Source organism: Somniosus microcephalus, chromosome 5 (assembly GCF_052327205.1).
Source record: "Somniosus microcephalus isolate GS21.2 chromosome 5, FLI_Smic_1.0, whole genome shotgun sequence".
In the NCBI taxonomy this organism is placed as follows: domain Eukaryota; kingdom Metazoa; phylum Chordata; class Chondrichthyes; order Squaliformes; family Somniosidae; genus Somniosus; species Somniosus microcephalus.
The window spans coordinates 221,045,748-221,117,836 of NC_140991.1; the positions used below are offsets into that span (position 1 = coordinate 221,045,748).

Consider the following 72,089-nt stretch of genomic DNA (forward strand, 5'->3'; position numbering starts at 1 on the left):
TCCTGGAATGCAAGATTGATCTCCCAGCCACTGTTGCAAGCAACTCAGGAGTAATGTACTTTGGCCCGGATTTTGCGGTCAGTGGCGATGGAATGGCGCTCGCCGTTCATCATGCTTACAGCTGCCCACAGATTTTTAGTGAGCTTTTGAGCAGCAATTTATGCTATTTAGAGATTCTTTTCAGCACGGCACACTCTATAGCGGATCTGTGATGTGTGTGAGCAGAGCAAAAAGCAGTGTGCCTCTTCAACCAATCAGATTGAAGAATCCTCGCAGAGTTTAAACCAGGACATGTAAGTTAGAATATTTAATTCAATGTAAAATCATGTACAGAAAGCAAAATAAAGAGATGGAAAGAAAGTTGGGATTAAAAGAGAGAGATAAGAGACAGAAAGAAAAAGTAAAAAAAATGTTTTTTTAAATCTCCAACATTAATTAAATTCTGAAGGAATGAGACTCCACACTTGTAAAATTAAATTTTATGTGCCAGAGAGGTTTTTGGCTGTAATTAAGACTTATTACCTTACACCTGAATGCACCATCCCTAACTTTTTCTGGCATGTTTAGTGGGTAAGTACCGCAACTTCATTAATTTTAATGCTGAATCTATCAACGAGGTACTGATGTAGCGAAGTTTGTGGAGGAGCAGGGCAACTTGAACAGCAACTTCCTGATTTCTGCACTTAACTACACATTTGCGGACTCCGGAAGTTGCTGTCCGATTAACACAAAACTGGGGCAATGTATTTGCAATTCGCGCTTATGTACTCTTACTTCTCCTGTAACAGCTGATGGCTTGAAACCCTTCCCGCATCCCATCCCCACCATGATACCTGCCTCCCTGGCTCAAGGCTCTGCAGTTACAATCTGTCTGTCTTCTGTTGACAGGTTCTCAGTCATTTCCTCCCACTTATTTCAAGAAATGGACTGGAGTTTCCTCGTACCTGGTCCTCCTCCACCACCATAACTTTGTTGGATGTGCGCATGGTTGGCGAAGTTACGATGATGGCTGGAGCAGGATTAGTTACAAGGAAATTCCAGGACTATACTTGAAAGAATTTCAACTGTTTGACCAAGTGTGGCCTGCAACTGCTAAGCAAAATTATTATTCTGAATTAAAAACATGAGAGAAAGGGCCATTTTTATGCAATCTGATCTGACTATTGATGTAAGTGCCAAAAGCCCTGTGCTCCAAATTGGTCACTGTATCTAGTAAACATACTTCTGCAGTATGTTATGTTTTAAATGTCCAGCTAGTGTTGTGTTCCTTCTATTATGCTCAGTATAAAAAATTAAAGGAAAAAAACTGGTTGTGAGACAAACAAAAGTTGCCTTCTTGGAGTTGCCCTAACTGGAGAGAGCATTACAAAGTGGACAGCTACTCTTAATCAGCAGCAGCAGCAAAATCAACACAACTTGTATTTATATAGTGCCTTTAACATAATGAAACATGCCAAGCTACTTCACAGTAACGTAATCGGACAAAATTTCACACCGAGCCATATAAGTTGATTATGACAGGTGACCAAAAGCTAGGACAAAAAGAGGTAGGTTTTAAGGTGCATGTTACAGAAGAGAGGTGGAGAGGTTTAGGGAGGGAATTCCAAAGGTTGGGGCCTAGACAGATAAAGGCACGGCTGCTAATGGTGGGGCGAAGGAAACTGGGGATGCACAAGAGGCCAGAATTGGAGGAACGCAGAGTTCTCATGGAGTTGTTGGGCTGGAAAAAAGACTTACATTTATATAGCGCCTTTCACGACCAGTGGACATCTCAAAGTTCTTTACAGCCAATGAAGTACTTTTGGAGTGTAGTCACTGTTGTAATGTGGGAAACGCGGCAGCCAATTTGCGCACAGCAAGCTCCCACAAACAGCAATGTGATAATGACCAGATAAACTGTTTTTGTTATGTTGATTGAGAGATAAATATTGGCCAGGACACCGGGGATAACTCCCCTGCTCTTCTTCGAAATAGTGCCATGGGATCTTTTACGTCCACCTGAGAGAGCAGACGGGGCCTCAGTTTAACGGCTCATCCGAAAAACAGCAACTCCGACAGTGCAGCACTCCACTGGAGTGTCAGCCAAGATTTATGTGCTCAAGTCTCTGGACTCACAACCTTCTGACTCAGAGGCCAGCATGTTGGGCTCTCATCCTACTGAACTCCACAAATAAACACTAAAGCCTGCACATCTGCCGATGCACTTTATTATGGTCATATTTATGCTAATATATATGTACAAATGTATGTTGAAATGTTTAAGTGTCCTAATCCAAATTGTACACTCTCGGGAGCCGCAAGCCTACATTTCGTTGTACTGCACTTGTGCACTAACAATGACAATAAAAGTTGATTTGATTGATTTGATGTTGCTAACTGAGCCACTGCTGACACTGTTAAAGTGGAGGAGGTTACAGAGATTGGGAGGGGCATGGATTAATTTGCTGAGCCTAAATTAAAGTACCAGAGTTCTGTATAAAAACAAGGCCCTTACATTTTGACATTTATTAAATATGAATTTAACATATTAAAATTTACAAGTAGATGTTCTCTCATCACACATTTAGTGTAAAATGACTAATGGTAATTGAGAGACTGGTTTACTAATGTATACATAATAACAATAAAATGACACAATATTTAGGGTTGTATATCTGTCGGTGTCTTGTGTCACGCGAAATGGGAATTGAGGGTGCCCAAGTTATTTGCCGGCAGTAACTATGTGCACCGCGTGCAAAGAGTTACATTTGACGGATGCGGTGTGAATGGTAACGACGCGGGATATTAAGTAGCGGCTGCTACAGTATCTTTAATTTTGCTACATTTTGCTGTCGTGGCGCGTGCAGCGCACAAGCACCCAAGGCGCGCGGGGCTCTGTGGGCTGAGTGAGGAAGGTCCCCCGAGCGCACGCTTTGCAGAGTGCCGGCGGCTGCTACTGTAGGGAGCGGCGCTTTCAGGCTCTGCGTCGTGCCGCGCCCTCCCCAGTGTTTTGCACTCCGACTTCAGGCTTTCCTTTCCCAGTGTCGTGCGCGGCTCAGGTCCGGTCTCCTTTTACTCACGGCCGCGTTCTGCGAGAAGAATCACGTTTTCTCGCTTATTCTCCGTCCTCTGCACCATGGGGAGACGAAAGAACAGACCGAGGAATCGCGACAGGACTGAAAACCCCGGCAGCAAACCTGTAGGTATTGAGTAGGACCCCCGGTCCGGCCCCTTTAATCTAGCAATATATTCGTTTAAAAAAATGTACCTGAAGGTCTGGCTTCTGTCGGGCCTCACGCATTTCAAAGTCAGTTTTTTTTTACCGCTCTGTTTAGTTTCCGATCTCAGTGTTAAAGTTTACGTCCTCCAGTAAGAATGAACCCCAAATGTTTTGCTTTAACTGATTGTTTCAAGCTCCCTCCCCCCGACCCCGTTTTAGATTAAATCCATATTGCTGATACTAATTGACCTTGGTGTTGTAGTAATGGCAACCCCACCGTCTCATAAATCGAGACAATCTCTTAAAAATCAGGAGATTTGGTGCCTAAATCATGAGTTGCTAATTTTTTCAAACACATATATATAAACCAATATAGATGAGATCATGGCCTAGAAATTCGGTTGGTAGCGCCAGCGATTAGCGCCTAAAGAACTCGAGAATTGGGGCGTTACCCAATTTTCGGGCAGGTGCAGTGAATATAGCGCCACCTCCCATATTGGGGCAGAAATTCGGATCGGGGGCTTGCCGCGCGTGCAAGCCCCCGATCTGCACTTATCCGACGCGCCTGCCGTTCACCTCCAGGGGCGCCTGGAATTCCTTTTTGAAAGAGAAGAATCCCGGGCAGCGTCTGACGTCACGCCACCCAGGAGTGCAGCCAGCGCGAAGCCTGGAGCGCGCAGTGCAACTGAGACACGCCCCTTGAGGTCTCCGTTTAATAGGACACGCCCCCAATGTTTCTCACAAGCTGCAAAGCATTTTTACATGCAGAGCAGCATTTTAAATAGGTTTTTGGTATTTTTATGAAGCTTTTGGTAACTTTTATAAACTTTTAAAAACGTTTACATTATTTTGAAGAATCTGAAGTTTAAACAGAATTAAAGCAATTTAAAGACTTTTAAAAGCCCTGAGAATTTTTTTCATTCCATTTATTTATTTAGCAACGTCTTCGTCATACGTGTCTTCACACTGTTCCCTTTGGGGAACTGTATGAAGTGGTGGAAGGATTTATGGCCGTGATTAACGCTCCTTCCGTGACCGTAACCATCTTTGTACCAGCCATTAGGGTGGTTAGTCCTATGGCGGGAGGGTTTTACGGGCTCCCACAAGCTATACGAGGAGGGGGGGCCACCCACACCCACGGACGCAAATATCCCACTGGATGTCAACCCAGAATTTAGAGCCGGAGCTCCGACTCCACTTGCCGGGACTGTCTGGAGCGGGGTTCGAAACCCTACCCCGTCTGGCCCAGCGGCGGGGATCCTACCGCTACGCCAAAGGCCCACTCCGACTAGCAACGTGAAATGGCTGAAATGAGCACAATTCACGGCATTAAAAGAACTCACAATTGAACTGATGATGACCTCAGCAATCTCCTCAACGAGGTGGAGGCGCAGCGCCTGCTCATCATTGGTAATGAGAAGTCCAAGGCGCCGCAAAAAGGACAGATGATAGCTTGGTCTTTCAAGTGGCAGCATAGGGCTCCAGTCATGGGGAGGGAAAAGGCGCAGGAAACGTATGGGTGTCACCTTTTGCGTGGAGTGGGCCTTTTGCGTAGCGGTAAGCACCCCCGCCGCTGGGCCAGAAGGAGTAGGGTTTCGAACCCCGCTCCAGACAGTCCCAGCAAGTGGAGTCGGAGCTCCAACTATAAATTCTGGGTGGACATCCAGCGGGATACTTGCGGGTGTGGGTGGCCCCCCCCCCCTCAGATGGGTTGTGGGAGCCCGTAAAACCCTCACGCCATAGGACTAACCACCCTAATGGCTGGTATGAAGATGGTTATGGTCACGGAAGGAGCGTTAACGTGGCCAGAAATCCTTCCACCACTTCCTTCCACCACTTCATACAGTTCCCGAAAGGGAACAGTGTGAGGATACGTACGACGATGACCTCTTGCGCAATGCACCTCCTTGGACCCTCAGTCGCAGATGCGAGGGGGCAAATCGTGCAATTGTTAAATTTTTCATTTTATTGACATGTAAAATGTTGGCCCAGTAATTCCGTTCCAAACGCGTGAGTACGGTCGGGGTACTCACGCATCTGGCCGGAGGAAATGCCGGTTTTCAGCATGCACAGCGCATGTGGGGAAAACCGGCATTTCCTGTCCTCTGAACGAAGGGGTTCAGAGGCAGAACGCGTGCGACTGCACAGGCAGCGCGTGCGCAGTAAAATTCGCCGGTTTCATTCATGCTTTCAGTGAGGTTAAGTCCTTACAACTTACACGTGAAAAAAGCATGAGTACAGTTGCTCCAGATGCTGCGGAGGAAGATATATTTTATCGTGGAGCTTCTGAAAGGCAATATTTTTGTTTGGGAAAGGGAGGAAAGTTATTTTAAGAAATGCTGAGGTAAGTTTTAAAGTTTATTTTTGTTTTTTAAAACGGGTTTTCAGTACTGTAGGTAGAAGGAGCAATTGTGGCTGTGAATTGAATTTGCTGTGTTTATTAAATGTGAAAATGACTCCAACATTTTTAAGAAAGAAACTTTTCATCAGTAATATATTCTTTTAAGTAATTATGTATGTCTGTATATATTCCTTTGTGTGTATGTATGTATATATTCCTTTACTTATGTGTATGAATGTATGTATTTAATTATGACTTTCAGAGAAAGTAACTTAATTGGAAAATCATAATTAAATACATACATTCATACACAAGTAAAGGAATATATACATACATATACGTAAAGGAATATATACGGACATACATACATAATTACTTAAGAATATATTACTGATGAAAAGTTTCTTTCTTAAAAATGTTGGAAATGTTACATTACTCATTTTAGAAGTCATTTTCACATTTAATAAACACAGCAAATTCAATTCACACAGCCACAATTGCTCCTTCTACCTACAGTACTGAAAACCCGTTTTTTAAAAAAAAATTAAACTTTAAAACTTACCTCAGCATTTCTTAAAATAACTTTCCTCCCTTTCCCAAACAAAAATATTGCCTTTCAGAAGCTCCATGATAAAATATATCTTCCTCCGCAGCCTCTGGAGCAACTTTACACATGCTTTTTTCATGTGTAAGTTGTAAGGACTTAACCTCACTGAATCCATGAATGAAATCGACGAAGTTCACTGCGCACGCGCTGCCTGTGCAGTCGCACGCGCTGTGCCTCTGAACCCCTTTGTTCAGAGGACAGGAAATGCCGGTTTTCCCCGCATGCGCTGTGCATGCTGAAAACCGGCATTTCCTCCGGCCAGACGCGCGAGTACCCCGACCGTACTCACGCATTTGGAACGGAATTACTGGGCCAATGAGTATCCTTTTAGCGCCGGCGCTAACTCTTTGCGCGCGGGCGCAGGCAGATCATGACGTCATTTCAGTGTGCAACGCCTTTTTGTTGCCCCGGACTGGATATTCGGTGGCGCCCGCAACCTTTCCGCCTGGCGCTATTAGTGACAGTTGGATGGAGTGTTCCCAGGCCCTTCTCGGACTCGGGTGGGGGGGGTTGCTATTTAAAGGGGACAGCACTAGTATAAAAGCTGCAGCCATTTGGGCTGGCCATTCTGATCGTTGCTGGAGAGAGTTGCTGACCTTCTGTTGGACAGTAATTTTCTCATTGAGCCTTCAGAGGCACTGGCAGCTTGAGGGCCCGGCTCCCGAGCTGGTGATGCAGCATCTGAAAGCAGGGAGGTGGAAGAGTGGCTTTAGCAAAAGGACAGCTTGGCAGCAAGGGATGCCAGATTGCGGCAAGGCTATGACATGGGTCCACAGTGAGAAAGCATGCTGGCGGGGGGAACAAGTGGAAGGAGACAGTTGCAAAAGGTGAGAACCTTACCATCGCTGTCGACAATGGTGTCGGCAGCTGCAGTGGTTACAGGACCACTCTGACGTCCTCCAAGAATCTGGTGGACTCTCTCCTCGAGATCCGTGAGAGTGACCACTTGTGGAGGTCCTCCACCGGTGCGAAGCTGGTCTTTGCCAATCCTCGCCAGCTTGGACTGCAGGGGAAAGGAGGGGAAGTTTATGTTACATGATGCCCTGAGTGATCATCTCATGCCCCCCCCATGGTGGAAGAGCCCTTACATGATGCCCTGAGTGATCATCTCATGCCCCCCATGGTGCAAGAGCCCTTACATGACACCTTGAGTCAAATGTGCATGAGTGTGCCCAGAAAGGGCCATGGGTGCTTGCTGGCAGATGGCCAATGGGGCACAGCCCACCCTGTAGCCATAAAGTCAGGTGCAAATGAAGGGATGCAGAAGTTTGCAGAAACAACACTCACCCTCACGACCCGAGTGAGGTTGTTGAATTTCTTTCTGCATTGGACAGGGCTCCTGGTCACCATGCTGCTGGAGTTGACCCTCTGGCATACATCCCTCCAAGCTTGTCGGTAGTCCTTATGATTCGGCCTCCTGCCATTGTCTGGGTAGAGAACATCTCACCGGCGCTCCACTGCAGCCACCAATTGCTCCAGAGCCTCATTGGTGAAGCGCTTTGCTCTCTGTCTCACCTTCTCCATCTGGTCCATGATTTTAGCGCCAGAGAAGGGCCTGCGCCGATTCTGAGGTCTGCAAGGCGCAGAGTGTGGATGCTGAAGCTGACTGACCCACCCCTTTAAGAGCTGGCCGGCACCTGGAAGTCTCGTGGTCATCGGTAATTGAGAGCACCTGCGCTGCGCCCGTCCGCTCTGATATTGGGTTGCGCCGGAAGTTTAGCGCCTTAGGAGTCCCGTGTAATGCCTGAATTCGCGCCTCAATCACCTTTAGGGGCGATGCAACCCAATATCGCGCCAGGTGGCGATAAGTTGCGTCTGGCTATAAACTTTGCGCTGCGCCAATTCTAACGCCCCAAGCAGGGCTATACCCAATTTCTAGGCCCATAAGTTTTATCCTCACTACAAGAGCATGTTCACCTTTATCACCTTGGATAATTAGGCTAAAAGCAAAAATCTGACTTCAGTATTAAGAAGCATTAAATCAGACATTTCCCATTTTATTTGGAAATTTTAAAACATAAAAATTGTGCATACTCTTCAGCTCTCCAAGGCAACACAGAGGCCTAGGAAGTCCTAACCTATACTATACAGTTGCTTAGCAGCGAAACAGTTATTTTAGGTGTTGAATGGAAAAAAAGTCCTCTGCAAAGGTTGACCAAAAGATTGATAAAATGGGAAAAAATAGAATATGAAAGAAAACGAGCAAGAAATATAAAAACAGATTGTAAGAGCTTCTACAAGTATGTAAGAAGGAAGAGAGTAGCAAATTAAACATTGGTCCTTTAGAGGCTGTGACAGGAGACATTATTATGGGGAATAAAGAAATGGCAGAAACGTTAAACAAATATTTTGTATCTGTCTTCACAGTAGAAGAGACAAAAAGCATATCAAAAATAGCGGGGAACTAAGGGTGAGGAACTTAATGTAATTAATATAAGTAGAGAAAAAGTACTAGAGAAACTAATGGGACTAAAAGCTGTCAAATCCCCTGGACCTAATGGCTTACATCCTAGGGTTCTAAAAGAGGTGGCTGAAGAGATAGTGGAAGCACTGGTTTTGATCTTCCAAAATTCCCTAGATTCTAGAATGGTTCCAGCGGATTAGAACATCGCAAATGTAACACCGCTATTCAAGAAAAGGGAGAGAAAAAACAGGGAACTGCAGGCCAGTTAGCCTGACATCAGTCGTCGGGAAAATACTGGAATCCATTGTTAAGGAAGTGGTATCAGGGCACTTAGAAAATCATAAAATGATTAGGCAGAGTCGACATGGTTTTATGAAAGGGAAATCATGTTTGACAAATTTATTAGAGTTTTTTGAGGATGTAATTAGCAGGGTAGATAAAGGGGAACCAGTGGATGTAGTATATTTGGATTTCCAAAAGGCATTCGATAAAGTGCCACATAAAAGGCTATTACACAAGAATAGGGCTCATGGGGTTGGGGGTACAGGAAACTCTCGTTTAGATGGCACCTAAATATCCGGAATTCTCTATTAACTGGCAAAATTCTCACTCCGAAAACAACACTTCCATAATCGGAAATGTTGCCGAGTCCGAGTCTCCCGTGGTGGCCGAGTTAGTCAGTGGGGGTAGTTCTCCAAACTGCCACTACTCGGCTTCTTGGTGCTGTCGGAAGTCGGAACACCTCAATACCCCTGTAACAGGAGTCTGACTCTCCCACGCTGCAGGTAGTCTCTTCTGATCTGCCATTTTACAGGGGTACTGTGTGTCTCCCACGCTGCTGGAAGTCATTGCATTGCATTACCCTCAACTGGCAGTACTGTACTTAATCAAGCATCTTCCACCATCCATTTAACACAACATTCTGCAGGTGAGTACCCAATTACTGTATACTGCACATTTCTTGATTTTTTAATTTTTCTTTGTTAAAAATAGCCTCGGTAGATAACCCTCTCCGTCATCCGGAATTTTTGATCAATCGGCAACACGCCGGTCCCATCGGTGCCGGATAACAAAGAGTTTCCTGTAATATAATAGCATAGATAGAGGATTGGTTAACGGACAGAAAACAGAGAGTAGGTATAAACGGATCTTTTTCAGATTGGCAAGCTGTAACTAGTGGGGTGCCGCAAGGATCAGTGTTGGGGCCTCAGCTATTTAAAATCTATATTAATGACCTAGATGAAGGGACCGAATGTAATGTATCCAAGTTTGCTGACGATACAAAGCTAGGTGGGACAGTAAGCTGTGAGGAGTACACAACGAGTCTGCAAAGGGATATAGATGGACTAAGTGAGTGGGCAGTAAGGTGGCAGATGGAGTATAATGTAGGGAAATGTGAGGTTATTCACTTTGATGGGAAGAATATAAAAGCATTATTTTTTAAATGGTGAGAAACTTTCAAATGTTGGCGTTCGGAGAGATTTGGGTGTCCTCGTGCAAGAAACACAGAAAGCTAGCGTGCAGGTACAGCAAGCAATAAGGAAGGCAAATGGCATGTTGGCCTTTATTGCAAGGGGGTTGGAGTATAAGAGTAAGGAAGTCTTGCTACAATTGTACAGGGCCTTGGTGAGACCACACCTGGAGTACGGTGCACAGTTTTGGTCTCCTTTATCTAAGGAAGGTTCACTAGATTGATTCCTGGGATGAGAGGGCTGTCCTATGATGAGAGATTGAGTAGAATGGGCCTATACTCTCGAGTTTAGAAGAATGAGAGGTGACCTCATTGAAACATACAAGATTCTTAAGGGGATTGACAGGGTAGATGCTGAGAGGTTGTTTCCCCTGGCTGGAGTGTCTAGAACTAGGGGGCATAGTCTCAGGATATGAGGTAGGCCATTTAAGACCATGATGTGGAGATGCCGGTGTTGGACTGGGGTGGACAAATGTGAGAAGTCACACAACACCAGGTTATAGTCCAACCGCTTTATTTGAAATCACAAGCTGTTGGACTATAACCTGGTGTTGTGTGACTTCTCACATTTAACAAGGTAAGTGGTGGATTAAGTAAAATTAAAACATATTTTCCACAGGTTTATTATTTTTAAGTACTTTAAAGAAAGGTAAGTTTATTTTTAGCCCTGTTAGAAACTGTAATTAATTTTTTCAAAAATTTAAATTATTGTTTAAAATAGTTATTTTATGTAATTTAGTTATTTTAAAAATGTGATTTTTAAAAAAAATTTAATGACGTTTTGGGGCTGAATTGTATTTATAGTTTTGACAGCTCTTCCTGTCAAATTTATGAATGGGCATTCCCTGCTACCATTGGCTCTCCATGGCCCACGTGATCCTTGGGGACGCTTGGAAGTAACTGCGCCCCTGGGATACGCAAGCACTGCGCGCCGGCAGTTGGAGGAGGCCCAGGGTCGGAATACCACGCGGGCCCACAGCAGAACGGCTGGCGCGCTAGGTAAGTGCAGGTTGGAGGCTTGCACCTGTGGGAAGCCTCCGACCCGAATTTCTGGGCCATTGTAATAATGCGCGTTCATGTGCAAAAGGATGGCACAAGGGCCAAACCTTTCACAAGATCTGTTTTTTTTTTCATTTGGTAGTATATGGTACCATGCAGATGATTGTAGCAGTTGTTTAACGGTTGAATTTATATTTTTTGTCTTAAGTCGTTTGGTTCTCTGCACCTTGCAGGGTTGGGGAGCCGGTTACCAAGAGATTATTAAAGAAAACAAACTATATGAAGAATATTACCAAGGACAAAAGATTGTTCCTGAGGGGGAATGGGACCAGTTCATGGCAACCATGAGAGAGCCATTGCCAGCTACTATTCGTATAACTGGATACAAGAGGTAACGGAGTGAGAACTGGGTTAGAAGAAGACAGCAACTTCCGGCGTCCGCATATGCACAGTTAAACGTGGAAATCAGGAAGTTGCTGTCCAAGTTGCCCTGCTCCTTCAGGAGCTTCGCTCTAACAGTATCTTGCCGAGAGACGTGCCATTCAAATACACGAAGGATGTGAAGTTGGGGTTCTTGCGCACTAACTACCCACTAAACATGCCAGAAATTGTTACGGCTTGTCCATTCAAGTATAAGTGAATTTTTAATGGTGTGATAAGTCTTAATTACTGCCAAACAACTTCTGGCACTGAAAATTTACTTTTAAAAGTATGGAAAGTCATTCCTTCAGATTTTAATTATTGTTGGAGATTTATAAAAAATTAAAAAAAACATTTTTCTAAACTTTCTTTCTCTTTTCTCTCTTTCTTAATACTATCCTTCTTTCTCTTGCTTTCTGTACATGATTTGGCATTGAATATTGTAATTTACACTTCCTAGTTTAGTTTCTGCGTGTCTTAGTAAGGATTCTTCAATCTGATTGGTTAAGGAAATACGTCCCTCTTTGCCCTGTTCACACAAGTCGCAGATCCCCTGTGGAGGGCGTCGCACTGTTTTGGATTTCTAATAACCGCAAGTCACAGTGCTGTGACGAGTGCAAGTGTAATGAACGGCAAGCGCCATTCAGTCGCCACTGACTGCAAAATCCGAGCACATGTATTAGTGGTAAAGGAAAGAAAGAAGTTGCATGTGACTTCCATGTCCTCCATAACATAAGAACATTAGACATAGGAGCAGGAGTAGGTAATTTGGCCCCTTGAGCCTGCTCTGCCACTCAGTAAGATCATGGCTGATCTGATCTTGGACTCAACTCCACTTCCCTGCCCGCTCCCCATAATCCTGGACTCCCTCATCGTTCAAAAATCTGTCTCTCTCCACGTTAAATATATTCAATGACCCAGCCTCCACAGCTCTCTGGGAAAGAGAATTCCAATGATTCACGACCCTCGGAGAAGAAATTCCTCCATTTCTGATTTAAAAGGGTGCCCCCTTATTCTGAAATTATGCCCCCTAGTTCTAGATTCCCCCACGAGAGGAAACATACTCTCTGCATCTACCCTGTCAAGCTCCTTCAGAATCTTATGTTTCAATAAGATCTCCTCTTGTTCTTCTAAACTCCAATGAGTACAGGCCCAACCTGCTCAACCTTTCTTCATAAGACAACCCCTTCAATTCCGGAATCAACCTCGTGAACCTTCTCTGAACTGCCTCGAATGCAAGTATATCCTTCCTTAAATAAGGAGACCAAAACTATACGCAGTACTCCAGGTGTGGTCTCGCCAACGCCCTGTACTTTATACTCCATTCCCTTTGCAATAAAGGCCAACACTCCATTTGCCTTCCTAATTACTTGCTATACCTGCAAGCTAACTTTCTATGATTCATGTACAAGGACCCCCAGATCCCTCTGTATTTCAGCATATTGTAATCTCCCCATTTAAATAATAATTAGCTTTTTTTTCCTACCAATGTGGATAACCTCGCATTTTCCCACATTAAACTCCATCTGCCAGATTTTTGCCCACACACTTAGCCTATCTATATTCCTTTGGAGATTCTTTGCGTCCTCCACACAATTTGCTTTCCCACCTATCTTTGTATCATCAGCAAATTTAGCTACATTACACTCAGTCCCTTCATCCAAGTCATTAATATAGATTGTAAATAGTTGAGGCCCCAGCACTGATCCCTGCGGCACCCCACTCATTACAGTTTGCCAACCTGAAAATTACCCATTTATCCCGACTCTCTGTTTTCTGTTAGTTAGCCAATCCTCTATCCATGCTAATATATTACCCCATACCCCGTGAGCTCTTAACTTGTGTAGTAACCTTTTATGTGGCATCTTATCGAATGCCTTCTGGAAATCCAAATACACGATATCTACTGGTTCCCCTTTATCCACCCTGCTCGTTACATCCTCAAAGAACTCCAGCAAATTTGTCAAAAGTGATTTTCCCTTTCATAAAACCATGCTGACTCTGCTTGACTATATTATAATTTTCTAGATGCCCTGCTATCACTTCCTTAATGATGGACTCCAGCACCTTCCCAATGCGATGTTAGGCTAACTGGTCGATAGTTGCCTGCTTTCTGTCTCCCTCCTTTCTTAAATAGGGGTGTTAAATTTGCGGTTTTCCAGTCCGCTGGGACCTCCAGAATCCAGGGAATTTTGTTAGATTACAACCAATGCATCCACTATCTCTGCAGCCACCTCTTTTAAGACTCTAGGATGCACGCCATTGGGACCAGGGGACTTGTCCACCTTTAGTTCTCATTAGTTTGCCTAGTACTTTCTCTCTAGTGATAGTGATTGTTTTAAGTTTACCCCCCTCCCCCGCCACCCCAATAGCCCCTTGATTATCCATTATTGGGATGCTTTTAGTGTCTTCTACTGTGAAGACCGATACAAAATATTTGGTCAAGGTCTCTGCCATTTCCCTGTTTCCCATTATTAATTCCCCAGACTCATCCTTTAGCTACTCTCTTCCTTTTTATATACCTGTAGAAGCTCTTGCTGTCTGTTTTTATATTTCTTGCTAGCTTACTCACATAAGCTATCTTCTCTTATCATTTTTTTAGTTGTACTTTGCTGCTTTTTAAAAATTTCCCAATCCTCTGGCCTTTCACTATTCTTTGCAACATTGTATGCTTTTGTTTTCAATTTGATACCATCCTTTACTTCTTTAGTTAGCCACGGATGGTTCATCCTTCTCTTATTTGCTCGCCTGGAATATATCTTTGCTGAGAGTTATGAAATGCCTCCTTAAATGTTTGCCACTGCTTTTCTACAGTCTTACCCTGTAATATATTTTCCCAGTCCACTTTAACCAAGTCTGCCTTCATACCTTTGTAATTACCTTTGTTTAAGTTTTGGACACTAGTTTGAGACCTAACTTTCTCCCCCTCAAACTGAATTTGAAATTCTACCATGCTATGATCACTCTCCCCAAGAGGATCCTTCACTTCGAGATCATTAATTAATCCAGCCTAGTTACACATTACCAGATCTAAAATAGTCTTCTCCCCATTTGGTTCCACAACATACTGTTCCAAGAAACCATCCTGTATACACTCTAAGAACTCTTCCTCAAGTCTACCTTTGCCAATTTGCTTTGTCTAATCAATATGAAGATTAAAATCTCCCATGATTATAGCCGTACCTTTCTTACAAGCCTGAATTATTTCTTGATTTATTCTCTGTCCTACAGTGTGGTTACTGTTTGTAGACCACTCCTACCAGTGACTTTTTACCCTTATTATTTTTTATCTCCACCCAAACTGATTCTACGTCTTGATCTTCTAGGCCAATATCATTTTTCATTACTGCACTGATCTCATCCCTTATTAACAGAGCTACACCACCTCCTTTTCCTTTCTGCCTATCCTTCCAAAATGGCAAATACCCCTGAATATTCAATTCCCAGCCTTGGTCACCTTGCAACCACGTCTCTGTAATGGCTATCAGATCATACCCATTTATTTCTATTTGTGCTGTCAACTCATCTATCTTGTTACGAATGCTGCGTGCGTTCAGATATAGGGCTTTTAATTTTGTCTTTTTACCATTTTTCCCTACTCTGACCCCTCTTTCTGATGCACTCTTAATGTGTATACACTCTGTCCCTTCCTGTCACACTCTGGTTATCATTACCCCTATCGCTACCCTGCACTTTTGCCTTCTCATTTTTCTTTGACTTTTTTAATTTCTGCTCAGCGTATCCCTTCCCCCCCACCCCTCACTATTTAGTTTAAAGCCCTATCTACAGCCCTAGTTATTCGATTCGCCAAGACACCGGTCCCAGCTTGGTTCAAATGAAGCCCGTCCCGATGGAACAGCTCCCTCTTATCCCAGTACTGGTGCCAGTGCCCCAGGAATCTAAACCCATTTCTCTCACACCAATCTTTGAGCCACTCATTCATCTCTCTCATCTTATTTACCCTATGCCAATTTGCACGTGGCTCAGGTAGTAATCCAGAGGTTATTACTTTTGTGGTTCTGCTTTTTAATTTAGCCCCTTGCTGCTCATACTCCCTCAGCAGAACGTCTTTCTGTGCCCTACCTATGTCGTTGGTACCTATGTGGACCATGTCAACTGTATCTTTCCCCTCCCACTCTTAAGTTCCTCTCCAGCCCAGAGGAGATGTCCTTTAACCTGGCAGGCAACACAGCTTTCGGGACGCTCACTCTCGGCTGCAGAGAACAGTGTCTATCGCCCTAACTATACTGTCCCCTACCACATTTCTTTTTGCTCCCTGTGCCACGGTGCTGTGGTCAGTTTGCTCATCGTCCCTGCTCTCGCCTACATCGAGAGTAAGAACCTTGTAACTGTTGGACAAGAGCAAGGGCTGAGGCTCCTCCACCACCACCTCCTGGTTCCCCATACCTGCCTTGTTTGTAGTCACACCCACCTGTCCCTGACCATGGGCCAAATTTGAATTAATTAATCTAAGGGGTGTGACTGCCTCCTGGAACACCGCGTCCAGGTAACTCTCCATACTCCAAAGTGCTTCACAGCCAATGAATGACTTTTGAAGTGTAGTCACAGTTGTAGCATAGACAAATACTTCAGCCAATTTATGCACAGCAAGATCTCACAAACAATAACGCTAATCTGTTTTGTTACTGTGGCTGTACCAACCCCCCCCTTGGATTAAATAGCCCACTGCTAACAATTACCCTGTTGGAATTTGCATGCAGTTACTGTCCTGTCGATTTGAAAAATCTGACAGGTCAGCTTTGTGTAAGCTAAAATAACTAGTCAAATGCATTTTCACTTAATTTACAGGTGCAGATATTGTAGCACAATGTGGTATTTTTATGCATCTGCTACACTGAGACAGTTGAAGCAGCAGTGTGTTACGGCTACTTTTTCGTTCAGACGATTGGCTTTCTGGCCATTGACAAACAGTTCAATGAGGTTTACATCAGCTATGTGCTTCAGTTTCATGAAGCCCTTTGTGTAAATAGTCTAGCACTATGCTTCTATTATGAATTTCTTCCTTGTGGGATGGTCAGAATGAGAAAGAACACTACCAATCTGATGGAAGTTTTGTTTTATGGATTTATTTTCTCCATGAAACTAAGATTGCTTATCAAGATTATTTAAATTGAAAATTTAAAGTAATAATTCACTTTTGCCTGTGACAAGACAGCCTCTCATAACATTTACCCAGGATTAAAATACAGTATTACAGTGCTATAGATAGAACCTTTTTAAAATGCAGTGGTATAACTTGCAGTGAAGCAGTCAGCTGCTGACTCAATTTGCCTGTTAAGCAGGCTGTTCCCAATCACTTCTGGGTCAAATATCTTTATCGTAATTAATTCTTGATTAAAAATAGTCTGCCTATTCTCTTAGCATGACAGTCATCTATGTTTTTGTAAACTTAAGGAAAGAACAGCTTCCATTTTAAACTTGAGTTCATTTTGTTTTTAAAAATGTATTTGGTTGTAAGAGTTTACCGAGCAAAAAATAAATTTTTGGCACGCACTATGTAATGTGTAGATGTGTGTGTTTTATAAATGTTCTGGGAAGCAGAGAACAAAGTAGGTTTACTCCTTCATGGGGAAACTTACTTTTCTTACACAAAAACTTTAATATTGGTCACATAATTTTCTTCATTCAGAAATTGTTTGATTTTATTTTTTGCTTTTTCTTCCCTTTTCTGTTTGTTTTGTAAAGTCATGCAGAAGAGATTTTGCATTGTCTAAAAACCAAATACTTCCAAGAACTACAAGACTTGGAGGTGGACGGCCAAAAGATCGAGGCCCCACAACCTTTGAGCTGGTAAGAAATGGACACAAATTAGCGGTATTGAAGTTGTTCTCTTAAACAGTTGGGTTAAAATGAAGATTTCTCTTGCAGGTATCCAAGTGAATTAGCTTGGCATATTAACATTAGCAGGAAGATGCTAAGAAAGTCACCAGTCTTGGAGAAGTTCCACCAGTTCCTTGTTAGTGAGACTGAGTCTGTAAGTATTCAGGAATGCTTCACTTAAAGACAGTACAGTAAAATGATGAGGAAAGCTTTCACAAATTTTGTAATTTACTTCATAAATGTTTGTTTTATTAATGGATCTATATCTTAAAATAAAGATATTGTGTAATTCTTATTACTATCACATACTGGAGCTCTGACTATATTTTGTGTTGGATATTTCTACCTGCTATTTATTTTATTTGCAACTTTGCTATTGTTTGGTGTAACTTGTGGGGTGCAAAGACACTCGGATAATTTTCTTTAAATCTAAAAATTTAAACAGTTAATGGAAATTTTATTAACAATGCGACCAATTTTTAACCTAGAAATATTCAGTTATTAATTGTCTTACAAAGGTAACTATTTAATTTCAACTAGTTATTGTGATTTATCAAAATTTTAGACATGCACAGACTCGATGAATATTTTGAAGATTTTCTCGATTTATTCTACATGTGGTAATTTTCCACTTAAAGCTATGCTGTCCAAAAGATCTTTAATCTAATACAGCACATTTCAGATCCAGTGTGCTGCAAATTCTTCTTTTCTTTTATTCACTATTCTTTTTGTTCTTTGATGAAGTAACAGAGGGTTGATGAAGGTAGTGCATATATACAGCTACTGCACTATCAAAAAGCATTTGGTAAAGTACCTCATTAACAGACTGATTGGAAAATAGAAGCACATGGTGTTAAATGGACTGTGGTAACTTGGGTATGAAATTGGGTAAGGGATAGGAGGCAGAGATTAACGGATGTTTTTCTGACTGGAGTGAAGTATGCTGTGGGGTCCCCCAGGGGTCGGTATTGGGACCATTGCTTTTCTTATATATAAATGACCTGGACTTGGGTATAGGGAGTACAATTTCAAAGTTTGTGGACGATACATAACTTGGCAATGTAGTAAATCGTGAGCATGATAGCAGACTTCAGGAGGACATAGACAGACTGGTGATGGGCAGAAACATGGCAGATACAATTTAATGTGGATAAGTGTGTAGTGATGCACTTTGGGAGAAACAACATGGAGAAGATGTATAATCTAAATAGTAATATTTTGAGGGGGTTGTAAGATCAGAGGGACCTGGGGGGTGCATATTCACAAATCTTTGAAGGTAGCAGGGCAAGTTGAGAAGGTGGTTACAAAAGCATATGTGATACTTGGCTTTGTAAATGGGGCATTGAATATAAAAACATGGAAGTCATGCTAAACCTTTACAAATCTCTGGTTAGGCCTCAGCTGGAGTATTGTGTACAATTCTGGGCACCACACTTTAGGAACGATGTCACGGCGTTGGAGAGGGTACAGAGGAGGTTTACTAGGATGATACCAGGGATGAGGGAGTTCAGTTATGTGGAGAGATTGGAGAAGCTGCGATTGTTCTCCTTAGAGCAGAGAAGGTTAAAGGGAGACCTAATAGAGGTATTCAAAATTAAGAGGGGTTTTGATAAGTAGGGAGAAACTGTTTCCTCTGGAAAGTGGGTCAGTAACCAGAGATCATGGATTAAAATAATTGGCAAAAGAACTAGAGGGGAAACGAGGAGAAATTTCTTCACACAGAGGAATAAGGAGAATTGGAACGCACTACCTGAAATGGTGATGAATCAGATTCTATAGGAACTTTTAAAAGGCAATTGGACATGTATTTGAAAAGGACTAATTTGCAGGGTTATAGGGGGAAAAGCTGAAGTGTGGGACTAAATTGGACAGCTCTTTCATGACCGGCCCAATGGCTTCCTTCGGTGCTGTAAGATTCTATGATTGTGTAGAATGGATTGTAATTAAAGGTGTCCTGTCATTCCCAACTTAATCTTAATAGGTTCTTTATCATTTAGTTAGCGTACCCACCTGTCTGAGTTATAGGCCTGTGTCTTTTTACTTTAAACTGTAGTCGTTTGGGCTGTAACATGTTTTCAGTTGCATAATTTTTCTCTCCTTTTTCCAGGGAAATATCAGTCGCCAGGAAGCTGTCAGTATGATCCCTCCTTTGCTGCTTGATATTAAGGCTCATCATAAGGTACAATAGATGTTTTTTTTTTGCTATATAGGAACAACATTTCTGTACAGAGTAATAATAGAAAAATATTTTTCTGCTTTGTAGTCAGTATTCCAAAATATATAAAGAAAGAAAAGAAAGACTCGCCTTTATATAGCACCTTTCACGACCTCTGGACGTCCCAAAGCGCTTTACAGCCAATTAAGTACTTTTTGAAGTGTAGTCACTGTTGTAATGTAGGAAACGTGGCAGCCAATTTGCGCACAGCAAGCTCCCACAAATAGCAGTGTGATAATGAGCAGATAATCTGTTTTTATAGTGATGTTGATTGAGGGATCAATATTGGCCAGGACACTGGGGATAACTCCCCTGCTCTTCTTCGAAATAGTGCCAGAGGATCTTTTGCGTGCACCTGAGAGGACAGACGGGGCCTTGGATTAATGTCTCGTCTGAAAGACGGCACCTCCCACAGTACAGTACTGCACTGGAGTGTCAGCCTAGATTTTTGTGCTCAAGTCCCTGGAGTAGGAATTGAACCCACATCTGAGTTCAGCTATATATGAAAATCACTAGAGGGTGCAGTTATACTACTACTTTTGCATCGGTGTGAAGTAGTTTTGGGTCAACATCTATGTAAAAATGGCAACATAACTCCGCACTGAAGCCCTAAGGTGTATGAACCCTTCCAGGAGGTCATTCACACTAGTTTGCATTTGCACAGAGTAGCCTAGTAACCTAGCTTACTGACTGTTACCACAAGCTAACTGTACAGACCAGTTTACACTTTGAATAAACTATTACGATTCTGTGAAAGTGAGCATAAACTTCTGGAAAGTACGTTCTTAAAAAGTAATTGGTTTTATTCTACTAAAGTCTTGCTAGGCCACTTCAGAGGACATTAAGAATTAACCATGTAGTATGGCTGGAGTTGTGTTGAGGCTAGACCAGATATCTTCCTATCCCTGCAGGACATTAGGTATAAATTAGGCTTTTCACAACAGCCCTGAAATTGCGTTCAGAGACGTACCTCCGGAGTACGCCTCTGACCCGCAAAATATTTCAAGAACTAACCTCCTGACTCCCAGGCTGCGGAGAGTCGGGTCTTGGGCCTCCAGGCGTACGCCTGCGTAAAGGCCCACTAATCCCAGGGAAGCAGGCGGTTCGAAAGCGTCCCTGGGATCATGTGCGCCAGGTCCTCCAATCACAAAGGAGGATTCCATTGTAGTCATTTCCGAATGGAGTCCCCTAATGACATGCAATGGAATCCCCAAATAATTAAACAATTTAGACAATTCTTAATATTAAATATAAATGTTCTGATTTTCAAAATGAATTAAAAATCCCTTCATTACACCAAATACAATCATTTTTGAAAAATAATTTTAAACATTTTAATCCCGGCCAATATTTTCATAAACTAATTTTAAGTGCTTGTGCATTTTTTATTTTTAAATTTAAGATTTATAATAACCCATTCTTTGGTGAAAGCAGGCCGTAAGAGTTTTGTGGTCAATTGCTGGGAAGTTGTTGGGCAAATAGCCCAACCCTGCGCCAGCAAAGTGATTTTTTTCCAGTCGGTTCATATGATCTGTCAAGGCGTAGCTTGACAGTTCACAAGTTCCGGGTTTTATGCGCAAGATCGCAAGTTCTGGGTTTTATGCATGCGCAAACTGCTGAGCGTACGCCATCGAAGACACCACAATTTCTGCCCCAACAAGTCAGCAGCTTTCAGGTTCACTTTTTTTCTCTGTGCTAGCCCACAAATTAGCAAATTGTTTTCAATTTCACAACTTGCCATGGTGGAATTTAAGCACACAGCCTCTGGGTTGCTGGTCAAATACCATGAATGCTACACTAGCATACCCATAATTGGAAGGCTAGAAGGAATCTGGGAGAAAAATTCAGAGGACCTTTGACCAGAGTAGCATCAGGGCGGGGGAATTGGAGGCGAGAAGTTAGAGGCTTGCCTATCAAAATTGTAGTTTCTTTTGTTTCTTGCTAATGAGCGTGAGGAGGTGGGGGTGCTGGAGCGACCGCCCCAGATATGAGAACAGCATTTAAGTTTGGAATGGACTTGGGCTTTATAGAAAGCTGGAGGAATTGATGTGAGTATTTGGCATGGAAAAAGGAAACCAAGCTTCTTGGAGGAAGCTTTAGCAATAAAGGAAATGTGCAAAATTCTATGGCGATCAGGGTGTATAGTGACCAAAAGAACGTGGACGGTGAAGGACTGATGCTAAAGCTGTCAAAGGTAAGAGGTGGTAGCTGTTGCTTAGACTTGGGAGATGCATAAAAACTGTTCTTCCTGCTTGTCAAAGATGAGATTTTAATTGTTAATTTAAGAGCATGGAGGTCAGGATGTAGTGATTGTTGTAAATTGAGTGAATGTGTCATTGTGAAATGCTTTTGTTCCTTGTTAGATTCTCGATATGTGTGCAGCACCCGGATCAAAAACTGCTCAGCTGATTGAGATGCTGCATTCTGACATGAATGTTGCTTTCCCAGGTAATTATCCTTTTTCTGATGGGAGGGCATTCAAACTTTCCAGTGTCAAAGGCTTCACATTAGTATTTTTATTATTAAAGAAGGGACTATCTGGGGCTGCTACTCACTTCACTAATACTGTAAATAGCAAAGTCGTTCTCATTTCAGTGACATGACAGATTAAAAGTGAGATGTCTGCTAATCCCAGACATGAATACCCAAGTCTTTTTCAAGTGGATCCTTATGTTATAATATTTGATTTGACTTGAAATTTGTTTAATAATTGAACACTACAGTTTATGTTGCAGCTTGATTTCTTTTTTCAAAAATTCCACTGAATTTGACATTTTAACATGTTTCAAGTACAAAGCAAAATGCTGTATTTTCCTGATGAGGTTTCTGACCATTTTTGAAAGTTATACACAAGCAGGACAAATGTGTATTTTTTAAATCTGTTTCAGGTTGTCTATGGTTTTATATATTTTTTTTCTCTATTTAGGCACTTCAAATTTTGCTACTCATGTGCAGCTGTCCAAAACTGGAAGGCAACTGGGGGCCGTAAACCTGAGCCACTTTAGTTGGGTTCTCTTCCTGATGGAGCTCTGTTTAATTAAAATTATTATTAATGTGGTGCTCTCCTCCCCTGTTTCTAGCAAAATATGATGTATGTTTTCAATCCGCATTGCTCATTGTGCTTACAAAGAAGAGTAGCATATAAATTGCTTTTGTGCAGCAATTATTATTGATGGCTAGTGGGAGGGTTCGCTTGCTCCTCGTACATTGCCTGACATATGTCTCGGCTTGATGATGCTATTACGAAAACTGTTAATCTTTTTGCTTTCAGCATATTAATGACATTGCAGCTTTTATTATCACCAGTGAGGGAGGTTATGGGTGGGGGGAGCGAGGAGCTGAAAATGCGTACAGGACGGAGTACTGCTGAAGCATATGTACACTATTTTCAGCTATTTGCTGATTACAATGTCAGATAGTGGCCCAGAAATTCTGTTCGCGGGCCTCCCGCGGGTGGAGTGCTGCAATTTGGAAAAATCTGCGCCTAGACCGGAGGGCTCCCGGGAGGCGCAGAGTTCCGTTGCTGGGCCTCTCCAAACTGCCGGTGTGCAGGGCGCACGTATCCCAGAGGCGCAGGCGGTTCGCAGCGTCCCTGGGATCACGTGGGCCATGGGGAGCCAATCAGAGAAGGGAATCTCCATTCATAGATTTGACAGGAAGACCAGTCAAATATATGAATAGAGATCACCCCCAAAACATAGTAAAACTTCAATTTTTTTTTTTTTTAAATCACATTTTTAAAATGACTATAAATTAACTATTTGAAACAAAAATTTAAATTTTTGAAAAAATCATTTTTTTAACAGGGCTAAAAATAAACTTACTTTAAAGTATTTTTAAATGATAAATCAGTGGAAACTTTTTTTACTTTTTTCAACTCTTATCCTGGTAAAAGCAAGAATTGTAAGTGTTTTCTGCGGGCGGAGGGTCTCCAAAAAACTTAACTCTCCACCCGCAGAGGCCCTGCTCCAGCACAGCCGGAGGATCTGTCGAGAGCTTTCTTGACAGATCGGAAATGCCGGTATCCAGCGCATGCGCAGTGCATGCCTGAAACCGGCATTTCCGATGTCCCTAAGGGTGAGTTCACGAGCGTACTCGCCTGTAGGGACCGGAATATCCGGCCCTATATAAACACAGATAACGTTATCTATAATTTAAATCTGTTTTTGAATTAAAGTAAGTTGTATTTGATGTCTGAATTCTTTTTCTGGGAGGTTGGAGGTCATCTTTGGGGTCATTGGAAATGCAAACAATTGGCTGGGATCCATAAATTGCAATTTTGGCAAACATGATTTATGGACAGTCCCTAAACCTGCTATTGATTGCTCCTACAGTTCATCTTCCAGGGGCAGCTGGTCTGGGGCCATTAAAGTAAAGGAGTTATAAAATGTAAAATAAAACTTTTGTTTGTTTTCTACTTTGTGTATAACCTGTCTCATTCTGCTTGGACTTGAAACTGATGGAAGCTGATGTCAGTTTCCTTTTTTGACAGCTAGAATTTTTTATTCATTCCTGGGATGTTGGCGTTGCTGGCAAGGTCAGCAATAATTGCCCTTGAGAAGGTGGTGGTGAGCCGCCGCCTTGAACCACGGCAGTCAGTGTGGTGATGGTACTCCCACAGTGCTGTTAGGTAGGGAGTTCCAGGATTTTGACACAGCAACGATGCAGGAACAGCAAAACATTTTAGGATCATGTGTGACTTGGAGGGGAACTTAGAGGTGGCGGTGTTCCCATGCATCAGCTGCTCTTGTCCTTCTAGGTGGAAGAGGTCGCGGGTTTGAAAGGTGCCATCAAAGAAGCCTTGACGAGTTGCTGCAGTGCATCTTGTAGATGGTACACACTGCAGCCACGCTGTGCCGGTGGTGGAGGGAGTGAAAGTTTAAAGTGGTGGATGGGGTGCAAATCAAGTGGGCTGTTTTGTCCTGGATGGTGTCGAGCTTCTTGTGTTGTTGGAGCTGCACTCATCCAGGTAAGTGGAGAGTATTCCATCACACTCCTTACTTGTGCCTTGTAGATGGTGGAAGGGCTTTGGGGAGTCAGGAGGTGAGACGCTCGCCAGAGAATACCCAACCTCTGACCTGCTCTTGTAGCCACAGTATTTATGTGGCTGGTCCAGTTAAGTTTCTGGTCAATGGTGACCCCCAAGGATGTTGATGGTGGAGGTTTCGGCGATGGTAATTCCATTGAATGTCAAAGGGTGGTGGTTAGACTCTCTTGTTGGAGATTGGTGAATAAGCAGCGCTTGACAGCACTGTTGACGACACCTTCCATCACGTTGCTGATGATTGAGAGTAGACTGATGGGGCGGTAATTGGCCGGATTGGATTTGTCCTGCTTTTTGTGAATAGGACATACCTGGGCAGTTTTCCACATTTTCGGGTAAATGCCAGATTTGTAGCTGTACTGGAACAGCTTGGCTAGAGACTCTGCTCGTTCTGGAGCACAAGCCTTCAGCACGACAGCCGGAATGTTGTCGGGGCTCATGGCCTTTGCTGTATTCAGTGTGCTCAACCTTTTCTTTATCACTTGGAGTGAATCAGATTGGCTGAAGACTGGCTTGTGTGATGGTGGGGACCTGAGGAGAAGGTCGAGATGGATCATCCACTCTGCACTTCTGGTTATCGATGATTACTAATATTTCAGCCTTCTCTTTTGTACTCGCAAACTGGGGTCCACCATCATTGAGAATGGGGATGTTCATGGAGCCTCCTCCTCCCATTAGTTGTTTAATTGTCCACCACCATTCACAACTGGATGTGGCAGGACTGCAGAGCTTTGATCAGATGCGTTGGTTGTGGAATAGCTTAACTCTGTCTATAGCATGCTGCTTCCGCTGTTTAGCATGCATGTGTTGCAGCATCCCCAGGTTGGCACCTCATTTTTAGGTAAGCCTGGTGCTGCTCCTGGCATGCTCTTCTGCACTCCTTATTGAACCAGGGTTGGTCCCCTTGCATGATGGTAATGGTAGAGTGAGTGATATGCCAGACCATGAGGTTACAGATTGTGGTGGAATACAATTCTGCTGCTGCTGATGGCCCACAGCGCCTCATGGATGCCCGGTTTTGAGCTGCTTGATCTGTTCTGAATCTATCCCATTTAGTACAGTGGTAGTGATGCACAACACGATGGAGGGTGTCCTCCGTGTGAAGACGGGACTTCATCTCCAAAACGACTGTGTGGTGGTAACTGCTACCAATGCTGTCATGGACAGATGCATCTGTGCCAGGTCGGTTGGTGAGGATGCAGTTATGTAGGTTTTCCCCCTCATGTTGGTTCTCTCACCACCTGCTGCAGGCCCAGTCTGGCAGCTATGTCCTTCAGGACTTCAGAGCCACTCTTGGTGATGGACATTGAAGTCCCCCACCCACTGGACATTTTGTGCCCTTGCTATCCTCGGTGCTTATTCCAAGTGGTGTTCAACATGGAGGAGTACTAATTCAACAGCTGAGGGAGGGCGTTCGGTGGTAATCAGCAGGAGATTTCCTTGCCCATGCTTGAACTGTAACCGTGAGACTTTGTGGGGTCTGGAATCAATGTGGAGAACTCCCAGGGCCACTCCTTCCTGACTGTATACCACTGTGCTGCCTGTTCTGGTGGGACTGTCCTGTCGGTGAGACAGGATGTACCCAGGGATAGTGATGGAGGAGTCTGGAACATTAGCTGAAAGGTATGATTCTGTGAGTATGATTGTCAGGCTGTTGCTTGACTAGTCTCCCATTTTGGTGCAAGTCCCCAGATGGGGAACATAGGGTCTAATGAGAGAGAGGAACTGAATGAAATCAGTATTTGTAGGGAAATGGTGTTAGGGAAAATGACGGGATTGAAGGCCGATAAATCCCCAGGACCTGATAATCTACATCCTAGGGTACTTAAGGAAGTGGCCCTAGAAATAGTAGATGCATTGCTGGTCATCTTCCAAAATTCTATAGACTCTGGAACAGTTCCCATGGATTGGCGGGTAGCTAATGTAACCCCACTATTTAAAAAAGGTGGTAGAGAAAAAACGGAATTATAGACCGGTAAGCCTGACATCCATAGTGGGGAAAATGCTAGAGTCCACTATAAAAGATGTAATAGCAGAGCACTTGGAAAATAGTGACCGGATCGGACAAAGTCAACATGTATTTACAAAGGTAAATCATGCTTGACTAATCTACTGGAATTTTTTGAGGATGTAACTGGTAGAATAGATAAGGGAGAACCAGTGTATTTGGTGTATTTGGACTTTCAGAAGGCTTTCGATAAGTTCCTGCATAAGAGACTGGCGTGCAAAGTTAAAGCACATGGGATTGGGGGTAAGGTACTGACTTGGATAGAAAACTGGTTGGCAGACAGGAAGCAAAGAGTTGGAATAAACGGGTCTTTTTCCGAGTGGAAGACAGTGACTAGTGGGGTACCGCAGGGATTGATGCTAGGACCACAGTTATTCACAATATATATTAATGATCTAGACGAAGGAACTAGATGTAATATATCCAAGTTTACAGATGACGCAAAGCTGGGTGGGCATGTGTGCTGTGAGGAGGATGCAGAGAAACTCCAGTACGATTTGGACAAGTTGGGCAATTGGGCAGATGCAGTATAATGTGGATAAATGCGAGGTTATCCACTTTGGTGGCAAAAACAGGAAGGCAGATTATTATCTGAACGGCAATAGATTGGGAAAAGGGGAAGTGCAACGCGACCTGGGTGGCCTTGTGCACCAGTCGCTGAAGGTAAGCATGCAGGCGGTTAAGAAGGTAAATGGTATGCTGTCCTTCATAGCGAGAGGATTTGAGTACAGGAGCAAGGGTGTCTTGCTGCAGTTGTACAGGGCCTTGGTGAGACCACACCTTGAGTATTGTGTGCAGTTTTGGTCGCCTTATCTGAGGAAGAATGTTCTTGCCATGGAGGGAGTGTAGCAAAGATTCACGACTGATACCTGGGATGGCAGGAATGACGTATGAAGAGACATTGGGTCGATTTAGGCTTATATTCGCTAGAGTTTAGAAGAAAGAGAGGGGATCTCATTGAAACTTACAAAATTCTAACAAGACTAGACAGACTAGATGCAGAAAGGCTGTTCCCGATGGCGGGGGAGTCCACAACCAGGGGTCACAGTCTAAGGATAAGGGGTAAGCCATTTAGGACAGAGATGAGGAGGAATTTCTTCACCCAGAGAGTGGTGAACCTGTGAAATTCTCTACCACAGAAGACAGTTGAGGCCAGGTCATTAAATATATTCAAGAAGGAGTTGGATATATTTCTTAAGGCTAAAGGGATCAAGGGATATGGGGAGAAAGCAGGGACAGGGTACTGAATTTGGATGATCAGCCATAATCGCATTGAATGGCGGAGCAGGCTCGAGGGGCCGAATGGCCTACTCCTGCTCCTATCTTCTATGTTTAGTGAGGAGGACTTTGCAAGGTCGACTGGGCTGGACGTGACTTTGTCGTGTCCGAAGCCGGTTTTACTGTTATTTTCCGTAGCGGTTTGTTACAACTGAGTGGCTTGCTAGGCCATTTCAGAGGGCAGTGAAGAGTCAACCACATTGCTGTGGGTCCGGGAGTCACAAGTAAGGATGGCAGATTTACTTCTGAAAGGACATTAGTGAACCAGATGGGTTTCATACTGATAGTTTTTTATTCCAGATTTTATTTAATTAAAGGATTTAAATTCCCCAGCTGCCGTGGTGGGATTTGAACTCCTGTCTATAACCATTATGCTACCGTGCCCCTAATATTGCTAGGAATGTATGAAGGCTGCAATAGTCGAGGGATTCAGACTGTGCAAAAAAGAGTGAAGCTTGTGTAGTTTCTTAATGACCTTTCAACCCTGTGATTTGTGTCCTCAGTAGAATAACTTATTTTTTCATATTTACTGACTTGATTTTTTTTTTCAGTATCATCACATTGGAGTTTTATACTAATATTTTGTTTTCTTTGTTTTGTAAGAGGGTTTTGTAATTGCTAATGACGTTGATAACAAGCGGTGTTACCTGTTGGTTCATCAGTCAAAGCGCTTGCACAGCCCTTGCATTATGGTCGTAAATCATGATGCATCAAACATCCCGAGATTACAGATGGTGGAGGCTGATGGTCAGAGGGACATTCTCTTCTATGACCGGATTTTGTGCGATGTACCATGCAGGTACAGTAGGTCTTTGCGTGGTGTGAATGCTAGGAATGTATATTACTGTGTTTCAGTTCCTGAAAGAGATCCCTTCATTACAGTTAAATATGCACCATCTGGTTGCATGTCATTTACAAATGCCATTTTTGCACCCTGTGTCATGATTTGATATTTATCCTCTTGGAAAGTTGCATGTGACGATTCCCTCCTTTTTATTACAAGGAGGAAAGTGTATTTGTGTTATGTCGTGTAGCTTGTCCTTTTCATTATGTTTCACAATTAAGACACTCAAACCCATTACAAACCGATGCTTTCTTTGGATATTGAAGTACAGACTACCAACATTTAGAGTTTTGTGAGCATTTGGAGTATGTTGATGTGAATGAAGCAGTGGTGTTGAGGTATAATTAACTGCTGTGGAATATTTAAGATCGACTTTAATGGCTTGTTTTTGTGTAATTTCTGTACATTGTTTTAAAGGGAGATGAACAAAGGCAAAAACTCATCCAAATAAGCATTTTGTAGGAAAGGTTAAAATTCAGTAGTTTCTTTTAATGTGTGTGTTTGTATATGTATATATACTCAGATTAATGTCTAACATAGCTGCTCAGGTGTGTGCAAGAGCAGCCCAATTTATTTTTCCTTTCCCTTCGCTATGGAGAATAGTGCTTGGCACTTCCCCCTGATACATTGGAGTCAAAGGGGAATTTCTCTTGTATGGACCCCTGTCTTGCCATTCTAGTAGCCCATTAATTGTCCGACAAGCTGTGCCATTGTATTGCTGTGACATGGAGTTATTTTAGGAAAAGCGGTTTAAGCAGTACCTGGCACTGAAGATTGAGCTTTGAGCATTTGGCTGCTCGAGGTACTGGATTTGGTACTCAAGGTACTCGTACACCCCGCTCCCTCCCCCCTGTGTTAAACATGCACTAATGCCACTGTCCAGGAGGGTAGAGATGCCTGAACCATGGATTTTGTCATGCAATTTGCTGTCAGACACTGCTTTCCTTGTTCTTTGAGATTTTGTTTGCCACTGAGCTGCAGCACCCTAGTCCATTGAAGTTCTCAAATTAGCAGTGTATCCTAGTGCAAGCTTGTCCAGTGAGTGGAAATCAAATAAAGTGCAAGACTAGATTTTGAATTTGGATTACCTGCACATAAGTCTGTCAACTTGTCTTTCTGAATTTTGAGAATGCGCTTCTTAATAATTATAGTGGTGATGCAACCTTAAGAAAGAATATTGATGTGTGGAGAAAGTGGACAACCAGCAACAGCCTACAGTTGCATGGGTAAGACTTTTAATTACCTTCTATATTATGAGAAGAGCAGCTTGTGTCTTCTATATTTATTTCTAAAGATTATTGTGTGCAGTTTTGGTCACCTTACCTGAGGAAGGACGTTCTTGCCATGGAAGGTGTGCAGCGAAGATTCACCAGGCTGATACCTGGGATGGCAGGAATGACGTATGAGGAGAGATTGTGTCGATTGGGCTTATACTCACTGGAGTTTAGAAGATTTAGAGGGGATCTCATCGAAACCTATAAAATTCTGTCAGGCCTGGACAGACTAGATGCAGGAAGGATGTTTCTGATGGTCGGGGAGTCCAGAACCAGGGGTCATAGTCTAAGGATAAGGGGTAAGCCATTTAGGACTGAAATGAGGAGGAATTTCTTCACCCAGAGAGTGGTGAACCTGTGGAATTCTCTGCCACAGAGGGCGGTGGAGGCCAGTTCATTAAGTATATTCAAGAAAGAGTTGGATATATTCCTTAAGGCTAAAGGGATCAAGGGATATGGGGAGAAGGCAGGGACAGGGTACTGAATTTGGATGATCAGCCATGATCTCATTGAATGGTGGAGCAGGCTCGAAGGGCCGAATGGCCTACTCCTGCTCCTATCTTCTATGTTTCTAAGAGATTGGTCTGTTTTATTGATCATTATTGCTTTCTTTGCAGTGGCAAACAAGAACTGACTAATGGATTTCTGAGTTCCAGCAGTCTTGTTTTAGAGAGCCAACATGGGTGCAGGAGGGACAGGTTGTGTGTGTCCATTTTAGTGGAGTTATTTTGAGGCTGTTGCTGATCTGGTGGATAAGGGTGAGGCAGTGGAGGTTATTTAGCAGGATTTCAGGATTTGGCATTGTCCCAAGTAATTGACTGATTTGCAAGGTGTGGGTCAATGGGATAGACAGTAATTATTCGGCTGGGCAAAAGGTGATAGTGTGTGGGAAGTTATCTGGGTGGAAGCTGGTTATCGGTAGAGTTCCACAGGGGTCAATATTGGGACCATTGTTAATTTTTCTAAAATGAGATAAAGATGTAATATTGTACAAGTATACTCACTTGGTCAGCAAGACTGGTCATCCCCATAAGCAGTATCTAGTTAAATGATAGAGAACCAATGCTCTTTATATCTGCACATGTCACTATATGGTGGACTAAGTAGGACTCCATCAAAACGGCATTAGCTTCAAACCAATAGGTAGTTCCCTTTTTTATATGCAATATATGAATGAACAGTACACAGTTTTCTCCGTGACAAATCAATTTTCCTGCACTCATCAGTTGTGAAAAATGAGAATTTACAATCTCTAAATGAAGGCTCACTTCCTATTCAAAGCAGGTTCAGACTTTTAAAATACAAGCAACTTTCCTTTGCTGCCTCCTAAAATACAGTTTGCCTTCGGTGTAAAAGAGAGAGGTCAACTTCTGTATCCCTCGCCTATGTGTAGGCAATATATCTTTAATTTAATTAGTCGACAATGGACATTTCACAAACATTGAAGACAAAATAATTTGTTATAGCACTTTTCATGTCCTCAGGATGTCCCAAAGCGCTTCACAACCAATGAATTACTTTTGAAGTTTAGTCACAGATGTTTTGTAGGTAAGCACAGCAGCCAGTGCACACCCAGCAAGGTCCCACAGACAAATGTCCAGTTAATCTGTTTTTAGAGGTGTTGATTGAGGGATAAATGTTGACTAGGAGAGCTCCCCTGTTCTTCAGATAGTGCCATAGGATCTTTTACATCTACAAGAGCAGGCAGACAAGGCCTTCCTCAGTACAGCACTGGAGTGTTGCCCAAGAGCGTGGTTTGAGCCTACGATTAGGAACACATCATTGCCTAATAATTCCGGTTCACTTTTTATTGCAACCAGTTTAAAAGAATCAGTACTTGGTGTGCAAATACACTTCTGGTGCAATCATGTGTATGGTAGTTAGGAAGTGCGCATTCATAATTTTTGAAATCACCTGGGATGATTGAAAGTCTGTTACTTCAGAAAAACTACCCGGCGTCCAGCTAGTCATCTTGTGGTTTGGGAGACTTTGGCTCTTTTTCCTGGATCATCTGGCCTAAATTGTGGTAGACTTTATCTTATTAAAACTAGCAATGCTAGTTTGTGTTCTATCGGTTTATGTATTTGCCCTTACATTTTTTTTTTAGTTCTGAATTACTCAGGCATTTTGTAGAGCAAAATTTTTGTCTGCTTTATAACTTCCATATCTTCAAGTTTACAGCAGAGAATTGCAATCCGTGGTGTGGAACAGTTGACAGTTGGAGGCAGAATGGTCTACTCTACCTGTTCTCTGAACCCTATTGAAAATGAAGCTGTTATAGCAGCTATTCTTGAGAAGAGTGATGGTGAGCATGTCCAATATTTACGTTTAGTGCATTTTTGTTAAAAATAAAATTGAAATAATTAGATCATTATAGATTGGTCCTTTTTAATATGTAATAGCGCAAATAGAGTACATGTAACCTGTAATATTTGGATTGGAGCTCTTTAAAATTACTGTAATGAAAATGGAATGCTTTAAGAGAATACCTACATCTTGCATGTAAAAACGTTCTGTTACTCTAAAGTACTGAAGACACATTGAATTTTAATTTCACTTCTAGTTTGGGTTAGGAACTTCAAATTCTTATAAAAGCTGGTGTTTTTCATTGTTGGTTTGAGTTAGGGGAAGATAAGAATTATGTGAGTTGTTAAACTAATTTATTTGAATTATGACTTCTGTGGGGGTATATAAAACTTTGCACTCCAATAAATTTAAGTGATGAAATTTTAATGTGGATGTTTGATGATGCTGATCTGAAGCTCCAGATTAGTTGACAAAACGGTAATTTGTTGTAGGAACTCTCGAGTTAATTGACGTTTCATCCGAGTTGCCAGGGTTGAAGAGGATGCCTGGTTTAACATCGTGGAAGGTAATTCTTTTGAGCTGAACCTCTTTTTATCCTTCCTTCCCCTGTCCAAGATTCTCTAAAACACCATGGCCTATAAATTCAGTGGCACCCCGTTTGGGGCGCCAGCCTTGCCTGGGCGCCGGAAGTAGTCGCGGCCGCCCGCTGCAAATTCAGTTTGAGCGCCCCAGAGGGAAGCACAGTGCTACTCGAGGCGCCCCGCATCCCTCTTGGGGCGCTGCAGCTGAAGGTCGCCACACGCTGCGGCACGGCGCACTGTGGGCCTTCCTCCCCTTCTTAAAGGGGAGGGGCCTGCTGCAGCGTGGGCGACGATCGCGAGTGCCGGCAAAAGAGCCCGGCACCAAGGAGAAGTGCCGGGCTCTTGGGACACAGCCGGCACTCCGAGAGGGGGTTTGGGGGGGGGGGCTTCAGGAGGCCGGGGACGGCAGCGCGGAGAGGTGCTGGCAGGCGGCCAGCAAAAAAAATGGCCGCCCCGCACCTCGGCGACTCTACCGCCGCAGGTAAGCCCCCCCTGAACCGGTCGCAAATAACGACCGGCGTTAAAGGAGGGGGCGCTACTAAATTTTGCGATCGGGGCAGTAGCGGGGCGCTGCGCACACCGATGACGTCATCGATAGCGGCGCAGCACTAACGGCTAGCGCCGCCATTAGCGCACCGCTAAATTTAGCGGGAGGCGTGCGCAGTGGCGTCCAACCCACTAAGTGCCCTCCTAAGGCGCTAACGGGTGGCGCAGCCCACTGAATTTCTAGGCCCATGATTTTTTTTCTTAACTGTAGAAACACTGTGAGGTCATCACTTTAAATCTTTCAACATACCATCGAAACTGAGTTCAGTCAAAATTAGAAATGTGGCATCTTGTGACTTTGCCATTGAATGGAAGGGCTTGAATTTGAATTCCAGTCTTGGTTGACTTTTATACATCTTTTCTCCTCTTCCCCTCCTGCAATACTGAGTTTGCTGATCTTGGCTTGCAGCGAGTGGAGTGGGGGGCAATGTGAAGATAAGGAGACTGCAAATTAATTTTTAAAATAACTTTTATTGTATTGCTGCACACATTGAATGAGTTGCTTTATTCTTTGATTGTAAAATCTATTTGCTCTCAGGTAATGACAAGAGAAGGACATTGGTATGCTGATTGGTCCGAGGTGCCAGAGAACAAACACACACAGATCCGCCCTACAATGTTCCCAACCAAAGACCCTGAAAAGCTCAAAATAATGAATCTGGAGCGATGGTTAGTCGTGGCTGGTTCTTTTGATAGTACTAATGCGATGTATACAATATTTAAACTTGAAGGTAAAATTATAACTAATTTAAATTGTGGAGCCTCCTAAATAGGAATGTGTAGTTCATGTTTTATGAGTTTTTCATTTAATTGAATTTGAGACTAACCTTGGCCATGTCCATGATTAGCATAAGCCTCAGTCCATCGTTACAAAATTTACAAGGCGTTTTATTCCACTATGGCTTGTTAACCTTGTCCATGCTATACCACGCTTATTTTAAACCACTATAGTAGCACTAAAAAGGTATTTTATGAAAATATAAAATTACTTTCAAATATGAGACATTGGCTCAACTTTTAAATGCTTGTAAATCATTCACCAAAGAGACAAAACATTTTCTGTATAAAATTTTTATGCATGTAGCTTTGTTAATTTGTGAAATTATCCTAGGTTCTAGTTTGCATAAACTGTAATCTTAACCATAATATTTTGACTAATGTGCTTTGATTTGGGTTTTGGTCAGGATTGCTATATTGAAGGAAACTGAAAATTGAGAAGTGGGTAACAAACACACTTCTGTCTCTGCCAAAATATTAAAACCTCTGGTTCCTTGCTTCTCTTTATTGGCATTTTGATTGTTTTACAATTATCTTTCAAGTTTTTTTTTATAGGATTATAAATATTTGAAAAATCATATAATTTGTTGCATTGGTTCACATAAATGAAAAACGTGCAGCTATACTCTTCCTTGTATGACTATCCAAATTTTTACAGCATTAGGATACTTCCTCATCATCAGAATACTGGAGGATTCTTTGTAGCTGTTTTGGAGAAAAAAGCTCCAATGCCATGGAATAAGCGAGAACCAAAGGTAAGGTGGTTTGCCTGTTAGTAACCTTTGGGGAAAAAAATGTTCTGTGATTGAAATGTTTCTATATTTTTCACTTTTTATTCCCATCTTTTACAGTTCACTAACAAATGTTGTTATGCATTATGCACTCGAGTGAGAAAGTAGGCCGTGCTCGTCCGTTGCCTGTTGGACGGAGTGATTTGCAAGGAGTTGTACAAGAGCTGTTAGGGCTAACTTTTTTTTCCTCCTCTAGTTCTTACCTGCTTCCTGTAAGAAAGTGTCTTTGTTGCACCCCATTGCAATTATTTAGACAATCTATATTGGCACATACGTAATTAGACTATCCTAAAACTGTTGTCCTTTTCGTTAAGCTGCCTGTATGATGACTTTCAATTTATCCTTGAATGTTGTGCTTGGCAGAAGCATGTTATTTTGTGTTGGGGGGGTGGGGGGACAGGAGTTTAAAGGAAAAGATCTATGATTAATCATTTCAACTATGTTGTGGCCTGTTTGAGAGCAATCTAATCCCATTTTATAACAAAGATTATTTTTTGTAACTGACATCTCTGCATTTGAATCTTTGTTGATTCCATAGTAACTACGTCCCTTATCTCCACGCTGCAAACTGTTTTTGTTAACAGAGACAGGAATGTCGCCCCCACCAGCACAGCCCTGGACGCTATATTTGACTACAGTGTTCCCTTTAAGTTGTGCGGCCATGTAGTGCTCTAGGGATCCCTCGCAGCCGGCTTTTAAATTGGAAAATAAAAAGCGGATGCGTGGAATTTTGAATGGGCAGCGCGGAACATTGCTTGACTATGCTTGGTTTAAACCATATTCTTACCAGCTTCAATAGCTGGCAAGTGAGGTACTCCTAGTCCACAGTCAACCTGTGGCAAGTGCAATACTGAACGGAGTGCCTAATGAACTCTAATTGAAGTTGTATATGTGCATGATGAAAGATTTGTGGTTTTCAAAAAGATTCTACAGAATTGATGAATTCAATCCCCAGAATATTGGCAAAAACTGTGGCACCTTCTCTGTTAAATATGGAATTTGACATTTTCCAGTCACCATAAACTACTGGCTCTGTAGAGACTCTTTGAAGGACTGGGTTGATGAGCCTGACAGCTTTCCATCCCCATCCCCATTTCGCTGCCCCCCCCCCCCCCCCCATATGCCTCATGTAATAATAAATCTTAATAATCCAGATACTGATTTCTTGCAAAAAGTGGAAGGATATGCATATAAAGTTGAAGATGTCAAGTCTTCAATAGCTGAAATCCATTCTTGGGTTCCCACTTCGTCTGAAGAAAAATGATTGCTAGAAGAGCCAGAGAGACTATGCACACAAGTGGTTGTAGAGGACCAATCTTTTCAAAGTTAATTTAGCAACCATTTTAATGTGTATTTTTGGCAGTTGAGACACAAAACAGCAGCTGTTGATGCCCCAGTTGAAGGTGCGGACAAGAAACTTGCAGTAATGGATGAAACTAAAAAAACTGATGATGGTGAAGAAGAATCATCCAGTAAAGATGGTATTTGTTGGTAAGTATAATGTGTGGAGCTGACTGAGCATTTTGTTCCAATGTCACTTGCCTCTTGTACATTTTAAGACTGCTTATTGCAAATGTGGCACAGTGTCTAAGTCTTTCAAGGGCCCCAGAAGTCCGTGTTGTGAAATGACACAATGTGGGCTTGTGCTCTTAATCCTCTGTGGTCAGCCATGTAGCTGGGGGGAGGCAGAGGATAGGTGCTTCCACATAGTGAGAGAAAGGAAAATCTGGGGTGAGTTGCTTCTGGGCTGTTTTGCTGTACCTCTTAGTGGCTGGTTTCAGAGCATTGTTTGTAGGCATTGTGCAAATTGCCCACCTTCTAAGTATAGTTTGAGTTGTGATTCAAGGACATCCAAGAAACTAGAAGATGGGAACTTTTTTTTTTAGCTTTCTATTTCCCTTCCCCATGCCCTACTCACTAAAATCTAATGCAATTACCTGTTGGGTTTTTAACTTTCCTGGCTGACATTGGCCACTTAGAGTTTGAAAAAGCAGTCAAGCTTGTTTAATATGCTTAATATTTATGAAGTCCAAGTACTACTCTCATACGATTTGTAGCTCTTCCTCTCGGTCTCTGTGTTTAAATGGTCCGTTACCAAACTAAAAAAAAACTTCTGGTTTTTAACATTTTTAAATACTGATGCCGTTTGAGCATATGGCAATATTTAATTGCTACCATAGAAGGGGTGAAAAATGATGGCATATTCGAGACTGAAAGCGATGAATTGGGATGTGAGTGAGTATCTTTTCTGCAATTTCTTGTAAATATTGCATCAAAGTAATTCTTGTGTGAAAACTCCATTTTTTCATTATCTTTTCTTCTTTAGTCCACCGCCATCCAAGAAAATGAAACTATTTGGATTCAAAGAAGATCCGTTTGTGTTCCTGAGTGAAGATGATCCGATATTTCTACCGATTCAGTAAGATGACTTTGGATGTGCAGGTCCGGTTTTGCTGTCTGAGTGGGAATGAAAAGATTTAGCTGTGGCCCATGATTAATTCCTACTGTTTTGAGTTGGGCTGCATTTTCATGTCCATCTTGGTCACTTTATAGTTGTCCATACTAATACTAACTGAGTCTAGCTTGTTGAACTTCAATGCATAGGAAAATTAAGAACAGGAGAAGGCCATTTGGCCCCTTGAGCCTGCTCCGCCATTCACTTAGATCATGGCTGATCTACACCTAAACTCCATTTTCCCACCTTTGCTCCATATCCCTTGATCCCCTTACTAAACAAAAATCTGTCAACCTCCATCTTGAAAATGTCAATTGTCCCAGCATCCACAGCCTTTTTTGGTGGGGCAGGGGGGGGGGGGTGCTGTGAGGGAAGAGAAGAGGAGGAGGAGGAGAATTCCAAGTTTCTACTACCCTTTCTGTGGAAAAGTGATTCCTGATTTCGCTCCTGAATGGCCGAGCTCTAATTTTAAGTTAATGGCCTGTTGTTCTTGATTCAGTTTTAGGACAGTAAGAGCCATTGATCCAAGTCCTATCCTAGTAAGATTATATACATCCTTTTGAAAAGCAAAGAGCACACTGAAGTCCTAAAATATATATTTTTTAAATGCCACCTTGTCAGTGTTACAATATTTTCATATGCTTATATTTTGTGAATTTCATCATGATGTTATGACAACTAGCAGTGGCCTAACATTAATGAAAGATTAATTTAATAAATGTTGCAATTTGGTAGGTCCAATAATGAAAATCTTTATCAATATAAGAATATTCAGTGAGTGACTAAGCAATGTAGCTTTCAGATCTGAGGAGTCTATAGGGGACACTAGTTAAAATGTGTCACTGCATTTTCTTGCAAACTGAGCATTAAGCAGAGTGCAACTTAAATTAATGAGTCATAAAATGTTACTCTGACAATGCTGCCTACATGTAGAAGGGTAGTGAGTAGTTGAGGTGGGGATGTGGGGGAAAGGAAATCTGAAGGCGGGATGAGTCTGGATGGTAGGTATTGGGAGTAATGGGTATTTGAGTATAGTTGGTAGTAGAGGGAAGGGGATAGTTTGGAGATGGCTAGCGATTGGTATGTGGGGTGGCAGTGGCCAGCAAATAGATGTGTGCATGTCCGGAACCTGGATTTAAACCTGGGCTTTGGAGTTTGAGGTGAAACGGTAGCCATTCAGGACTGAAATCAGAAAGCACTGTTCAAGGGCTGTGGAGCAAAGGCAGGTAAATGGAGTTGAGGTACAGATCAGCAATGATCTAATTGAATGGCGGAACAGATTTCAGGAGCTGAATGGCCAGGCACGAGTGTTGCCCATTAAAAGTAATGGAATGAGGTCTTTCTAGGTGTCACAAGATTGAGTGAGAGTGTGAGTGCACAATGTCCAGCTTGCTGATTAAGCTAGTGAAGGCATTATGTTTATATAACTAACAAAACTGAGGAATTATAAATGTACATATTGAACTTGTGGTAAGAACATGTCCAACATAAATCCAAGTATTTGAAACATACTGAGCTTTTAGTGGGCCATGTCTGCTTGTTTATCGTGTCAGTACCTGTTCGATTATCTGCTGTATGAGGAAATATATAACAGACATTTTATCAAAATACTGGAACAATTTTTAATAGGAAATTTTATCAATTGGATCCATCTTTCCCAAAGTTGAATGTCCTCACTAGAACACATGAGGGAAAGAAGCGTCACCTCTACATGGTTTCAAAGGAACTAAGAAATGTGCTTCTCCATAATAGTGAACGAATGAAGGTTGGTTGACCATTTTCTATTGCTTATTTGTCTTGAATTCTAACTTGTACTGTACTGGTAGACTTTGGGAATCATTGAACATTCTCATTTGTCAAGGCCTTTTCCTAATTTGTCATATTTTGATTGTCCTGGTCTACGACAGACAGTTTGTCAGATCAATCTTCAGACTTAAGACTCGCTTTTAAATAAATCTGCTTTTAAAGCCAATTTTCAGCTAGTGAAAACCCTTTTTAATGAATGTAAACTTAAAATACTCAGTGTTAAAGTTAGAAATAAGTTATTAGTGGAGTAAAGTGTAATATTGGCCAGCATTTTCCCCTAAAAGAAAAGTGAGTTTGGAGCGTGAGGGCAGTTAAATGGTTAAAAATGGGATTCCTGACCTGATCCCGTCCACTTCCAGTTTTGACGGGGGGGGGGGGGGCAAACAATCCGCTCCCAGGGGGCGGTACGTCAATTTAAATACTGTAATGAGGCTGGAAGCCTCTTTTTTTAACCTCCATTTTGTTTTTAACTGCATGTGGATGGGTTTCACACAATTTGTGAGGCCCTCAACCCACCTCCCTTGAGAAAATTACGGCCATTTTTTTTAAAGTTAAGGGGGTGAATATGATATGGCAAGCAGAATTGAAGTGTGTTAATGTTACTGTGATTTATATGGTTAATACAGGAATAAAGCTAGTCCTGAATTGAGTTAATTTATTGCTGTAGTTGTTTTTGCACAGCATCATGATGAGAGCTGAAAACTCAAGGAACTGGCTGGCCATGTTCAAATACCACCTATTCTGTGTGCCATTTGACCATGTATAAATTGTTATTTATATTTTATACTTTTTAAACACAAAACTTTCAAATCCATAAGCTGTGTCTTTGCTAATAGATTTTATGTAAGTGTCCAAATGTTCGAATTAGACATTCATGCCCCTCCACGACCATGTGTTAAATTCAAAATTCCTCCATGGCCTTGGTTCACCCTATCCCTTCAACCTTCTCCAACCCATTATTCCTTCCCAAATGTACCACTTCTTTGATTTCAATCTTCTTTCTCTTCCCCCACCCCCACACTCCTTTCACCCCTGTTGTTGATGGCAGAGTCTTCAACTGAGTCTGCTGTCTGGTACTCGCTCCCTAAACCTGTTCTCCCCCACCCCCCCCTTTTTTAAAAAAAACGAATTTCAAAACCATCTCTTCAACCCTTCGCTTACTGTCTTCTAATTTCTCTCGAGGTTCAACATCCATTTTATTTGTGTCTATTTGTGAAGCGTTTCTTCACATTCAAGGTGCTGTATAATTGTTACTACAAACTATGTTTTTAGACTTAAAAGAAAAGTTAAATGCTCAATTTATTAAAAAATATTTGGAGGGTGCTGTAATAAATTTGGTTTGTTCTCCTAGGTGATCAACACTGGAATTAAAGTTTTGAGTCGCAATAATGACGGGGAAGAGTTTGGCTGTGCCTTCAGATTAGCGCAAGAGGTAATATTAGCTTTGTCATATTTGCAGAATATCTGTGATACTATTTTTTCTTGGAGGGTTTAACATGTAAATAACTTGCTTTTAATATTTAGACGATTAACTTTGTAGTGCAATTTTTGTTGCACAAATTAGGTTTGTAACTAGAACAATAAATGATTTTTAAGATTGACTTACTAAAAATGAAGAGCTCATTGTCCTTTAAATCAGGCATATTCATATATACGATCTTGCAACTCATTACCGATGTAACCGTCTCTTGTGGAAAATCTCACATTTTGCAATTACCTGTGATGCCTGTAAGTGGCGCTGTGATCGGACTTTTCATCTCATCTGTAACATAACGCCAATTGTTTCAGTGAAGTTCCTGTAGGGACCTCATCTGTCTTTTCCCAAAAAAATAATTTAGCATATTTCTGGAATAAAAATTGTCACTTAAACAAAATAAAAATTCAAAATTGCATATTTTACAATAACATGATTACATCTATCCACTAAATTGTCTTTTGTGTTTTTTAATGCTTTCAAGTTTCTACTTTTAAAAGGCTTCAGCCTCTTCCAAAAACCTGGACTTGGACTATCGTAATACTGATATTTAAGAAGGGGGATAAAACATGTCCAGGGAATTATAGACCAGTCAGCTTAACATCGGTGGTAGGAAAAATAATGGAATCCCTATTTAAGGAGAAAATAGAAGAACATGTAGAAGCCAAAAATGTAATAATGAATAGTCAACATGGATTTCAAAAGGGAAAGTCTTGCTTGACCAACCTCATTGAATTTTTTGAAGAAGTAAAGAGAGAGTAGACTATGGTAATGCAGTAGATGTAATTTATCTGGATTTTCAAAAGGCCTTCGATAAGGTACCCCATAATAGACTGATTAACAAGGTCAGAGAATGCGGAGTCAGGGGACAAGTAGCAGAATGGATTGCTGGCTGGCTTCAGGACAGAAAGCAGAGAGTAGGGGTAGAGGGTAGCTAATCACAGTGGCAGAATGTGGGTAGTGGTGTTCCACAAGGATTAGTGCTGGGACCACTGCTGTTCACAATTTATATTAACGATTTAGACTTCGGAATCAACAACACAATTTCTAAATTTGCGGATGACACCAAATTGGAGGGGATAGTCAATACTGAGGAGGACTGCAACAAGTTACAGGAGGACATTAATAAACTTGCAGAATGGGCATATAATTGGCAAATGAAGTTCAACACAGATAAATGTGAGGTATTACATTTTGGTAGGAAACAATAGGGGGGTCACATCACTTGGAGGGTGCGAATCTAGGTGGGGTAGAGGAACAAAGGGATCTAGGAGTAAAATACACAAATCAGTAAAAAGTTGCGACACAAGTTAGCAAGGCCATAAAAAAGCAAACCAAGCATTCGGGCTTATTTCTAGAGGGATAGAATTGAAAAGTAGGGAAGTTATGCTAAACCTGTATCGAACCTTGGTTAGACCATACTTGGAGTACTGTGTACAGTTCTGGTCGCCATATTATAAAAAGGATATAGAGGCACTGGAGAGGGGGCAGAGAAGATTTACATGGATGATACCAGAAATGCGAGGGTATACATATCTGGAAAGGATTTCTCTTGAAAAAATAAGGCTGAGGGGTGACCTAATAGCAGTCTTTAAAATTATGAAAAATTTTGAGAGTGGATACATAGAGAATGTTTCCACTTGTGGGGAAGAGCATAACTAGAGGCCATCAATATAAGATAGACACCAAGAAATCATATTGGGAATTCAGAAGAAACTTCTTTACCCAAAGAATGGTGAGAATGTGGAACTCGCTACCACAAGGAGTGGTTGAAGTGAACAGTATAAATGCATTTAAGGGAAGGCTAGACAAGCATACGAGGGAGAAGGGAATAGAGGGTTATGCCGATAGATTTAGTTGCGGAAAGACGGGAGGAGACTCGTGTGGAGCATAAACGCCAGCATGGACTGGTTGGGCCGAATGGCCTGTTTCTGTGCCGTATATCCTATGTAATATATGTAGATATTTTTGCCCTGAATTATAATGTTAGCTGAATTTAGATTGTGCAGTCTCAGCATGTGCAATGTACATACTTACCAAGATGCATCAGTACCAGAACTGCTGGAATTTTTTTCTTGCTTCTGCATTACTTTCCAAAATCATTCAAAAAACTAAAGTATAAATTTCAGAAACTTTATTCAGGCAAAGTTAAAAGTGATTTTTTTTTCAAATTGCTGTTTTACGTGTGCATGTGAAAAATGAACAGTGCTGATTATGCACCTAGCTATTTTGTGTGCTAGAAACTTCAGAGAGTGCATTAAACTAAGACACACAAATATCTTCCCTCATCTTCATTTTGAGTTCATTTTTCAAAAAATAAATGAGTTGAATTTTGAAGCAAAGTGCCTCTAATTACCAAGATTGATGGTCATATTCACAGTTAGAAAATGTTAGTGTTCTACTAATTAATAACACCTGCCAGACAGTGAGTCAAGAGAAGCAGCCTTTAATGAGCTCCTGATTATCAACTGTTATAGTGACAAAATGTTATTGTCTAATTTGTGACACCTGTGAGACAATGTCTTTCTTCATCATAATTTAAGTTCTTTTAAACAAACAACAAATTTAGTTGAACTTTGATAGCTCTTTATCAGTTGTGATTTATAGGAACAGTAGTAGGCCAATCAGCACCTCAAGCCTGTTCTGCCATTCGATTAGATCATGGCTGATCTGTACGTCAACTCCATTTACTTGTCTTTGTTTCATGTCCCTTGATGCCCTTGCCTAACAAAAATTTATTGATCTCCGTCTTGAGAATTTCAATTGACCCAGCATTTGCAGCCTTTTGGGGGTGAGAGAGTTCCAGATTTCCACTACCCATTGTCTGAAAAATTGCACCTAAATGGACTTGCTGTAACTTTTTAAGATGATATCCCCTTGTTTTGGATTCCCCAACAGGGGAAATAATTTCTCTGTAACTACCCTATCTAATCGCTATCATTTTAAAGACCTTGATTGCATCACTCCACAACCTGCAAACTTAAGGGGATACAAACCAGGTTTATGCAACCTGTCATCATAATTTAACCTGTAAAGCCCAGGTATCGTTCTGGTGAATCTGTGCTGTACCCACTCCAAGGCCAGTATATATATTTCCTGAGGTTTGGTGTCCAAAAATGAACATAGTACTCCAGATGGGGTCTTGCTGATGGAAAGTTGAAAATTAGAATGTTTAGACTTTTGTTGCAGCTGAGAAAGAGGAAGAGAAACATATACAGAGATACATGTCCCTGAACCCATCATAAAACATTAAATTAATTGTTTGCAAAGATCCCTTCAAAAGTCACTAAACTAACTTTGCCAAACATGAGAACCTGCACCCAATGTCATGAAGCCCATGCCCTCCCTTCGGTGTTGCTGACACTCCAGGAGACTGCCAGTGAGTCAAACCTCACATTCTAACCACAGTTGTACCAAACTTCAGGTTTGCCTTCCACAGTTCTACTAATCCTTGGATATCCCCTTGTGTAGTGATGCCAGATCAATATCTTTATATAAATGACCTGGAGTTAGGAATCACAAGCACAATGGCAATGTTTGCAGATGATACAAAGTTAATGAAAATGGTCGATTCCGAAGCTGAACAGGATAAACTACAGGAGGATTTGAAATATACTTGGGAATTGGGCAGATAGGCAGCAGACGACATTCAGTGTAGAGAAACGCAAGTGCTTCAAATGGGGACAAAAACATCCAGGAAGAGACGATTACTTAAATGAAAAGAAAATGATGTGCATGGAAAAAGATCTGGAACACCTGATTGACAATAAATTGAAGCTCAGTCGCAGTGAGTAAAGTAAATAACATGTTGGGATATATTTAAAAGGCCGATATTGAGCTGAAATAGTAAGGTAATCCTGCCACTTTATAAATCATTGGTGCGACTGCACTTAAAATACTACTCTTAAATGTATCGAGGAATATTTTTTTAAAACAACTTTAAAAAAAAAAAAAAAAAAAAATTGCTTCATAAAATGCTGCCTGGTTGAGCTGGTTCATGGCAGATTTTACGTTCAGTGCTACACAAATGAGTTTGAGTGGAAACTTGAGAGGAAGAAAAAACCTCACAACTAGCTCAAATTGCACCCAAAGCGGAAACTCTACTCCCTAGTTCTCTTTGGTGTCTGTGATTTAACCCTGAAACCTAACCAAAGAAAGGAGGCTTTTGGTGTAAGGAAGATTGGAACCCACCCTTGGGGGTGCAAGGAGACTGTCCCAGAGAATCATCAATCCATATTACGCCTGAGGAAAACTGTGTAGCTGACATCCTGAATGTACCTATCTGGTTGAGGTGGATGCATCCAGCCTTAGCCCCTACCACCTCTTGCGTTTAACTCTTCAGATTGCTGCTGGTCAGTTGCATTGTTTTGATGTGATTGCACTATTGGGGCTGCAGAAGAGTTAACTTGTTAAGTGGCTATGACTTGCACATGTTTGATTTTCAAAATACTTGAGTTGATGCATGTCTATGATGTAACCATGTCACTCTTGTCTACAGACGCTTGGCTGGGGGTGTGGGGGGAAAGAGGTGGACATGACTTTTTTTGAATTTATAACTAAATAGAGACAAATTTTAGATAAGTTAGGCTCCATCAAGAATGTGTGTTGGAACCTTAGGCTTAGGAAATAAGATAAGACTGGATAAGCAGCAATTAAGTGTTTAAAACTATTAATAATGTGGATCTCACACTAAAATGACGCTAACACTTGATTTTTAGCATTGGGGTCTTGAGGAATTTTTTTGTGGATATACCGAATTCCCTAGAACGGCTGCTACTCATCACTGTAATTGTATTTAATTTTAACAAATCCATCCAAGACGCATGCTCCTGGAGTTAACCTTTAGCACTGCGTGAGCTACGCAGCTGTTGAGATGTAGAGCAGGAGCTTTCAAATTACAACCCATGGGCTACTTACAGCCTCCAAGCCCTGGCAGTGTGGCTCTCGAAGCCCAGACAGCACAGTTCTGTTTGCACTTATGCTTCTTATTTCATCCTATTTGAATTTTTTGGGGCATGGAGATTTGGAAAGGACTATTTGTAATGCTGTTGCCCCATTGGTGGATACATCCTAATCACAAAAATCTGTTAGCATCAGCAACCTGATGTTTAAATTAATGGGAGCATGGATTTAAAATGTCTTTATGTAGCTCTGAGGTTCCACTGTACACACTGGTCTACTAAGACACGAGGGGAACACCCCTAATGTAGGAGAACCTGTGATTATAATATCAGAAGGAAGATTCTGTTGTGTCCTGACATTAATTTCATTCAGACGCCGCCTGTAGGGGATCTCTGGCATCCAGCAACAGTGATGTCATCAAGCAGGCTAAACAGCCAGTCACATTGAAGAATTCTCACAGACTGCAAACCAGGATGTAAAAAGCACTGATTATCCTTAATTTTTTAATAATTTTACAGAGAGCGAAATAAAGATTGGGACATACACATGTGATTAAGGTCAAAGCTGAAATATCATAAACAAACTTTAAACAAAAATAATTTTTATTTTAAAAATCTAGAAATTTTTATCATAATGGAGAAATTTGACAATTCACAAATATAAAATTCGTTTTTCGGGGCCAGAGAGGTTGTTTAACATTAATTATGACTTAGTACGCTGATAAAAACCCAGTTGCACCTCATTCAACATGGCTTAACTTTTTTGAGGCTTTTTACAGTGAGATTAAAGTGTAAAAAGTGGAAGTTCACATCACTTCGTGATTTCTAAGATTTCCATCTGCGAGGACTTCAACAGCACAGCTTGTGGAGGAACAGGGTATCACTGACAGCAACTTCTGGATTTCCACGTTTAACTGCGCATGTGCGGACACCAGAGGTTGCTGTGAGTTCCACAGAGTAATGACTGCAAACGCTGACAGTTTCGCCGTCATTACAACTGCAAAATCTGGGCCATTATGTATTAGAAAGTAGATGCCTGTTCTTCAAAGTCAAATATAAGCAGCTAAAAGTGTAATTTTATGCTTCTTCAGGGTATTTATACTATAAATCCATTCATTAATGGAAGAATCATTAAGATTTCTGTTGAGGATGTTATGGTGCTGTTAACGCAAGAAAATCCATTCATTGGCAAACTTACAAGTGATCCACAGAAACAGGCCAAGAAGCTGAGTAAGTTACTATATTAGCATATTTTTAAATGAGAGGACAGCTCTTTTATTATGGCTGTAGGAATTAACTGTTACTTTTTTTTTAATATATGTGTAGCATGTTTTTGCTGCTGTGGCATATTACTTTTTCCATTTCTCACAGATATGGCATGTTTGTCTAATCATTGCCTATTGTATGTAAAATGGGCTACAGCTTGCAATATTAAAAATAAAATTTAGAAACTTAGTGTGGGAGAAAAAATACCAGGTGTTTGATCATGAGCTCACTCACTGCATCATACAATTCCCAGTATGTTTGCATCTGAAATAATCAAGTCAGCTGTGGTGATTTAATTTGCAGAATATGGTTAAAATCTGCAGGTACCATCAGCATTCTCTTTAAAGCTGTGCTTTTTTTCTCAGCAGCAAACAATAAATAAGTGAAGCCAGCAAATTGGGGAAAGAATTGTATGTATGCAAAACCTGCTGATGACCATTTCGCATGTTTGTTGCATACTGCTCATCTGACCTTCCCAGATCGCTCATCCTCAGCATATTAGATTTTGCTTCTCATTATTCATATGAGAATTAGTGGGGCTATTTAATAAGTTGTAGCAGTCCAAACCAGCACATTATGTTTAGGTGCAATGCTTATAGACACTAAATTGAAAAGAAAATGTAACTTTAATGAATAAAATACAAAGCAGTATGTATAGCATTGAGACATTTTTTCCACTTATCTTCACTTTACTGAATGTTGTGATTCATTCAGGTTGAGAGAGGGACTTGTAACTGGGAAAGGAAAGAGCATGAATTTTGAATGGAATGGAGACTGGCCTGTGACTTGGGATTTGTGCTCCATGTTGATATTTTGGTCTCTTGCAGAGTAGTGTTTGTGCAGTGTTTCACTTGTACTGAATAGCCACAGAAGTAATTTAATACAGTAAGCAGATGTGTCTTTTCACTGCACTAGAATTCTTGTTACTAAAGATGTAACGTGCTAAAACCTTTTTATATTTAACAGCCAATGAATTATTCAATAGAAAATTGAGATGTTTACTCCAATGGAGTTCACAAATAATCAAATAATGATTTCCCTTTTTATTAAAACAGATATGGGGAGCATTGTGCTGAAGTATGAACCAGATCCTTTGTAAGTTTCTTAATAAATTTTCTTAATAAATTACTTGTTTATTTTCACGCTCACTTTTAATTTTTTAATTAAACTTTTTAATTTGTTCAGTTGTCTCCCCTCCTTTACTGAAGGTGCTGACTCTTGCCGAGGTAGGGTTCCCTGTACACCAGCAGCAGCTCCAGTACCATGCCAAGTCACTATCCTTAATTAATAAGCATAGGCATGTGGTGGGCATCACATCAGAACCTAATCCTGTCTTCATCTGATGTTTAGCCATATACCTTTTCCCAGAGACTTGAAGCCAATTGTAGCTCGTCAGCTGTTGCCCTAACTGAAAGCAGCTACTTGGTACAGATCAAGAATTGAAAATGGGGTCTAGTGTCTGTATGGCTTAGTGCTTTAAAAAAAAAAAAAAAAAAAAAATTTTTTAATTCTTAGGCATCCTTAGTTTCCCTGAGGGGATTGAGTCATTTGTGTAGTGTGGGACTGAGTCACATGTAGGCCAGACCAGGTCAGGATGGCAGGTTCTCTTCTCTGGAGGACGTTAGTGAACCAGTTTGTTTTTACAACAATCCAGCAGCTTTCTTTGTCATTTCATTGTGTTAATCCACATTACTAAAGTCTCAACCTGTCATCCTGATGGAATTTGAAGTCATAACCTTAGGGTTGCGAGTTCAGTATGCTAACCACTAGACTACCATAATGTATTGCATAGTGCCTTTACCACTAGGCCATCAGGGGATCTTGGATATGTACTTTAGTGTTAAACACCAGTCTGTTGTTTTTAAATAAATTATTTCCCCCCAAAAATCTGTTCTCTACAAGTCAAATATATTAATCTAGCAGGAAAAAGATTGATTCTCAAATTAATTGAGATTAGGTATTGGCACCTGTTCCTGTTTTCCCAACCTCTTCCTACATCCTATCCATTACCAGCAACGCTTTCATCCATCTCTGAAATATTGTCTGCCTGCAGCTCCCTCCACCCCAGACCATTGCTGAGATTCTTGTCAGTGCATTTATCAGGAGGCTTGACTTCTCTGACACTGGTTTACTTTCTGTTGTCTGTTGTCCTTTCCATTATCATTGGCCATTCCTGCAGCCAATTGCGTTCCTGTCCTTGGGAAATCTCTCCCTAAAGCCACTTTCCACCCTGCTTTCAGATGTCTCCTTAAAATCTTTCTCTTTGACCATGCTTTTGCACCTTTCTATAACTCTTGTTTCTTTTCTTTCCTCCTTCTTGGTGGCCACCTTTCTGTAAAACATTGTCATGTACTCTACATGGAGTGCTGTGTTCTTGTCCATTCAGTATGGGGATATACCTGTTTCTTTTTAATTGTGGAACTATCCCTGCTGTAGACATTTAGAACAAATGTTCAGTAATGAATTATGGAAGAAAAATAATGATTATAGTTATGGCTGCCTTAATGATCAGTTGCTCCATTTGGTCATATTGAGTAGCCCTAACTCCTTTCATAAACGATATTGCTTTTACATGTCCATTTTGTGATTAACCACCTTCTCATTTGTTGCCACTAAAATGATATACTCCAAAGGTATGTGGGGGATAAATAAATTCCATTCAAAGAATGGGGAAGATTGTTTGAAGGCAGGTAATTTTTACCTTTTTCAGCTGTTAACTAACTAGGAATTTGTGTGCTGGTCTTTAAATGATAGCTTTCCCATGGATAGAAATGGTGAGCTGTTTATTTGGGAAATAAATAATTCTGGGTGTTTCTCCCCTCTTTCACCGCCTACCCCGCCCCCCGACAGACAAATAAGTAACTTACTGACTTCATTCTGAATATTTACTTTCTGTTCTCTTCTTCCCACCTCCCACCCACACTTGTATTTACAGAAACATTGACGGTCCAAAGTGCCCTATTGTACTGTGTGGCTGGAGGGGAAAGAATTCAATCCGTGCCTTTGTCGCTCGGAATGAGCGTTTCCATTACCTACGAATGTTGGGAGTAGAGGTTTTCAGAGACAAGAGTAAGGGTGAAGAATCAGACAGTGTGGCTGTAAATACTGAGAAAAATGAGGAACCAATGGAAGAAGGGGAATTGAATGTACAGAGAGAGGCTGAAAAGTTGAAAGAAGATTCTGAAATACTACAAGAATCTGAAGAAAAATGCAGAGAGATCCTGGGGGCCACAGAAGAATGTGAACGACATCAAGAACATGTAGAGCATGCCAAGATGGAAAGTAATGATACAAAAGGAATGCCAGAATCTACCGATACATGTTCAAGAATTGAAAGATGTGATGGTGCTGAAGTGGCATGTCCTGATGCAAATAAATCTAAGGTTTTGACTTTTTAAAAAATTTCAAACATGGACTCTGATGGATTGCAGCACAAGTAATCTTGTGACTAAGCGTTGGATATCCAGTGCTGCCAAGCTGTTTCAGGAGGAAAGTATAACTTAATCACAATTCACACTTCAATATTTCATGTGACCTTTAGTTACGAGATGTTTAGACTTGAAAAATTATTTGATCACACATTATCAGGAAGCAAAAATCAACCACCTTCTGATTTGAATATCATCTTTTCTGTAAAGGTATCTTGGCCATTTGCCAGGCATTTTCTTCATGGAAAAAATATGAAGCAAGTATATTCATGGTTTTTGGCAGCGGTGGGGGGGGGGAGGAGGTGGGAAGAGTTGTATCACTTTCATGATGACTTAATTCATCAGTGATGAAGAATTTCAACACCATTCATATGATTAAGTTGCGCCTTTGCAAATAGTTTGACAACCCATTCTCATGAAGAAAATCATCTTTTAAAATGGGCATTTCTAAGTTTGTACTGTAACCTGTTTGGTGCCATTTTTGTTAATGCTTCTATTTGAGCATTTTTAAAACTTTTTTGTGAATCCCTTCTTTGAAAGGTGATTTAAAGTTTTTACAGTTGCATTTATAAACCTGAAGTGCTAACTTTATTTTAAAGCATCCTAAGTTTTAGGGTAATTTTCACCATTGCCACTTTGACGGTAAACTGGTGGAGCCGATCGGCCACCCATTATAGAGCCCACCTGATTCTCTACCAGTTTACTGCCCAAGTGAAGAAGGTGATTACCCCCTTAAATTCAGAAAAATTATCTTCTTTTCAAAATCTGTGGATGTACCAAAGGGAACTGTTCCACGTTTGTATTGAACATGGTTACAAATGTGAGGACATCTGGTTTTCAGTCAAGGTACCATATTTTGCCCAATAAAAGGCACTGAATTTTGCATGTTTGGTATGTTGACTTTATTTTCTATCCTTTTTTTGTACGTGCAAAGTTCCTGGTGGATATAAATCAGTTGAATCTTGCTGTGATGGAAACCCTGCCAATGTGCAACAGTAATGATCTTCGAGACTGCAATCCCAAGTTCCTTCTCGAAGAAGTCTATTCATTTTGTGCAAACACTGTCTGCATGGTGGCTGCTGGAAGTTGTCATTTACATCAAAGTTGGAACCATGTATGTGCTTTGTTTACATCAGGCATCTGAACATGGAAGTGTGCTGGCTGGGTTAGGGCAGTGCAGTATTGAAGAAAAGAGTAGTCCTCATGTTCAGAGTTGTGTTTGAGATGGGGGAGAAAGATAGATTTGTTGGATCCAAGTTTATGAGCAAAGCTGTTTTGATTAATCTCTTGTGTTGTGATATCGTGGAGTGGGTGAGAAACTGTCCTGGAACTTTCTTTTTGGAGAATGTGATAGGGGCCAAAATTAAAATTGAAAGAGAAAATTTTGTACAATAATTAGTGCGTAACGAAAGTTAATTGATGGGGAAAAAAACTAAACAACTCGAGGAAGAAAATTGACAAACTTTAAGTCTGTAACATGGACAAACGCACACAACGGTCATTGTATTACAGGAAACTTTGTGCTATCCGGCACCCACGGGACCGAGCTACTGCCGTTGCCTCAAAACTTCCGGATAGACCAGCGTCAATGTTATCAGATAGGAGCTTTTCATCTCTGTATCTGACAACAAAGACTGTTGCTTAGCAACAGCTTGTCAGCACTCGGCCCGTGGCTTGGAAGCGTCGCTGAAGCTGTTGCTAAGATACAGAGACGCTTTCTAGAGCCTGCCGTATCTGACCACAAACACTGTTGCTCAGCAACAGCTTGTAAACACTCGGCCCAGTAGCTTGGAAGCATCTCTGAAGCTGTTGCTAAGCTACAAAGACGCTTTCCAGAGCCTGCCTGTGAAAAGAATGCTAGGAGAAGAAAAAAAACCTAACCAAAACAGCTGCTGATTTCTGCCGTTAGATCGAAGTTGCTGGACATTCAACCTCCGGATAGCACAAAGTTTCCTGTATAATGACCTAAATAGTTTTAACTACATGTGTGATGCAAGACTGGCTCACAATTGACAACGAATAGTCAAGATACAAACAAAAATACCATAAACTGATCTATATGTTGATACAGCTTTACATCAACAGTATAATTGTGATAACGTTTTAAAATCTTTAATGAATAAATTGTTCAAATTTGACTAACTATCATCTAGAGGTGTGTATACATATATTTATTTGATACAGGTCCTTGTATGTTTATAACATGACTTACCTACCACTTACAAAGCTTGCTTAAGATGTAAGTAACTTGGTTCTTCCCCTCTGAAAACCTGTTCCTCTCCATTATTTACTTTTCTGGTTGATCTACCATGGTGTACACAGTGTAGGGGGTGGCGTGTGCGCCCAGTCAGCTTCACCTCTGACTGCCCCTTTGAGTGGTTCGAATCGCTCCCACACCCCTGGGTGCTAGACACCGGACTTGGGTACAGGCGGTGATACAGAAAATTGAGTAGACAAGTGGTTTGGTGTAAGAAAACCAAAATGTTATTTAAAAGCAGAATACAACAATCTTATGAAAATTTACTGGTATGAAATACAAGCATAAAACAATTACACTTATATGGGAATGGGGAACACACGGCACATCGAGGGAAAACAACTACACTAACAATCCCCTTATCCTTATCCCACCCCCTATACCTAACTAGATTAAGCTATGAGGGGCCAGGAATTCATGCTCACCAATCCAAAACCTGTTGCTTTAACGGTTGCGAGTTTTTGAGGTCTGTTCTTGCTGTCCTTTGGGGTACCCCGTCGCCACGTGGTCTCGGAGCGTGGCGCTGAAGTTGTTGATGCGAAGCACCCTCTTCCTCAGCTACCATCGTCGTCTCGTCGCGATGGGTTTTCTTCTCCCTCGGGCGGCCGTCGGCGGTAATGTTACGGTCGGGGGTCGATTGGCGGTTTTACCGCTTAGATGATCTTACTAACCAAGCTTCGAACGCCAGTTTATTCGTCACGGGCGCTGCCACCCACTCTTCGAATGCCAGCTTATTCTCACTGTCCATGCATGCGACGCCAACTTATTCACCAAACGCCAGCTTATAACTAGGCGTTTGATTTTTCCCAATGCTTCTTTCGCTGCCCTTCTCTGCTCTTATCGGTTTACCTTCCTCGTCTCGTCTCGTCTGCCCGTTTGTGGCCTGTGTGTCCTGTTTGGTTTTGAACTCTGGTCTCGTTCTCCTGCGTTTGGCCCCGGTGTAATGGGCGTCCTTGGTTGTTGAGCGGTGTGGGGAGCGAGAAGAGAGCCCGCCACGAGGCCAGGGCGCGAGTACGAGCGGCAGCAGGCCAAAAGCCAAACGATGAGAGCAGGAGCAAGAGAGAGAGCTTGTCACTGATGGGCCTACAATTATACCCGTTCTTCAACTCCTTATCTGCGCGCCAAATCAGGTCAGTCCATTGTTTAACTTTTGGCGGGCTTGTTTAAATGATTACAGCCATTTATTTTAAAGACATGTAGAGTGGTTGTCTCCGGGTCTAATGGCCCTGATGTCCTGGTTGTTTTGTCATGGATAAGGCTTGATTGTCCCCATCCTGACTTGAGGCTACTGTGAGCTGTTACCGATTAAATATGCAGAAACCTAATGGCCTCGATTCTAGGCCCATTCTGGCTTGATTTATTTCAAGTTGAATGAATGCATATTCTGTGTTTACTTTGTCTGGCTGGCTCCAGCGAGTCCCTTTCCACAGATTCCTGCATTTTAAGTTTCATCTCCAGGCCTGCTTGTCTACGGAGCCTTGCTTTAAAAATCCTGTCAGTTTTGGTCACGAGGTTACAGAAGCCATTTTGGGTACCCTGGTTTTAATAACTTGTCCAAACCAGGGTCCCTTGATCCATAATTTGGGGAGTGCGGGAATTTTGAGAACCCTGCAACTTACACTCCCCCCTTTTGATACTAAACTTGCTTTAAGTATCATCCTGATGAGGTGAGCAAAATTTCCGACCCTCCATAGTCAACCTTGTCTTATCAATTACCTATCTAATATACCCACGACACATGCACTTCCCATTCTGCAAAAATGTGTACACAAGTATACATAGAATAATTACAGTCGTCTACACACATCTAAGTGTGGAGGGGGTCCGACACCCTTGCACCACTTGGTACACATACACCTTTATTAACAACACGTTGAAAATCTTTATTGAAAACAACAAACACAAAAAAACAATCTTTAATCAGAAATACAAACTCAAACAGGTGTATCTCCCTCCACCTTAACATAATGTTCCAGGTCCTCTGGTTTTGGAATTCTAGTATTTGACCTTCTCCGTTGCACTGAGTGCAGACTAGGTACAATACTATCCCCAGCTGGCAAACCACGAGAATGTGGGAAGCCAGTCTGATCCACGAAGGGACCTCTATATTGTTGAAAATGTCCCACCAGGGTGGAATCACAATGTCCAATATCTTAGCCCCTATCTCTACTGTTTTCTGCTCTAACGTGTAGAAATGTTTCTGCGAGACTATAACTGCTTTAAGTATCTTGGTAAGGTGCTCTGGGAGAGGGGGAATTTCATAGCCGAAATGCGCTACATACTTCTGTAGGTTGGTAAAATTCTCCTTCACAGTGAGGTGAACAGTGGCAGGTTCAGGAATGGGGACAATTCGTTCCTGGGCCACTTGAACTTCTGCCTCGGGTTTAAAGCAGAAACTGCTGTCACTTACCGGACTCCAGCTATGCTGTCCATGCTGGTAGTAGGGCGCGCCTGTGGTGACACAATATGTCCCACCTCCTATATATGCTACCTGTGGGGGGACATGGCCTTGTGCCATCGCCTCCATGGTACAATTTATAGTTTTTGCGCCAACAGCTTTAAACCTGCACTGTGGTTTTGAATAGGCGTTCAAGTGCTGGGTGATATACCTATCAATTCGTCCAATGAAAAGCGACGAGTTAAGAAAGTAACTATAGGTTTTTATTGACTAAATAACAGAGCCCACCCTCGTGGGTGATCGGATCCAAGAAGGAGGAATACCAGCCAGTCGACCACCTTTATACCTGGGCAGGTAGGTGGAGCCATGGGCGGAGTCGGCAGTGGTCAGCCCAGGTATAGCAGCGTGACAAGAGGCGACCTCTTACAGTGATACAACAATGTGAACAGTGATAACTATAGGGAAACGATCTAACAGTGACAACTATAGTGTAACGATAGTGAACGGTAAAAGTGGTTTGCCACATTCACCCCTTGTTTAGATTTGAGTCCGGTGGGGTGAAGTGTACTACCAGTTCTGGTATGTCAGTCTGTCCGGAGGCCTCGTAAGCCTGTCTGATCGTCGCAGCGGCGGTGTTGCGTTCTCCGGTGTTAATGCTGGCATCTGCGAGGTAGGCGAAGGCTCTTGGGGTTCCGGCGTACCGTCTACCTGGGCTGGAATTGGGGGGGGTGGTGGGGGGGGGTAGCGGTGGTGTCTCCGGAGTGCCCGAGGGTGCGAGGTCTCGTAAGGAGACTGTGTCCTCCCGCCCGTCTGGGTATGCCACGTAGGCGTACTGGGGGTTGGCGTGCAGGAGGTTCACCCTCTCGACCAGGGGGTCCGTTTTATGGGCCCTCACGTGCTTTCGCAGCAAGACAGGCCCCGGAGAGGTCAGCCAGGTTGGTAGCGTGGTTCCCGTAGTCGACTTCCTGGGGAAAACAAACATTCGTTCATGGGGGGTGGCGTTAATGGCAGTGCAAAGCAGTGACCGGATGGACTGCAGCGCTGCCGGGAGGACCTCCTGCCAGCGGGAGGTTGGGAGGCCCTTAGACTTTAAGGCTAAGAGGACGGCCTTCCATACCGTCGCGTTCTCTCTTTCCACCTGGCCGTTCCCTCGGGGGTTGTAGCTGGTGGTCCTGCTAGTGGCGATGCCTCTCGCTAGTAGGAACTGACGGAGTTCCTCGCTCATGAAGGAGGCGCCCCGGTCACTATGTATATAGTTTGGGAACCCGAACAAGGCAAAGAGGTCGTTCAGGCATTTAACGACCGTGGTGCTGGTCATGTCTGGGCAGGGGAAGGCAAAGGGGAAACGGGAGTACTCATCAACAATGTTGAGGAAGTACACATTACGGTCAGAGGACGGGAGGGGCCCCTTAAAATCGATGCTCAAGCGCTCGAAGGGGCGGGTGGCCTTGATCAGGCTTGCTCTGTCCGGCCTAAAGAAGAGCGGTTTGCACTCGGCACAGGTCTGGCAGTTCCTGGTCATGGTCCTGACCTCCTCGATGGAGTAGGTCAGGTTGCGGGCCTTAATGAAGTGGTAAAGCCTGGTGACCCCGGGGTGGCAGAGGTCGTTGTGGAGGGTCTGAAGTCTATCAATTTGCGCGCTGGCGCATGTAATTCGCGATAGAGCGTCAGGGGGTTCGTTCAGCTTACCAGGCCGGTACAAGATATCATAATCGTAGGTGGATAGCTCGATTCTCCACCTCAAGATCTTGTCGTTCTTGATTTTACCCCTCAGCTTGTTATTAAACATAAAAGCGACCGAACGCTGGTCGGTGAGGAGGGTAAATCGCTTGCCTGCGAGGTAATGCCTCCAGCGGCGTACCGCCTCCACAATCGCCTGGGCCTCCTTCTCGACCGAAGAGTGTCGGATCTCAGGGCCCTGTCGGGTCCTTGAGAAGAAGGCCACCGGTCTCCCCTCCTGGTTGAGGGTAGCGGCTAGGGCGAAGTCGGATGCATCGCTCTCCACTTGGAAGGGGATGGACTCATCCACTGCGTGCATAGTGGCCTTAGCAATGTCTCCCCTGATGAGGGAGAAGGCCGCGCGCGTTTCTTCCGTAAGGGGGAAGGAGGTGGACTTCATGAGGGGTCTGGCTTTGTCCGCATAATTCGGCACCCATTGGGCATAGTAGGCGAAGAGCCCCAGGGTTCTCTTCAGCGCCTTTGGACAGTGGGGAAGGGGTAGCTCCATGAGGGGACGCATTCTTTCGGGATCGGGGCCGATGATTCCGTTCTCTACTACGCAGCCGAGGATGGCAAGGCGCGAGGTGTTAAACACACATTTCTCCTTATTGTAGGTGAGGTTCAGCCGTTGGGCCGTACGGAGGAATCTTTCCAGATTAGCGTCATGGTCTTGCCGGTCGCGGCCGCAGATGGTGACGTTATCTAGATAGGGGAACGTGGCTTGCAGCCCGTTCTGGTCAACCATCCGGTCCATCTCCCTTTGGAAGGCCGAAACCCCGTTGGTGACGCCGAAGGGGACCCTAAGGAAGTGGTAGAGGCGGCCATTCGCCTCGAAGGCGGTATACTGGCGGTCCTCGGGGCGGATAGGGAGTTGGTGGTAGGCCGACTTAAGGTCGATGGTAGAAAATACCCGGTATTGAGCAATCTGATTGACCATATCAGATATGCGGGGAAGGGGGTATGCGTCCAGCTGGGTGTACCGGTTTATGGTTTGGCTGTAGTCGATGACCAGGCGGTTTTTATTGCCGGTCTTAACGACTACAACCTGGGCACGCCAGGGGCTGCTGCTCCCCTCGATGATGCCCTCCTTCAGGAGACGCTGCACCTCAGAGCTAATGAAAGCTCTGTCCCCGGAGCTGTACCGCCTGCTCTTGGTAGCGACGGGTTTGCAGTCGGGGGTGAGGTTAGCGAACAGGGAAGGTGGCGGGACCTTGAGGGCGGATAGGCCGCAGGTGTTACGCGTTGGGCGATTTAAAGGCTGCTGGTTGTCGACTGTGAGCGGGGGGAGGGGTCCACCGTATGCTAGAGTGACGCTTTGGAGGTGGGATTGAAAATCCAGCCCTAGTAGGACGGCAGCGCATAGCTGGGGCAGGACGAGGAGTTTAAAGTTTTTATACTCCGTGCCCTTAACCGACAGGGTCACAACACAGTAGCCGCTGATGTCTGTGGCGTGGGACCTCGATGCCATCGAGATCCGGTTGCGCGTTGGCTGGACAGTGAGGGAGTAGTGGCTCACCGTGTCTGGATGTATGAAGCTCGCCGTGCTTCCGCTGTCGAACAGGCAAGTCGTGGCGTGGCCGTCTACTTTGATGTCCATCATTGACTTGGACAGCTGATGCGGGCGAGCTTGGTCGAGTGTGACGGAGGCTAGTGTGTGGCTGAGCGGGTCGCTGTAGTCTGTAGGTGAAGCGGTCGTCAGGTCTGGAGGTAAGGTGGCGGTCGAGTGTGGTGGGTAAAATGGAGGCGCCCACGAGGTGGGGCAAAATGGTGGAGAAGATGGCTGCCCCCACAACCCACATGAGGCACTGCTGGCGTCGGTTGCCTGGATCAAAGATGGCCGCCCCCATTGCTCATCTGTGGCCTTAGAAGATGGCCGCCCCCACAGTTCGCATGAGGCACTGCTGGCCTCTGCTGCTCTCCCTCTGCAGGCCTTCGCGAAGTGGCCTTTCTTCAGGCAGCTGGAGCACGTCGCGTTTTTGGCTGGGCAGCGCGACCTCGGGTGTTTCGCCTGCCCACAGAAGAAGCAGCCGGCGGCCCGGTCGCGGGGGTCCGAAGTCGCAGCCGGTACCGGGGGTGGCGGTCCCGATCGGGTCCGGGACGCCGACGCTGAGGTAGGTCCCGGGGGCGGCGCTACGAGGGGTATTGCGGTCGGGGTCGGGCCCGAGTCCCAGAGTCACGAACTGTACCTGGAATACACCTCGAGGTCCCGCTGGGTCACTTCTAGGGAGTAGGCCAAGGCTGCAGCTGTGTTCAGGTCGAGGTCCTTTGATTCCAGCAGTCTCTGCCGTGAGTAGTCGGACCGAAGGCCTTTCACGAAGGCATCACGGATGTTATCTTCAGTGTTTTCTGCAGCCGATACTGCTTTAAAGTCACAGTCCCTGCCGAGTGTTCGTAGCGCCCGTAAAAATTCAGCTACAGACTCTCCTGGCTGTTGCTGGCGGGATCTTAGGAGGTGTCTGGCATACATGGAATTTACCGGGCTCCGGTACTGCTGTTTCAGTAGGTTGATAGCGGCCTCGTAAGTAGTAATGTCCTGGATGAGTGCGTATACTTTAGGGCTCGCTTGGGCGGTCAGAACTCTCAGTTTGGATCTCTGAGGGACGCCGGATTCTTCCAGGTAGGATTCGAAGCAGCACAGCCAGTGTTTGAAGTCGAGGGCTGCGTTTGTTGCTTGTGGGTTTAGATCCAGGTACGGTGGTTTGAGGGCTCGCAGCCAAGCCGGCTGCTGTGGCTGTTGTAGCTGGGCGTCTGGCTGGTTGTTTGGCTGCTCCGTTGACTGGTTGTTTGGCTGCTCAAGTGACGACATTTTAAAATTTAGTCAATAAAATTGATATACCTATCAATTCGTCCAATGAAAAGCGACGAGTTAAGAAAGTAACTATAGGTTTTTATTGACTAAATAACAGAGCCCACCCTCGTGGGTGATCGGATCCAAGAAGGAGGAATACCAGCCAGTCGACCACCTTTATACCTGGGCAGGCAGGTGGAGCCATGGGCGGAGTCGGCAGTGGTCAGCCCAGGTATAGCAGCGTGACAAGAGGCGACCTCGTACAGTGATACAACAATGTGAACAGTAATAACTATAGGGAAACCATCTAACAGTGATAACTATAGTGTAACGATAGTGAACGGTAAAAGTGGTTTACCACACTGGGGACACAGTATTATGTGTGCTCCCTGGCTCTGGCACCCCGAGAGGTCAGTACCTGTCATAGCGTGCTCCCACTTTAAAGTAAGGTGGGACCGCTGTGAAACGAATGTGTGCACCCCCTTGAATGACTCCAATGTTCTCCACCCTGTATACCGGTGTGGGTCGGGCTGTCCTACCCATGACCGGCATTCTCACTACTATTCCCATGATGGTGTGGTTGAACCGCCCACAATCCACTGGGACTGGGTAGGCCTCCGAAGCTAGCCGGAGTTGGCACGGGCTTAATGCATTCTCAAATGGATGAAGGGCTGCGAGGTGCTTGTTGCTGATCCAGGAGGGGACTAAACCCTGTTTTAAATCCTCCAGATTACTGCGGCCCTCGCCCAGCAACCATGCCCCGTACAGCGCGCACACCTCGTTCTGCGCAGCCTGGTCAGAAGCATTTCTGTCCTCTCTTATGAGGGCATTTACAGTCTTTGCGTGCTTCTCCAGCTCGGCTATAATCTCTTTTAAATGGACCGTCATGGCCTGGTCCTCATGTAACTCCGAGCCCACTACTTTGTTCTCGTCCATCAATATCTTCCTTAACTTTTTTTAAACCGTTTATCTGGGTCTGCAGCTCTATGTCAACCAGACTGTTGATGACAGAGGACCCAGTATTAAACGCAGTAAAAACATCATTCCATACTCCCCTTCTTTGACTCCCTGCATTACCCAAAAACTCATGGTGTGTGGTGTACAGTTCGGTTTTGTCGACATTGGCGAAATCGAACTCACAAAATTTCCTGAACATCTCCTTTAATAGGGCCTGGTATAGCTGCTCTGTTTCTTTGGGACACCACTCCGGTAAGTGTACCTCGGTGAGGTTTAAAATCACGGAGACTACTGCGTAGTGTACCCCCTGGTATAGTACCTGATCCGTAGGCACTAGTACCAGTCCCTTGGTGGTGGTGGGGCACCCCTCCCTGTGGGTTCTTGCTGCCTGGGTCGTGGGCAGGGGCTTTCGGGGGCGGGTCACAAGTTCAGTGGCATTCACTGGGATCGGGGAGTATGGGACTGCGCATGCCTTCAGGCTGAAATCCCACTCCACCCCCTCCCTGGCATCTTGCCATTGCCGGTGGAAAATGATGGATATGCCTGAGGGGCAGGCCTTCTCTTATCCTCACATACAGACATAAATCCCCTGATCCGGCTCCCACCACTTGTCTCAGCACACACTCAATCCCCCGTGAGTCCCTGTAATTGTCCGATGGGTATTGTTCCCCAATCGTTCCCACCTGACTGCGGGGTTTCCCATGTTTTTGCTCAGTTTTCTGAGCCACTACCACCTATCCAAAGGAATCCGTCCCTTGCATGTTAAATATACACGTTTCCCTACGGTGACGCTGACCCTTGTGGCAATGACCTGTACCCTGGGGCACAGGGCGGAGGCCTCCCTGTACGTGAACACTGGCTGGCTGGAGTACTGAGACAAATTGGACCCCAGCCACCCTGGCCACCTTCCCTCATGGAAGTAGACGGCGAGCTCCTCCGCATCCCGTTCGCCACTTCCGTTGGTAACTATAGGTGCTCTCTCTCCCGAGCACCCGTAGATGTGAGAGTCCTCCACGTCGCCTCGCTTTCCGACGCTCATCCCTAGCAGGGCGAGTAGGAGTACAACCCCCTTCATTCTCAAATCCTCTTTCTGCAAAGAGACACGAGCATATAGCCAGGTCCCGAGGAGATTCTCTGGCTTGGGTGAAGCATAGTCGAGTCTTGCGACCTTGACTTAAATACAAACACTCTTTAAAAATACTACTTTTTAAAACGACCCATCACCTTATTAAACTTATACTAAAACACCCATACTTAACAATACAAACTTACGTTACCTAAACTATGTACATCCGCCGCCCGTCTCCGGGCGGCCAGGCTAATCTCTGTTTGGACTGCGGCACACCGCTCCCTTCGGCGTGGCCGCATTGTCCTGGACTGTTGGTCCCTCGCCGCCCGTGGCTGCTGGCTGGGGACCTCTATTCTTAGACTTCCCCCTGACTCGGGAGGCTGTCCCTTTCAACTGGGGAGCTGGTGACCATTGTTTCCTTGACTGGGGCGCCTGTGGGGACCTTCTAGGGACTTTGGCGGGTGGGGGTTTTCTGGCTGGTGGGCCTTTAACCCGAACTGCTGCCCCCTCCGGTGCCATCTGTGGGCTTACCACTGACGCTGGCTGGGCATCTTTTTCCTCCGGCTTTACCTCTCCCGAACCTGGGCTAGGGACAGGTAACTCTTCACAGCCTGCTGCTGCAGGCTGAGAGTCTCCGCCCTCAGGTCCCAAGACTGGGTCCAGGGCCGGGTCTTCGACCTCGGGTCCCTCCTCCTCTACACCTGGGTTAGGGGCGGGGTTTTCGCCCTCGGGTCCCTCCTCATCTGGAGCCCAGAAGAGTGGGGGGGTGTCCCAATCGGTGGGCGGGGTGGCCCCTCTCCTTAAGCAAGCCACAGTGCCTGCCTGTGCAGTCTGTGAACTCGCTCCTGCTGCAGGCTGAGGATTTCTATCCTCAGGCCCTACCCCAACTGGCTGTTTTCTCCTTTCGGGTTTAAACAGTTTACACTGATTAATATGGAACCATTTGGTGCGCCGAGGCATCTTAACGGCGTATACCATGGGGCTGACCTTGTCTACAATGCTGTAGGGCCCCATGTATAATGGTTCCAGACTCCCTACTCGGGCATCGTTCCTCACCATGACCTGATCTCCTACCTCCCACTCGTGGTGTTTCCGGGGTTCCAACAGCAATCGGTTATTCCGATGCTGCTTTCCCATGTTCCCAGCCGCCTGCTCGTGGACCTGTTTAAGGTGCTCAAAGAGGTTTCGGGCGAACCTGTCCCGGTTTACCTCTCTGAGCTGACCTTCCGTGAGCGCCGGGGCTAGTACGTGGGTGGGGGTCCGCATAACCCTGCCAGTCATCAGCTCGTACAGGGAGTACCCCGTTCTTCTTGACCGGCTGGCCCGGATCCCCATCAGAACCAATGGTAGGACCTCAGCCCATTTACGGGGTGAGTCCACCGTCTCCTTCCTCAACCTTTCCTTTAGGGTCCTATTCATTCTTTCCACAATCCCTAGCAGCATAAGGGTATTCTGCATCACCTGTCCGGTGAAGTGACTCCCTTGGTCAGACTCCACATACAGTGGTAGCCCCCACCGTGAGAACACCTCCCAGACTAGGATCCTGGCAGTACCCAGAGCTGTGGCTGTTCTGCAGGGGAAGGCCTCTACCCATTTTGTGAACACATCTACCAGGACTAGGCAGTACTTATAGCCTCCCTGGGCAGTGGGCAGGGGCCCGATGTAGCCGACCTGTATCGACTGCCATGGTCCCTCTACCCTCCTGATATGTCCCATAGGTACCTTCCTTTTGTGGGGGTCAGGGTTATTAGCAGCGCACACAAGACAGCCGGCGCAGAACTCGCGGACATCTTTCCTGAGTCCTGGCCACCATCCCGCCTGTTCCACCTGTTGCCAGGTGTCCCGCTCCTGGACCTTCATGGGCCAGTTGAAGGAATTCCCTCTGGTGTTGCTGCGGCAAAACCCACTGTTCCCCCCCGGAACAGCATGCCCTCTTTTACGGAGAGGGTTGCTGTGCCGTAAGGACCCTCTATCCCTTTTCCCTCAGTCACTGTGCTGAGGACCGCCTTGAGGGTGGGGTCTTGGGCTTGGACCGTCTTAAGGTCTGGGGCTAAAGTTACCCCTGCACTCCCTTGTGTCCCGTCCCTACCTCTGACTGCCGCCATGGGTCTGGACCCATATGGGTCCCAGAAAGTGCCTGTGTGGGCACCCTCCTGAGCGAGCATGTCAGCCTGCTGGTTGCCTTGACTGCGGGTTCTGTGGAGGAATGGGCGTTCACCTTGTGGATGAAAACCTCCCCTTCCTCCCCCACTGCTGCTAGGACCTTTTCCAGCAGGGGTTTCACTGTGAGGGGTCTCCCGTCGGCGGAGGTGTATCCGCGGCGGGACCAGATGGCCAGGTACTCCGTACACGAATTGCACGTAAACATGCTGTCCGAGCAAATCGTGTATGGGGTGGGGAAGATTTCGGGGTGTGTGACGACGTACACTGTAAAGTCTGTGGGTTGTATAGCGAAGTAATACACAGACTACAAGAGTAACTTTAACAGGACTTTACTATTCGAAGGTCAGGGCGAATCTGCCCAATAAATCCTGACACCGCACTTATATACCGGTGTGGTCACCGTTGGTATTACAGTATACAGCAGCCAAGGCAAAGTAGTGCCACACATAAAATAGTTCTCTTAAAGGCGGACGGTTACATACAGTAGTTCTCTTAAAGGTAGAATAGTTACATACACTACAATCCTCCCTTTTTAGACTACAACATACTTATTCCCCATTAACATAACATCATAACATATATACAACTTTATGCAAAACAGTTCACAGATTCAGTCTCTCTGGAGGTTTCCTGACCCTATCCGGATAACGCCTCAGTGGTGTAGTAGTTTTCGGCGGGGTAGTAGGTTCTTCTGGTAAGGTCGAGTCGGCTTGAAGGACAGTGTCAGGTTCATCTGATTCCAGTATCACCAGATCGGAGGTAGGTGTTCTGGGTATCTCTGCTTCAACATTAGCAGTGTAAGGTTGTGGAGCAGGTTGGCTCTTTGTGGATGACCCTATGATCTGGTCAACATGGCGCCTTATTATGCTGTCACCAATGTCCACGGTATACAGCAGCGGCCCTAGCCTTTTTACAATAGTTCCAGGCTGCCATTTCTCGGTACGGTAGTCCCGGGCCAAAACTTGTTGACCTATCTGAAAAGATCTAGTTGGCCTTTCATTCATGCCCTGGAATTGCCGGTTCTCTACGTCCCTTCTGACGTTTGGCTTAATCAAATCCAGCCGGCATCTCAGTCTTCTATTGAAAAACATCATGGCGGGAGTTTGATTTGTGACCGCATGTGTTGCATTCCTGTACGCCAACAAGAAGTTATCTACTTTATGTTGTAAGTTGATGTTTTCATTACCCATGGCCTTTATGGCCTTCTTGAAGGTCTGGACAAACCTTTCAGCTAATCCATTGGTGGCGGGATGGTATGGGGCTGACGTGTAGTGCTTGACCCCATTGCTTTTTAAGAATTTCCTGAACTCTTCGGACACAAATTGCGGTCCATTATCAGAACAGACCTGTTCTGGCAGCCCATTCCTGGCAAACATGGTCCTTAATACTGTGATGGTTTTTTCCGTGGTGGTGGAGGACATCTTTATTACCTCCGGCCACTTGGAGTGTGCATCCACCGCTATTAGAAACATTGAGTCCATAAATGGACCAGCAAAGTCGACGTGTACCCTTTGCCAAGGAGATGAGGGCCACTCCCATGGATGCAGAGGAGCTTGTGGTGGCGCGTTTTGGACCTTCTGGCATCCTAGACAGCTCTTGGTTATTTCTTCGATGTCTCCATCAATACCTGGCCACCACACAAACGCTCTTGCTAGGTTCTTCATTTTCACTCCACCCAGATGCCCCTCATGAAGCTCCTTTAGCACCTTATGCTGAAGTTTGGGTGGAATCACCACTCTCGATCCACACATCAAGGTTCCTCGGCACACTGACAGCTGTTCTTTTCTTTGCGAAAATGCTGGCAGCGTTGGTTCGCCATGTGCTGGCCATCCCTCCACTGTTAAATCGTAGACTCGTGAGAGAGTCGGGTCATTCCTTGTTTCATTCTCGATCATCGAATTTGTCACTGGTAGACATTCTACTATGGACGAGTGGAACATCTCTACCGGGTCCACTGCAGCCGCCTCTTCAACTACCGGCAACGGTAGGCGCGATAACCCATCAGCATTTCCATGCTGTTTGGAGCTTTTGTATTCGATGTCATATTGGTGTGCCCCAAGTAACATGGACCACCTCTGTAACCTTTGCGCTGTCATAGTGGAAACGGCCTTTTTAGGGTTGAATATGGACACCAACGGCTGGTGGTCTGTCAGTAATGTGAACTTCTTGCCCTGCAGGTAATGATTGAATTTCTTTACTCCCCACACAAGGCTGAGGGCCTCCCTATCTATCTGGGCGTAATTTCGCTCAGCGGAGGTCAATGATCGGGACGCAAATGCGACTGGCCTTTCCGAGCCATTTGGGAACCTGTGTGAAAGTACTGCTCCAATTCCATAAGGGGAAGCATCACAAGCTAGCCGAAGAGGTAACGTTGGGTTGAAATGAGCCAACACTTCCTCAGAGGTAGTTAACGCCTTGCTTCTGCGAAAGGCCTTTTTACAGTCCTCGCTCCACTTCCATGGCACTTCTTTCTGCAACAGAGTATTCAGCGGATGCAACACCGTGGATAAATTTGGCAGAAACTTGTGATAATAATTAATCAACCCCAGAAACGATCTCAACTGTGATACGTTTTCCGGAGCGGGGGCCTTCACGACAGCTTCTATTTTGTCAGGTGACTTGTGTAGCCCCTCTTGGTCGATGACATGACCGCAGTACGAGATCCGTTTCTGGAAGAACTCACATTTCTGGCGATTAATTCGAAGGCCATATTCCTTCAACCTGGTGAGCACCCGTTTCAAATTTGTGAGGTGTTCCTCTTCGTCTTCTCCCGTAATCAGGATATCGTCCAAGTAACACTGCGTGCTTGGAATACCTTGTAAGACCTGCTCCATTGCCCTCTGCCAAATTGCTGGAGCCGAAGCTACTCCAAAAACCAGTCTATTATAACGATACAAGCCTCTGTGCGTGTTGATTGTGAGATACTGGCGCGACTCTTCCTCGACTTCCATTTGTAAGTATGCTTGTGCCAGGTTTATCTTGGTGAAGTGTTGCCCGCCAGACAATGAAGCAAAGATATCCTCAATCCGCGGAAGCGGGTATTGTACCGTGTGAAGCACCGGATTAACTGTGATCTTGAAGTCTCCGCAGATGCGGACCTTTCCCAGTCCCCCTGGCTTGTTACTTGATGAAGACTTCATGACGGGAACAATGGGCGTGGCCCATTCACTCCAGTCCACCTTAGACAGTACCCCTGAACATTCAAGCTCTTCCAGTTCTGCCTCCACAGCAGGTCGTATTGCGCAAGGTACCGATCTGACTTTGAAAAATTTTGGGCTTGCATGTTCTGCAATCTTGATTTTTGCTTTAATTCCTCTGTGTTCCCAGTCCTTGCTGGAATACCTCTTTAGCTTCGTCCAATATTCTAGACAACCGTTCAGGTTTGACCTCTTCCTTTCCGGAATCTACCGTCATTGTGTTTAGCGAATGCCAGTCTATCTTTATTTTCCTGATCCATTCCCGTCCCAGAAGTGGTGGACCTCCCTCGGGCAGCACATACATGTCCATCCTTTGGTGATCTTTGTCCTTGTATCTCACCTTGACTTCTATCTTTCCGATGGGGTATACTTTGTGCCCCGTGTATGTCTGCAATACCATCTCCGTATCCCGTAGGGGAATATGTTTGAATAACTTTTTGTAATCATGCTTATTCATGACCGTCAGCGCCGATCCGGTGTCCACTTCCATCTTCACTTGGACTTTTGCAATCTGTAGTGTGATCCAGATAATTTGTCGGTCAGCTTCTTTACTCACATTGTGAATCCTCAGACTACCCAGTTCCTTGCTGTTGGAGTCTGCGCCTGAATTCTGTTTATCTGGACTCTTCCCAGTCACCTCATGTACCTTTCTGTACTTCTTCTGCGGTGACTTATTATTGCTGGTCATCTTTCCTGCCCGGCATACCTTAGCTATGTGGCCAAGCTTGCCACATTTCCTACATTCCTGGTTTTTAACCCAGCATTGGTTCTGGTCGTGTGTTGTCTTCCCACAACGATAACATTTCGTTGTACTCGAAGTCATTTGATCCACTCTGAGTACCGCTGTCTTCCGCTGCATTTCCGCCGTGCCTCTCACTGCGGCTTCGTGCGATGCTGCAATAAGGACAGCCTTATCAAGTGTAAGATCGTTCTCTTCGAGCAGCCGTTTTTGTGTTCCTTCCTTCGACATTCCGCACACGAACTTGTCTCTCAGTGCCTCTGGCAGATTTACCCCAAACTGGCAGTATCTTGCTAGCCTCCGCAGTTCAACCAGGTACTCCGCGTTGCTTTCCTCTTTTCGTTGCATTCTCACGTAAAATTTAGATCGTTCCGCTAACATCAGCGGTGCGGGGTTAAAATGATTCTTCAGGACAGCAACAATATTAGTGAAAGACTGATCTGCTGGTTTAGCTGGTGATAGAAGATGCTCCAATAACCCGTATGTTCTCGCACCCATTAAGTTTAGTAAGGTTAGAGCTTTTTCATAATTTGCTAACTTATTGGCTGTACAATATATCTCGATGCGTTCTACATACGTGGGCCAATCTTCCACCTCAGCATCGAACCCGTTGATGTTACTACGCTTAGGCATCTTCACCTCTTCCTGAGAAACAACAACAATATTCTTTAACTTTTTCTTTTTTCTTTTTCCAAGATGGCAGTTTCCCGCGCTTATCTTCTTTCCCTGCCCAATTTCAAAATGGCGGTTCCCGCTTCTGTCTTCTTCCCCGCCTACTGGCGGCTTCCCGCGTTTCTTCCCCTGGCGGGAGGGGTAAGCTTTCCCTCGGGCGACGGCCGCTGGCTTTCGCGGTTCGCAGCCTGTGCGTCGGTTTCAGCGCGTTCCCTTCTCTCGGCAGGGCAACCGGCGCTGGGTACAACCCGTTGGCGGCAAACAGTTTCAGCCGCTGGGCTGGTTCTCGCTCGGCCTTCCTTACTCGGGCTCTGTCTCTCCCGCTCGCTCGGGCTCCCAATCGCGCCTCCCAGCCCTCTCGCAGTCCGGTGCTTCCCTCCCCGGCTGTGGCTGAGTTCTCCGCGGTTTATTTATTTTATCTCTTCCTGCGCCCTACGATCCCGGTCGCCGCTTTTCGTGGCCCCGGTCGCTGCCGGCCTTTTTCGCCAGTCGCGGTCTAGCTGTCTCACGACGCCGTTGTGTCTCCCAGCCCGCTTGTACCGCGGCTTCCGTGCTCCACACTGCCCCCGTCTCAGCGCCTCTGGGCCCGACTTCTGTCCGGCTCCTTTTCCCCCCCGACCGTGGTCGAGTTCACCGCCCTTCTCCTTCGTTGATTTTATTTATTTTCCCTTTACTCACAGTCACCATGGCCGACTTGCTTCTCGTGCTGCTCGGCTCAAGCACCACCGTGGCAGAAGGGACAATCCGTGCCTGTTGCTGATGGAAGGCTGCGTGTCTGAAGTCTTCCTTCTTTCTTGCTGTGCAGACTCGAGTTTTCTCTCAGCAGAACGACGAGGGCGGTTGCCTCTTCTCGACGCTTCGTTAACTGCTTCGGACGTATTGCTGCACGCAGGGTAAGATCGAACTCGTCGCCACTAAAGTCTGTGGGTTGTATAGCGAAGTAATACACAGACTACAAGAGTAACTTTAACAGGACTTTACTATTCGAAGGTCAGGGCGAATCTGCCCAATAAATCCTGACACCGCACTTATATACCGGTGTGGTCACCGTTGGTATTACAGTATACAGCAGCCAAGGCAAAGTAGTGCCACACATAAAATAGTTCTCTTAAAGGTGGACGGTTACATACAGTAGTTCTCTTAAAGGTAGAATAGTTACATACACTACATACACTACCGCGGACAGTTCAGCCTGCTGGGCGCTCATAGTGCTGGGGAGCTTAATCGCCAGGGCAATGTTTGCCGCTGGGTCGTAAACCCCACACCCCGTGAGTCGTTCGCCAGCAGATACTGTGCTGGAGCCGTCCACATAGATCTCGCGGCCTGTGGGATGTATCCCGGCCCGTAAACCTATGTCCACTTCCCAAACCCCTTCTATGGAACACCGGTGGGCTGTTCCAGGATAGACCAGGTTGGCTGCGAGTTTTGGCTCGCAGAGACCCTTCATCTTGAGGTCCATTTGTGAGAGGAGCAGGGTCCAGCGAGCAATGCGGGCACTGCTCACCGTTCCAACCTTGATCCTCCCATCCAGGAGCATCTGGGTGGGTGTGTAATGGGTGAGAAGGGTGATGGGAGAGGTGCCTGTGAAGATCAGCGATCTTATCACAGCCCAATGTGTGGCCAAAAGGTGCCTCTCACAGTTGGAGTAGCTCCTCTCCACATCCGTACGTATCCTGGAGGAGTAGACCACCGGCCTCAGCCGGCCGTGCCGCTCTTAGAGCAGCACAGCCCTCAGGCTGTCCCCGCTGGCTGCTACCTCCAGGAAAAACTCTCTTCCCCCCCCCCCCCCCCCCATCTATAGCCCCTAGAGCTGATGCGGTCTGCAAGTCCTTCTTGAGCCTGACAAATGCTGCCTGGCAGCCCTCATCCCAAGCCCACTCCACTCCCTTGTGTTGGAGTCGGAGCAGAGGGGCTGCTATGGCTGCATAGTCTTCAGTGAAGTCTCTGCAGTACCCAGTTAGCCCTAGAAATGACCTCACACCCGTGACTGTGTTGGGGACTGGTAACTCTTGTACTACTTCTCTCCTAGCCTTATCTATGGCCCTTTCTCCAGCGCATACGGTCAGGCCCAGGAATTTCACCTCCTGCTGGCCGATCTGCGTTTTCTTGGGGTTTACTTTACAACCCTTTTGCCCGAGCAGCTCCAGCAGTTCGGCCAACAGTGGGCCATGCTCCTCTCTCGAATCGGTGAAGAGAAGCAGGTCATCCGCATGTTGTACCAACTGTCTGGGCTGACTGAAATCCTTTAAACTGTTTGCCATGCATTGATGGAAAATGCTAGGGCTGTTATGGAAGCCCTGAGGCAAGCAGTTCCACGTGTACTGTTGCCCTTTAAAGGTAAAGGCAAACTTGTACTGATCCTCCCTCCTTAAAGGGATGGACCAAAACCCGTTGGAAATATCCAGCACCGTGAAAGTGGTCGCGGATGCTGGGCCAGCATCCGATCAGGTCGGCAACTGCTGCTACCGTGGGTGCACAGGCTGGGATGTTACTATTGAGCACCCGATAGTCCACCATGGCCCTCCAGGAATTGTCCGGCTTTCTAACCGGCCACAATGGAGAGTTTACGTGGGTGGCTATCGGTCTCAGAACTCCCTGCTGTACTAAGGAGGACATGGCTGCTTCCATGTCTGGCTCCGCTTCCCTGGGGAAGTAATACTGTTTCTGTGGTTGGGCCATAGGGTCCCCATCTACGCTGACCTCAAACCCGTTGACCCTCCCGCAGTCGTGTTTGTGTGTGGCAAATGTGGCCAGGTGGGCCTGCACAAATGCCTGGAACTCCTGTGGGGTGTTACTGACTATGAGCTCGAGGTTATAACCCTCTTTGGGCTTCATGGTGCATAAGGTCCCCTTCCCTTCTTTCCCTGGGATGACTACTACCTCACCGTCCTTTCCTTTACTTGCTCCCCATAGGCAATGATTTCTTAAATTGACCAGGATCCCGTGGCCTACAATAAAGTCGGCTCCCAGGACCCCTCTTCCACCCTCCACTTCCCATTTCATCAGGACACAGGTCCACTTAGAGCGGAGCGGTCCTAAACAAATGGCAAGCGGGATGGAAAACGAGCCGGCCTTTTCTTTGCCTGTGAACCCCAACAGACTGTATGGGACCCCGTTAGATAGAGGCGAGGTGGTGGGGTTAGCTGAATGGACCACGGTGTATGATGCCCCTGTGTCCAACAGATAGGTCCCCTTCACCATTTCTACCTCCATCTCCACGAGGGGTCTTTTCCATTCATCGTACCGAAGGGAACACAGGTAAACAGGCTGCGCTGGCTCTAGTCATGGCTGTGGGCTGGATGGGGCTGACGGGGTCAGAGCACCGGTAGCGGCTGCTACTCTCCCGTGGCCAGTCAATAAGGACCTCATGGTGTCCAAAAATGACTCGACTGTGGCGGGAGGGATTCCTGCCTCCGCCTTTTGGGCTGGGGCTGTGGAATTCTTTCCCTTGTTATCCTTCCAAGGGTTTTTGCACTCCTTCTGCCAGTGGCCATCCTTCCCACACCCGTAACAATTCGTCTTTGTGTTGGGGGGGGTTATTCCCTTCCTGATGCCACTCTTTCCTACCCTGTCCGGGTTTTACCTCGCACACCCACCCAAGGGGAAGGTGCATATCGGTTCCCCTACCGTTCTTATAGGCTAGGGTCAACTGTTTGATCACCGTGAGCTCGTTGGTCTGGGGATTCTTGGGGTCAAACCAGGCTTCCGCCTTGGCCCGGACCTGTGGCAAGCTGTTTGCCACCAGGCAACGGAGCCAATGGGCCAGGGGATCCCCGTTCAGGAACGCCCGGTTAGGTGTCCCCGGACAGGCACTCCGGTACACCGGCCATAACCGGTCCGCAAAAGCTTGCGG

The 72,089-nt window shown here is 44.5% G+C and overlaps 1 protein-coding gene across 1 annotated transcript; it reads left to right on the forward strand.

Moving 5' to 3' along the window:
* The first annotated feature begins 2,991 nt into the window (after positions 1 to 2,991).
* Positions 2,992 to 51,160, forward strand: nsun2 (NOP2/Sun RNA methyltransferase 2). The gene is made up of 19 exons (XM_085988710.1): positions 2,992 to 3,178; positions 11,255 to 11,412; positions 17,148 to 17,252; positions 17,331 to 17,436; positions 19,390 to 19,461; positions 21,861 to 21,945; positions 28,431 to 28,626; positions 29,823 to 29,897; positions 32,120 to 32,250; positions 32,744 to 32,817; positions 33,918 to 34,048; positions 34,815 to 34,911; positions 36,311 to 36,438; positions 37,274 to 37,366; positions 39,032 to 39,167; positions 40,560 to 40,640; positions 46,675 to 46,813; positions 47,905 to 47,944; positions 49,785 to 51,160. The coding sequence occupies exons 1-19, from the start codon at positions 3,116 to 3,118 to the stop codon at positions 50,245 to 50,247; spliced, it is 2,373 nt and encodes a 790-aa protein (XP_085844836.1). The 5' UTR covers positions 2,992 to 3,115; the 3' UTR covers positions 50,248 to 51,160.
* The last annotated feature ends 20,929 nt before the right edge of the window (positions 51,161 to 72,089 follow it).

Coding starts and splice junctions, on each gene's coding strand:
- nsun2 (XM_085988710.1), top strand. CDS start 3,116: ATGGGGAGACGAAAGAACAGACCGAGGAATCGCGACAGGACTGAAAAC. Junction 28,627..29,822: donor TTGTGCGATGTACCATGCAG/GTACAGTAGGTC, acceptor TAATAATTATAG/TGGTGATGCAACCTTAAGAA. Junction 29,898..32,119: donor AACAGCCTACAGTTGCATGG/GTAAGACTTTTA, acceptor CATATCTTCAAG/TTTACAGCAGAGAATTGCAA.